We start from the raw sequence: 72089 nt of genomic DNA on the forward strand, positions 1-72089 counted from the left end.
GAGCAATATTATGATACCATCTGATTTACCTTGCTTTCCCAGCTCTCTTCCTAATTTTGCAGGCATTGCTGGAAATCAGTTGACTCAGGAACATGTTCATCAGCTGGTTCATCTATTGAATCAGGCTAAGGTCACTCAACCAGATGCTAACCCTGTTGACCAAAATACAATGACTGCTTGTGCTGGTAACAATTTTGTCTCATGTTTACTCTCCTTCAATTCTAAACCTTGGGTTTTAGATTTGGTTGCATCCCAAAACATGTTTTCTGATTCAAACATGTTTCATGCTCTTAAATCTCTGCCTCAACCCATCAATGTTACATTACCTAATTCCTCTATTGTGAGAGTCACTCATTCAGGAATTGTTGGTCTTTTTCCTGATCTTTTATTCATGATGTTCTTTTTATTCCTTCATTCAATTTAAATCTTTTATCTGTTTATAAGATGAATAATCAACGTGTTTCATCAGTTTCTCATCCACTAAATGTGTTTTGCTGGCCCCTTCAATGAAAAGGCCTCTGGTTCATGGTTAGGCCAAGAATGGTCTCTATCAATTGTTCTCTTTAAGCATCAAGTCTCAAATTCATTCCAACAAAGTTAAGTTTCCTTTTCTAGTCATAGTTTTACGTCTTGTAATTGTTTATCTAGTAAAAATAGTTCTGGTTTTCATTTATGGCATGTAAGGTTAGGACATCTTCCTTTTTCATCAATGAATAAGTTGTTTAGTTTTTCTAAATTTGACTCTAATTATACATGTGATGTTTGCCCTCTTGGAAGACAAACCAAATTACCTTTTTCTATAAGTGTCATCAAAACCAAGACTATATTCAAAATAATCCATATTGACACAGCAGGACCCTATAAAAATGCAACTTACAATGGTTTCAAGTATTTTCTTACCATTGTAGATGATTATAGTAGAGCTACTTGGACCTATCTTTTGAGTACCGAAATTAATGCCTTCCCAATGTTGAAACAATTTATTTTCATGGTCCAAAGACAATTTAACAACAAAGTTAAGTCCATCAGATCTGATAATGCTCTAGAATTAGGGATGGGAACCATTGCTTCTAAATTTCTTCTTTCTCAAGGCAATTTACATCAACCATCTTGCATTTCCACTCCACAACAAAATGAAATTGTGGAAAGAAAACATAAACACGTTTTAGAGACCTCTAGAGCATTATTATTTCAATCCAATGTTCCTATTTCCTATTGGGTAAATGTTTACTCACTGCAACTTTCTTAATTAATAGGTTTCCCTCTAGGTTCTCAATGGTAAAACACCTAATGAGGTCTTGTTTGGTTCTCCTCCTAAGTACCAGTTCCTTAAAGCTTTTGGGTGTCTTTGTTATGTTTCTAATTTAGCTCAAAATCGATCAAAGTTTTCACCTAGAGTTGTTCCTTGTGTTTTCTTGGGGTATCCCCTTGGACAAAAGGGATACAAACTTTTATCTTTGGATTCTAAAAAGATATTTTTTTCAAGAGATGTCCATTTTCATAAATCTATTTTTCCTTTCAAATCCACTTCCTCTTGCACTCCTATATTTTCCTCATCTCCCTCTCTTCCATTGTATGAATATCCTTGTGGTGATCCTTCTCCACCTAAGGATCATATCACAACCATCCCTCAAACCAATCTTGATGTTGTGGATTATCCTGCATATTCCATGGATGGACCCGGTTTATCAACTAGTCTCATTCAACATGTTCCTCTTTCTGTTCCAGTACATTCACCTTAAAGATCTTCCAGGACACACAAGCACCTAACTTACTTGCATGATTATTACTGCAACAATGTTTTCCTCACTGATCTCACCTCTTCTTGTTTCTCTACTCCCATCTAGCCACCAAATTTTCCTTTCGCAGCCTTGGCTTCTGCTAACTAACGTGTGTCACATTCTCCTCTCCCATTATTGGACCTAATAACTATGTACAAGCTGTTTTGCACTCAGTTTGGCAGACAACTATGGATGATGAGATCAAGATTTTAATTGCCAACAAAACTTGGGACATTGATTAATGTTGTACGAATGTAAGCGGGCTTTACCATGCAAATGATTTGTAAGGTAAAACATAGGTCTGATGGAAGCATTGAAAGACTTAAGGCTTGACTTGTAGTACGTGGTGATATTCAAAGAGCTGGGGTCGATTTTACTGAGACATATTCACATGTTATAAAGATGACAACAATTCGTTGTATTTTAGCCATTGCTGCTAAAAAGGACACACCTAACACCTTTTTATCAACTAGACGTGAACAATGTGTTTTTTCATAGAGACCTCAAAGAAGAGGTATACATAAAATATCCGATAGGCTTGGATGCACCTGGTCAATCTCATGTATGTCTGTAGACAGTGAAGTTTTTATTGATAAGTCTATATTAAATTTGTATTAATTCTTAAATCACCATACGTTGACCAAGTCAAATTATTGGTTGAAAAGTCAGATTAATATCTAAGTCAAAATTGTATGACTTAAATCAAGTCCAAATCACTTGGGCCAGTCCATTAAGTTGACAAGATGAGCTCAACTCATGTTCTTCAGGCCCAGGGGTCAAAAATTGCTTTGACCAAAATACCCTCAAAGCCCTAACTTAAGCCTATATAAAGAGGTCTTCTTTTGACCAAAAGACACACAAAAAAATACATACATACAAAAATACATAGTTTCTCTTCAGTGGTGATCTGCAAGTGTCACGATCGGAATCTAGACCCCAGACGAGACCGGCGTCGTTGACCTCTCAGAGGTCGCAGAGAAGCCTGCTTACGTCATTCTTACTTTACATAGATTAATTTTAGCGGAAAATTTGAAATTTTTGATTCTTTAATCATACTTGCTGAACATTCTTAACATTTCGTAATCGTTCATCATCAACCATCTAACATTTAAGAGATAAGCAACTGAAAGAAATAATTCATTAAGTATTAATTGTATATCGGCCAAAATAGCACCAATACAAAGTTTGAACCAAAACAGGAAAGAAACGCTAGTGGAACATGCTCCACTAGCTAAACTCTAAAACTACGCTAGAATGTAAAACAGTAGCATCCTCGAAAGCATGAGGACCTACCAAACTCCGGATGAATACTGATGTCCGGATAGCTGCGACAACGAACCTGTAGCTCTAGCGTCCACCTGTGCCTGCACCTAAAAGTAGATGTTCGTATGGAATTAGTACACACTTGTACTAAGTATGAGTATATGCAAGTACACACCAGGGACATGCATGAGAAAGAATAGCTCTTTCCTAACAACATGATTTTTGGAAGTCAAGTCAGTGGACTTGCCAAATTGAGATTGGGAAAGTTATGCCATGAGAGTGACATGCATCATTATAATTATCGTATGGCACACAAAACATAACATATTCATATAACACGTAACATATAACACATACTTTCTCTCATATTATTCATTCGTATACCATGAGACCTTATTATCATAGACTTAACTTTAAGACTTTCCAAAATGAGGGCTCAACATATGGGACCTCAACTAGGGAGCCTTCTTTAGCAAACACAGAGTCTGCTTCACTCATTCATTCGTATTTCATTTCAATTCATTCATAGGCCAGTGCGAACACCAGCTATACCTAGGATGTAGTTTAAGACTTTCATTGGGTTTGTTGTGCAATGATCAGGAATGACCTAATGTCATTACCTGAATCTAGCTCACCTCTTGATTATCCTATCCTAACACCTTCGGTATCATTCATTTCTTTATATGATTCATTTGAGGCTAGCCTCATTCATTCATTGGGAACTTTAACTTTAACCGACATAGATCATGTGAGCATCATGAAATCCAGTGTCTTCCCCACACCGAAAAGAGGTGGAATCACCGGCCAAAGCGATTCAATAACATGCTAGCGTATATGGGAATTTAACCCCGCCAGATCCCTATAGTGGCAATATAGGTTCAAAGACTAGGAGATGTATGGAGACCCATACCCGGCAAGCCGGACAGTCTCATCTCATGAGAATTACGTGAACCTCCACCCTTCCCGAAAGAAGGCATCACCACTCATAGCTAGCCTATCGGTGCTCGGTATAAAGTTCCATTACATTCAACTCATACATCATAGAAGTTTGCTTCTAGTATGAGGACATCATAGCTCAATAGATGATTTCTCATCTCATCATTAGTATTAAGTGTTTTAAACTCAATATTTTTATTAGAGTATTCATAGAGGCTGGTCTCTTCATTATCTCACATTCACATTGGTAAGTACGTATTAGTAACATTTACTTGGGCTCATTTGAGATTGCTCTCATCATATACATTAGCCTCACATCATGGTTGTCACCACATTCTTCATTTCATTACGTATATCTTAGGTCCACTTATTCTTGAACGTATGTTAGACTTATGTGTCTATACATACAAGCCATGGGACTTCATTTATAGTTCGTTAAGTGATTCTTATTTTTCTAAGATTATGTATTACAAGACTTATGTATCTTGTATATATGCCAAGATCTTTGATTTTTGATCTAAGTAGATGACATTACTCTTGAATATTTCACTCACGTATGACTTATGTATCAATACGGAGGTTTGGACACGAGAACCCAAATCTTGAATTATTTGGATATCATTTATGTTTTTCATTGACTTTAGTTCTAATATTCGTAAATTTAGAACTCTAAATTAAATCTCAACATTTTCGTGACATAATAAATTTTCTATTTTAATTAGAATTCTAAATTAAATTTCAATCATTTACATGAAAGAATAATTTTCTAATTTAATTAGAATTCTAATTTAAATCTCAATATTTACATAAAAGAATTAATATTCTATTTTTTAATTAAAATTCTAAATTAAATCTCAATGTTTACATAAGAGAATTAATTTTCCAACTTTAATTAGAATTTTAATTTACTATTATTATTATTTTTAATTAAATTCGCTTGGATAGGGAGGTTGTGGGTTCGAACCCCCACAGCCCCTTATTTTTCCTCTCTTTTTCGCTGAAGAGGAGACTGTGAGCTGGTGGGTTCGAACCCCCACAGCCCCTCATATTTTTTTTATACACTGCTACAGTCTTTGAGGTCGTGGGTTCGATTCCCACGCCTCACATTTTATTTCTTCCCATTTTTCCCTCTCTCGCGCGCACTTGGAGGTCGTGGGTTCGAATCTCACGCCTCCCATTTAATTTACTGAATTAATTCCCTTCCCCTCTTTTCCCCAGGTCGCATGTTCGATTCCCTTCAGTCCCATTTCTTTTCCCTTTTTCGCGAACTGGGGGTCGGGGGTTCGATTCCCGCCCCCAACATCTTTTTTTTTCTTTTCTTCCTCTTCCAGTACCCGATTTCGAATCCCCCCTGCTCCATTCTTTTTCCATGCGAATTTCGCCAGCCCCCCTGTCCCCAGTTCGAGCCCCGCCTTCAGCACTCCCCTTTATTTATTTTATTAAAGCATATTTTGGTGAGGTCTCGGGTTCGATCCCTGAAGACCTCACCTATTTTTTTTATTCGTTTTTTTGCTCAAATTTTCCAGAATGCTTCTAAAATTTATTTCCAGGTTCTGGGACATTACTCCATAATTTTGCACATCATTTTTACGGGTTAATTTAGCATTTGTTTCTTATATATTCGTTAATGTTCTTAAGACAAATTTAGGGGGATGATTTGATTATTTATTGTGACTAGAATTTATAGCCTTTCAACCATGTGAATATTACGATTTTAAGAGCCTCTAATTGCACATAAAACACGAGTAATCTCAAATCTATTAACATGCTAAAGAAAGACTTAAAGTCATGATCAAAATCTTGCACAAATACATACATATTTACATTCATACTTTCCGAAAAACATAAAATATAATCACATCATCATGAACACATACTCGAAACGAGATTATCACCACAAACAAGTATCCCTAAATTCTATCAACAAGAATACCCAACCTAAGATCATGGGAGCTAGTGACAGGGACATGCAACGGGGAACAACCTTAGTTTCGAGATGAATAGTTTGAATCGTAAGAGACCTCTTGGGAAAGGATCCAAGAGAGAAGAAAACCCATACCTTAATCGATGTTCAAACTTTAAATGTTGCTGCCCGGAAAACTCCTCCAAACCACTCCCAATTCACTTCAACGTACACCTCACTCAACAAACCTCTCTTAGCCTTGACGTTTTGATTACTTTTTCTTTTGCTTAAAATTTTTTTTTGTGAGTTCTTCAAGCATGAAAATTATTGATATTTTGGCAGAAATAATGTGAGGAAGATGGAGAACGTGAGAGAGGGAGTTTAGAAGCGTGAGAGAGAGAGGACTAATTGGATTAGGAGACTAATTCAAGAATTAGTCAAATAACATTAAAATAAATAAATACAAATCTGTTTTATTTATTTATTTATTTATTCATTTAAAACGTGAAAGGACAATTATGCCCTTAAATACCTATTTATTATTATTTACATAATTCCCTTTTTTTTGAATCGTTACAGCAAGTATGCCGCATACAAAGAAGTCTTCCCTCCAAGTGTTGAGCCGCAAGTATTCCGTCAACTCAAGAACATTCGTGAAGAGAAAAAAATCAGAGGATTACATCTTTTATTAAAGATTTCATAAATATTGTAACCTTCACATTAATTCAAATACAAATATCATTTTTTGCTTGCTATTTTTTCTCTCCTGTTTGGTTTTTTTCAGGGACGAAACTTTAGACGCATACAAATTGGCACGCCCAGTGGGACAATATTTACCTCTCATCTTTTCTCTTCCAAAATACATGTTCAAGAACATTGAGATGACTTCTGAGAAGATCAACTCGAAATATGCATCTGCATCCAAATCTGGATATACATCCGTATTTGCATTTGCATCCAAATCTGTATCTACATCGACATCTAGATCTGCATCAAAATTTGCATCTGTATCAAAGTCTGCATCTCTGTCAGGATTTGCATCTGTTTTCGTAAAAACTGATGGATCCAAATTCTACATCGATGTGAAAAACATCCTTGATGTTACTGCGGAAAACATAGGACCTATCACAAGGAACCAAGCCAAGATGTTGGGACAACAAGCCTCACGAGTGTAGTCCGAATCTGCTTCTTGTTTTGGTTTGTCCCCAAAATGTGTGAATTCTCATGTGAAAACTACAAAAGAAGACATCGCCAAAATGGTCAAGAGGGTTCTTGTCCAACTGAGCCTATCTAAATACGAAAAGCCTTCTACTTTAGTCGACGATGATGTCTTGAGCACTGGATCTACCCCACATAACATGTTTGCATCACATATTTGGTAAAATCAACACCACTCTATATCACCTACTATGGTAATGCACGCGATGGTGACTAGCACTTCATCCGTAGAAGAACAACTTGCGAGCTTGACAAGAGCTATTGAAGGCTTGACAAAGTACATTCAAGATTAAGATGCTCAAATTGTTAAGCTAACTAATAGGGTGGAAGGCATGATGGATAAGAATCAAGTCATGCGCCTGGAAAACGTCCACAAGTATAAGAGACTGTCCATCTCCCTTCAAAGCAAGTGGAACATGCTAAAGAGATCCTATTTTCCTCTGATGGAACGATCCCAATCAACCAAATCAAGGAGTTCATCATGGGAACCATTAAAAACAAGTACGAGGTTACTACAAAATCCTCCTTGACATATGCAAGGCCATACACTGCAAGGATTGATAGCTCGAAAATGCCTGCCGATTATCAACCTCCAAAATTTCAGCTGTTCGATGGTAAGAGAAGTCCAAAGCAACATGTGGCACACTTTATTGAAACGTGCAACAATGCTGGGACATACGGCGACTACCTCGTCAAACAATTTGTCCGCTCCCTAAAGGGCAATGCCTTTGATTGGTACACAGACCTTGAGTCTGGTTCCATTGATAGTTGGGAACAAATGGAGCAAGAATTTCTCAACCGCTTCTATAGCACAAGACATACTGTAACCATGGTGGAACTTATAAACACACATCAGCGAAAGGAAGAGTCAGTCTTTGACTTCATCAACCGATGGAGTTATGCAAGTCTAAACTATAAAGATAGACTTAGTGAAGCTTCGGGCATAGAGAAGTCCATTCAAGGTATGCATTGGGGTCTCCACTATATTTTGATACGTATAAAGCCTAAAACTTTTGAAGAATTAGCCACTCGCGATCATGATATGGAGTTGAGCATATCATCGTTTGGAACTGAATCGCCACCTGTCCACGAACTCTGCAAAGTCAAAGAAACGCAAGAATTCAAGAAAGAGGGAAAATATTTGACAAAGACTGAAAATAAGGAATTCATGAACGTCAATACCTCTCATGTGAAATTCACCACAAGGCTGGGCAATACACAGAGCGCAAAAGCAACTTCATTTGAAGGAAGGACGAACCAAAAGCTCAAATTGAAGGAAATGCAGCAGAAGGACTACCTATTTCTTGACTCAGATGTTTCCGCAATCTTTGATAAACTCCTTGAGATGAAACTTTTTGAGTTACCAGAGATGAAATAACCAGATGAAGCAGGGAGGAGTGATGATCCAAAACACTGCAAATATCATCGGTTGGTTGGACATTCTATCGAGAAATGCTTTGTCTTCAAGGACAAAATCATGGACTTAGCTCGCGAAGGGAAGATTGAAATTGAAGATGAATTGAGTTCAATCCAAGTCAATATCGCTTCTGAATTACCCAATCTGGTCATGACCCTACAATTTTGTTGAAAGAAATAATGAGCAAGACATCTCAAACAACAATCAGACAAGAATGATTAAGTTTAGAGACTTTGAGACCATTGATGTAAATAATTTGTTATCTCTTCCTATACTAAATGATGTGGCTTATGTAGGAGAGGGATCGATAAGAGAAGATGAAGACCCAGTCAATGATATTGACGATTAGGGCTGGACTCTTGTGACTCGCCGTAGACAACGAAAAATGAGTTCGTACAAAGAGTCAATAAAGCGACAAGTCAAGGAAAAGATGGTAAGAATACCAAAACCAAGGCTTTGAGTCTGCATTCAAAGAAGAAGGAAATAAAGGCGCACCACTACCAAGAGTCGCCTCGTCCAATTGCATTTGGAGAATATTTGCCAAATTAGTTCTATACCAAGTTCACATGCGATGGCACAAAATCTATATGTTGTAATATCGATAAAAAGGAAGCAAAAGATGCAACTCCATCATATCAATCATCAAAAGATGCTCCAAAGTCGTCTCCTAAAGTTGGAAATCCATCATGCCCATCACAAAAGATGTTCCACATCTGTCTCCTGGAGTCGAAAATGCATGTATGGCCAAAATCTCATTCTCTGACGATGATCTTCTATTTGGTGACACATTTCATAATCACCCTTTATTCATGATCGATTTTGCGCGTGGGAAAAGAGTGAATAGAATCCTAGTCAATGGAGGATCTGGAATCAACATCCTTCCGATTCGCACAATGAAAGAACTTGGGATATCCACGGCAGATCTTACTGATCGTCGCTTGATAATCCAAGGATTCAATCAATGAGGACAAAGGTCCATAGGGACCGTAAAAATAGACCTCACCATCGGAGAGGTACAATCAAGCGTGTGGCTACACGTAATTGATGCAAAGACTTCATATAACATTTTTGCTTCGCAGGTCGTGGGTACGTAAGAATAAAGTAATTTCATCTACCTACCACCGATATTTGAAGTATCATGAGAATGGAGTTGTAAAAAGGATTATTGAAGATGATAATCCATTCACTGAAGCTGAAGCTCACTTTGCTGATGCAAAGTTTTACTTGAATAAATGTTCCATAAAAGTTGATGAAATTGCATCTGGAGATGTCGAACTCCTTAACAAGATGGACAAGGTAGCGATCGACAAGGCAAAAGTCGCAAACAAGAAAGATCCAAAGCTTGGCATTCCAAACAAGATGTATAACATTATTGGTGCTTTTTCAAGTAAAAAGGTCACATCCATTCTTCAATATGTCCCAAAGGCAAATGAGGACAAGGGACACTCTCTTGAGTTGCAAGAAAATACGCTGGAAGGTTTGACCCTTCCTGTAAGGCAAATTGATACGATGAAGTCATCCACAAAAATACATGGGATGTCTATGTCTCCTAAGTCATTACTTCATGAAAAATTTGTGGCCTATAAGTCACCCCAATATGAAGCACTCCCAATGAAGCGTACAAAAGAAGGTTTGATGCTAATGCTTACAAGCTGCTAGCAAAAGCTGGATTCGATCCAAATGAACCATCGGAAATGGGAAAACTATCATCAGAACCCGTTACGAGGCAACAACGTGAGGGGTGGGATACAAAAAGCCTCCACCTATCCACATCTCCATAAAAAGGGTGAGCAACAACTATATAACTGCGAAGATGAGTCTGCTAATTCTAACAAGGGGCCTTCTCTCTTCGATCAAATTGGAAGCTCAACATAGAGAATTTCTGTATTTGAGAGATTAGGGCCACTGAGGAAGAAAAACAAGGTTCAGAGAAATAGCAAGGGTATACAAGCATCCGCTTTACCCAAATCTCAAAATTCTCCTAAAGACTTTCAAAGTCTAATCCCTTCTAGAATGAGGCGACATACAAATATTTTGGTATCTTGTGGAGAAGTACTAAAGACAAAGTAGCATGGTGTAGTATACACTAAGAAGCATGAGGAAGATGAAGAAAGTGTTGGCTCTTCATATCTCACCACACAAGATGAAATGCATATTTTTTCTCCAATTAAAATTGTTGGAGAGTCGGAGAGTGTTTCATGGTGTTACCACATATATTTCAACGATGGAGAACCTCAAGAAGATGAAGATGCTAAAGATGCGCCACCCGAACTTGAAGAAGGAGCAAAGGTGACTGTTGATGCATTGAAAGAAATCAACCTTGGAACTAATAAAGATCCAAAACCCACTTATGTGAATGCTTCACTAGAAAGTGATGAGGAAAACGCCTACGTTGACTTACTCAAAGAGTATAAAGATGTATTTACTTGGAGTTACAAAGAAATGCCTGGATGATACCTGAAGGTAGCAGTCCATCATCTTGCTGTGAGAAGCGGTGACGTCTCATCAAGCAGGCGCAATAACGTTTTAGGCCTGAATTGGTTCTCGTGATAGAAACTGAAGTTAACAAGCTTATTGAGGCTGGCTTCATCCGTGAAGTTAAGTACCCCACAAGGGTTTCAAGTATTGTCCATGTGAGGAAGAAGAATGGGCAAATTCGAGTTTGTGTTGATTTAGGGATCTCAATAATGCATGTCCAAAAGATGAATTTCCACTTCCTATCCCTGAGCTTATGATTGATGACACTACTGGGTATGAGGCAATGTCTTTTATAGATGGTTCATCCGGCTATAACCAGATTCGCGTGTCATCAAAGAATGAAGATTTGACCGCATTCCGCACTCATAAAGGCATTTATTAATACAAAGTAATGCCTTTTGGTTTGAAGAATGCAGGAGCAACATACCAAAGAGCTATGAATAACATCTTTGATAACATTTTTCACAAAAATGTTATGTTGATGATTTAGTAGTGAAATCAAGGAAAAAGTGTGATCACTTGCTAGACTTAAGGATGGTGTCTAATCTACTATGAAGTTATCAACTTAGAATGAATCCTTTGAAATGTGAGTTTGGAGTAACATCTGGAAAATTCCTTGGCTTCATTGTACGATATCGAGGAATCGAAATTGATCAAGCAAAAATAGATGCAATTCTGAAGATGGTCGATCCAAGAAACATCCATGAATTGAAGAGTCTGCTAGGGAAACTAGCATATCTTAGGAGATTCATCTCAGTAGGAAAGTGCCAACCATTCAGTTGTCTTATGAAAAAGGGCACTACTTTTGAATAGGACCAAACATGTAATGACTTTGAGAGCATCAAGTCTTACTTGACCAAACCACCAGTTTTAGCAGCTTCTGTTCCTGGAAAGCCATTGATACTTTACATATCAACTCAAGAAAGATTAGCGGGATCACTCTTAGCCCAAGAGAATGGCGAAGGGAAAGAAAATTCCCTTTACTACCTGAGGAGGATGATGACACCAAATGAGTTGAAGTACTCGCCAATCGAAAAGCTATGTTTGGCCTTGGTCTTCTCAATTTAGAAGATGAAACATTACTTTAAATCTCACATCGTCCGTCTTATTTCTAAAGAAAATCCCATCAAATTTGTGATGTCGAAACCCATCCTCAATGATCGACTTGCAAGATGGTAGCTCCAGTTTCAGCAGTTTGAAATTGTGTATGTTCCTCAAAAGGCTGTGAAAGGGCAAACATTGTTAGACTTCTTGGCAGACCATCCAGTACCTGATGATTGGAAACTCACTGATAAATTACCTGATGAAGATGCAATGGTTGTTGAAGTTCAACCGCCTTGGAAGATGTATTTTAATGGGGCCTCACATCATGAAGGAGCCGACGCTGGAGTGATATTTGTCACTTCTCAAGAGTCTTTCCATATTCCCTCACCTTAACACAATGTTCCTCCAATAATGTTGCAGAATATCAAGCCTTAATACTTGGGCTTGAAATGGCGGTCGATATGAAGCAATTGCAATTACAAGTTTTTTGTGACTCTAAATTAGTGATTAATCAAATGTTGGATAGCTATGAAGTATATAATCCAGAATTGCGCCTCTATCATGACTATGCAAGAAAATGGATTAGATGGCGTTGAGATGTAACTCTTCAATATGTTACAAGGAAGGAGGATAATAAATCTTATGCCTTAGTTGCTTTGGCTTCAACATTGACTTTGGCCGACCAAGATCAAATCACTATTTTCCAAAAAAGAATAGTACCACCAGAGGCAAATGAAGAAAGGAAACTTGAACATCTTATAGATGTTTCACAAGTTGACATAGTCGACTAAAGACATGCCTTGGTTGATTATTGTGCTACAATATACTTCCAAAAGATCCAAAGAAAAAGAGTGAAATCCGTCATCGTGCTCCTCAGTTTCTTTACTATAAAGATACTCTATATCGAATATCATTCAAAGGGGTTCTCTTGCACTGTTTGGGAGAAGAAGAATCAAATCAAGCTATGCAAGAAGCACATTCTGGTGTTCGCGGATCACATCAATCTAGGCCAAAGTTGCATTTTCATATAAAAATAATGGGTTATTATTGGCCAACAATGGCAAAAGATTGCTGGGATTATGCTCAAAGAAGTCAAGCATGCCATATTCATGCACCAACCTCCAAATGTATTACATCTGACTGTTGCATCTTGGCCATTTGATGCTTGGGTGTTAGACGTAGTTGGACCACTACTGAAATCTTCTGGCGGCCACTTATACATCCTTGTTCCGACATATTATTTCTCTAAATGGGTTGAGGCGGTAGCCCTTAAAGAAGTAAAGAAGGAAAATGTTGCAAACATCATGAAGGTGAATATAATCTATCGTTTTGGCATTCCTAGTTATATACTAATAGATAATGGAAAGACATTTGCCAATAAATTGATGGATAAGACCTGTGACCTTTTTGGCTTCAAACAACGTAATTCTTCAATGTATTATGCTACTGCAAATGGTCTAGCTAAAGCATTTAACAAGACCCTATGCAACTTGTTAAAGAAGTTCGTCTCCAAATCTAAAAGAGATTGGCATGATGGAATGGAAGAAGCTCTTTGGGCATATCGGAACTCATCGCACGCCGACTCAAGCAACTCCTTATTCTCTTGTTTTGGAACTGAAGTCGTCTTTCCACTTGAACACAAATAACTTCATTGAGGCTTACCATCCAAGAGAAACTTACTGAAGAAGATAATGCTCGCCTGCGCCTTGAAGAGTTAGAAGCTCTAGATGAGGAAAGGTTGGAAGCTCAACAAAGTCTTGAATGCTATCAAGCTCGTCTTTCTTGTGCTTTCAATAAAAAGGTTCACCTAAGGTCCTTCCAAGTTGGTGATCAAGTTCTTGCAGTAAGAATACCAATTATCATATCTCATAAATAGAAAAGCAAGATCACCTCAAAATGGGATGGACCATACGTCATCCAAGAAGTCTATTCAAGCGGAGCTTACAAAGTTGTGAATGCAGACGACTTGCAGATTGGTCCCATTAATAAAAATTCTTGATGAATTACTCTCCTTGAAGCGGCGTCATACTCCTGTCCCGCATGAGTATAAACTGTGTACGGATCCCTCAAAAAATGTCCTCTAAGTTGAAAATCTTGAAAGAGGTGGCCTAGGCAAAAGTTAGGACACAAAAAAAATTAAATTAAATCTCACTTTCTGAACTACGTTATGATTTGATCCTCTCCACTGAGGTACGTAGGCCTCTTAGAATATTTTACTCTATGTTCAGTCATAAGAAAAAGAAAAAATATAATGTCGCTATGTGAACATTATGTTGATTCTTTCAAATGAAGAGTTGAGCACCCAAATTTTGAGCTGACTTTGAAGACAAATTTGCATTAATCCGTAAATCCTATGGATGCGATTTTTGTACAAACTGAAGATCTTGAAGTTATCTTTCCAACAAAAATGGAAGCTTATTATTCCGGTGCTCCTACTCCACGTTATGAATTTTCTTCCACATGTGCGCAAAGCTGAAGAAATCTGGAGATTCAAGCACGCAGATTTTGACCCAACTTTGAAAACAGATCTGTAATAAACCGTAAATCCCATGGACGTGAGTTTTACATAGATCGAAGATCTCCAAGTTATCTTTCAACCCAAAAAAGAATCTCATTATTCTGATGCTCCTACTCCACGCTGTGAATTTTCTTTCACATATACGCAAAGCTGAAGAAAGCTGAAAAAATTAATGTTTTGTTGCAATCCTCATAAGAAATATAAGTTACTATTTTATTGCTTCAAAAATGAAACAAAAAGAACCACTACACAACTACGGAATATTCTAAGCAAATAAAAAAAAATCCAACTACGGAAAAAAGTTTGAGGCTTATGATTTCTTCGCGTCTTTTCTCGATATCCTCTTCTTGTTTGGCTAATCTCTCAACTTCATCGTTAGACATCACATTATTTGCCTCCACAAATGCTAGAGTTGTTTGAAGTTTCTTCATAGATCCATCTAACTTTTCATGAGTCAACTTTGCACCATCGAGACGGCGTTGCACATCAGAGAAGTCATTTTCATGTGATTCTTTAGTCATTTTTGATGATTTTAAAGTATCATACCAGGCGTACGACTTGGAGAAATTCTCTACATGATCTTTCAAAGAAGAGACACCAAGGGTGGTTCGACATCAAAGCTGAAACTACAAAAGAAGTGTCAAGTGTGGTTCGTCATCGAAGTTGCAACTAAAAAAAATACTTCATGTGTGGTTCTTCATCAAAGCCATAACTCTAAAAGAAGATGCACGGTGCCGCAATTGTAGAAGAAAATGTACTTAGTGTGGTTCATCTCTAAAGTCACAATTACAAAAGAAAAGGCATGCACCAAGTGGTTCATCATCAAAGTTCAAGCTACAAAAGAAAAGATACCAAGCGTGGTTCGTCGACAAAGCCGCTCCTTGCTAAAGCCGCAATTGTAAAAGAAGAGGCACAAAGTGTGGTTCATCATCAAAATTGAAACTTCAAAAGAAGATGCATCAAGTGGTTCCTCGCCAATTATGAACTACAATTCATTTTTTTATGTGATATGGAGACTTTGTGCAGTCCATCGTAAACCTTAAAAAAAAGTGATGCATCTCATGGTGCGAATTGCACAAATCTTCAAATCGGCATGGTGAAAATTACGGCATATGCTCTCTCGCTCGTCATGATGAATGATGTGTCTCACGGTGCCAATTGCACAAAGCTTCGAAGCGGTGTGGTGAAAATTATGACATATGTTCTTGCACTCGTCATGATGAATGATGTGTCTTACGGTGCCAATTGCACGAAGCTTCGAATCGGCGTGGTGAAAATTATGACATATGTTCTTGCACTTGTCATGATAAATGATGTGTCTCACGGTGCCAATTGCACGAAACATCAAATCGGCATGGTAAAAATTATGGCATATGATCACAGGCTCGTCATGACGAATGATGTGTCTCACGGTTCCAATTGCACGAATATTCAAATCGGCATGATAAAAATTATGACATATTCCCTCGCGCTTGTCATGATGAATATAAACCTATTGGCTTAAGAGTTTTTATGTTGTCTCTCCATGTAGATGATAAAAAAAATTCTCAATCAATACGGAAACCAATATGCGGCTCAAACTCATGAAGACTTAAAGAGTCTATTTTCTATAGAATGAAGTCTCTCTCCATTCGATCTCTCCTACATCAAGATACAAACATTTTGGTGAGACTCCACAAATCTGCAAAATAATAACAACATGATTGAATACCAATGTCGAAAATTAATTCTCATCAATTCATGAAGATTTTTACCTTGAATTTTGTATATGTTGTAGACTTTGATATCTAGTTTCTATAGAAACAAGTCGCTTGTCAGTCGAAATCTCCTACACCAAGATAGAGACATTTTGGTGGAACTATATAGAGCGATACAAAAAAAAAGACAGATCTGATAGCAAACTTCAAAAATCAATTACCGCCAGTTCTTAAGGGTTTTAGTTTTGAATTTCGTATATGTCGTATCCCTTTGAACCTAGTTTCTGGAACATCAAACGGATCATCATTTCGTTGTTGATGACCCAAATGAAATTACCACACTATGAAGAAATATCATTCGATAAATCTTCATGAGCTTGAAACACTTCAAGTTGGAAATGAGTTAATAAACAACCGAAAGTCAAATGAGCTCTTACAAATTAGAGATATTGTCATGACCTCTTACAAATTAGAGATATTGTCATGAAGATTCTGGTAAATATTTACCTAAACATATCGGCATGGTCATTTCTCATGAAGGTTCAAATGTCTAGTGAAAGATCAACTACGACGAAAAAAAATATTTGATTCACAAATACTTCAAGGCTTGTCTTTACAAGTTCGACAAATGGAGCACCCCGACAAGCCTCGAGGCAGGGGGCATTTGTAGACAGTGAAGTTTTATTGATAAGTCCATATTAAATTTAAATTATATCTTAAATCACCATACGTTGACCAAGTCAAATTACTGGTTGATAAAGTCGAATTAATATCTAAGTCAAAATTGTATGACTTAAATCAAGTCCAAATCACTTGGGTCAATTCATTAATTGACAAGATGAGTCCAACTCATGTTCTTCAAGCTCAGGGGTCAAAAATTACTCAGACCAAAATAGCCTTAAATTCCTAACTCAAGCCTATATAAAGAGGTCTTCTTTTGATCAAAAGACACAAAAAAATACATACATACAAAAATACATAGTTGCTCTTCAGTGGTGATCTGCAAGTCTTCCGCATACAAAGAAGTCTTCGCTCCAAGTGTTGAGCCGCAAGTATTACATCTTTTATTAAAGATTTCATAAAGATCGTAACCTTCACATTAATCATATACAAATATCATTGTTTGCTTTCTTTTTTTCCTTTCCTGTTTGCTATTTTTCACGGACAAAACTTTAGACGCATACAATGTTGACTTAAAATATCTCTCTATGGTTTGCGTCAAGCTTCTCGACAATTGTTTGAGATATTGTCAGCTACTATAGTTCAAAGGATTTATTCCTTCACTCAATGATTACTCTATATTTTTCAAGCATTCAAATGGTCTTCTCACTGTCATTGCCATTTATGGGGATGATATCATTATCACATGTGACGATGCTGCCACTATCACTCAATTGAAGTTGTTCCTTGATGCTGAATTTAAGGTAAAAAATTTGGGGGTTTCGCACTACTTCTTACGTCTTGAAATATTCAGGGAAATTCAAGGCCATATTATCACTCAACAAAAATTTGCTCTCGAACTACTATCTGAGTTCGATTGTGAACACTTACCTCTTGTCTCTTCATTATTGGATCCTTCTATTAAGATTTTGGCTCATTCCGGTGAACTCATTACAGATCCTACTGCATATCGTCGTCTAATTGGTAAGCTCAATTACCTTACTCATACTAGGCCTGATCTCTCATATGTTGTTAAGCACTTATATCAGTTCATGCAAGAGCTTCGTCTTCTCCATTTTATTGCTGCTCTACATTTAGTTCGTTACCTTCGTATCAATCCTGGTCAAGGTCTATTCTTTAATCGAACCCTCTGTTTCTCTCCTTGCTTTTTGTGATGCAGATTGGGGATCATGTGTTGATACATGAAGGTCTGTTAGTGGTTTTTATATTATTTTTGGTAGCTCACCCATCTCTTGGAAATCCAAGAAACAACACTCTGTTTCCTTGTCATCTGCAGAAGTTGAATATCGTTCCATGAGATACATGGTAGCTGAAGTAACATGGCTCAATCGTCTTCTTCATGATTTGGGAGTTCCTCCAACGCTCCCCGTTCAGGTTCATTCTAATAGCCAAACAACTATACATATAGCCAAGAATCCCGTCTTTCATGAACGAACGAAACATGTAGAACTTGATTGTCATTTTGTTAGACAGTAATTTCTTGCTAGTTTGGTCTCTCTTTCCTATGTTCCTTCTCCATCTCAGCTTGCAGATCTCCTTACAAAGCCTTTATTTGGCCTTTCACACCATACACTTCTAGGTAAGTTGGGTCTCATCTCTCTTTCCTCCAACTTGAGGGGTGGGTGGGTGTTGAAAATCATGATGGTGATCATAATAACGATAAGGACCAGGTCGCAGCAAGTGTTCCTAACGTCAAATAGAGATCCCACGACGTCATAGCAAATTACATTTTCACCCCAGTTTATAATTTTCATGTATATAACTTAATATTCTTTTCTTAGATGCTTCTAGAATTTGTATAGGTGTACAAAGTTAGTTACAAGTTTGTTGGCTCTTTAAATTATTTTACAACTTTGTCATTTTGTATTAGTATAAATAGTGGTTCCTTCTTCAATAAAAATCACTTAGAAAATTCCCACATTTTGCCTTCACTGCTCTATCATTTTCTATATAAATAGAACATCGATAAGAAATAGCTTGTTGATTTGTTATTGGTTTAACATAATAAAAAAAATAAAAATACATAAAATTGAACGAACCGATCGATGCACACTCTTCTTACCTTCTTTAAAGACCTTGAGTTGGCTTAAATATTCTCTAATATTGTTGCTTATTTGAAGACACAAGCATTCATTATTATAATTTTTGAATTTCTTCTCTTTATTAATTGTTAGACTTTTAATTTCTTCTCCAATTGTTTTTGTCCTTGCTAGTATTTTCAATAAATTCCCGATGCCCCGCGCACTTCTCTATCACTCAAATATGTAAAAATGTCGATTCAAGATAATATGCCACTCGAATCACCCAAAAATGGAGGTCTAGAACTCTCATAATCGTATTTTGGAAATAGGAAACAAGACTAAAAATCATAGAGGATTAATCTTAAAAAGACAGGAAAATCGTTCATCGCTAGCGAGCTCAATGGGTGGCAACCGCATTGAAGTAAGAATGAATTTTTAGAATTGTTTACACGGGTTATGCATGATAGGGATGAACAAAATTCTAGGCACCAACAAACCAAGAAAAAAATTAGTTAGTTCAATAGGATGCTCCAGATTCATTGGAGACCCCGTGGGCAGAAATAAGTACGTTAACCACCAAATTCAACATTATGAACTCAATGGAACCATAGAAACTTTTATTGAAGGTCGACTTTGTAAGCAGTGACCACATATCACATGGTCCAATTTTAGTTAAAATCCACAAAGAAGTCGAAATGATTCTGAAAACCTCGAAATCCAAACCAAAAGTCTTTCTACATAAAAATCAACATTTTAAAGGTAATAGAATTTTCAAAATTCCATTGATTCTCCAAAAGCTCCAAAATACGAAAACTTGTACAAACTCAAACGAACAACCAGACGACAGAATTCTTAGTCTCATCAAATGATAAGTGACTTGAAATCAATATAAAATATCTCTAAATATTGAAAAGATCGAAAAATAGAGAAAATGATCTAGAGGGTATTATAGAGTTAGTCAGATTGTTAAGATCAATAGGGGTAAAGTAGTCATTGCACTGTGTTAGTGATAATAACCTTTCCACTAGATAGTCATGGTAGTTACTAATTGAAAAGGAAATATAATATATATATATATATATCATTTTTCCTCTCTGTATTAAGTAGTCTATGAACTCAATCAATGAGAATTCTCTCTTTAGTTTTTTTCCTCTTCTTTTTAAGTTTGAGTTTCTTCATTTATGTTCATTAAGAATATCGTCTGTGAGTCAATACGCATATACGTTTTAACACCGAAATTAATTTGGTTGTTCAATTTTGACAGCTCTAAAAGAATATCTAATCATTTGTCGCTCAACAAAGAAGCCATTTGAATATATCTATCATTTCCAACTTCTATATTTTGGTTGAAAGTTTAGAATATTCATTACAATGTGATGTAATATAACTTACACAATATGTACGATTTGTATAGGATAGGGGTGCACATGATCGAGTTGGTTCGGATTTTTCAGATATCAAATTAAATTATTTGTGTTAGATTTTTGAATTTATAAACAAAACCAAACCAATAAAACTCGGGGTTTTCAAGGTTTCTTCGGGTTTTTCGGGTTTTCGAGTTTTTTCGATAAAGTATTCATACAAACATATAATTTACTTCTACTTCATATATTTCTTTAGTCCTACCAAAATGCAACTATCTAAATTATTTCTCAAGAAAATAACAAAAAGATATGATATGATTAATGATACTAAAATATCCAACAAAATAATAATAATAAAATCGCGTAAAAAATATTGCAAATTAATATGTCATAATGAAATTGATCATAATTTAAACAACTAAATCATACTAAAATAAGTTTAGTAAGTATTAGTTACATGACTAACTATTAAAAGAAAGTAAAATTAGATCACGTATTTTAATTGTCCGAATCTATGTGAAAGTAAAAAACGAATATTCAATATTATTGTCATTCTTAGTGTTGAATAGGTTTCTTTTTGCATTAGTATTAATTTGATTTTTATTTAAACTTTATTATAATTACCAACATGTATGGACTATAATCTTTATTAGATCATTAAGAATTCTAACTTCTAAACATGAAATAAATATATTAAAAGATAAAAACTATGAAAAAATATAAGAGATATTTAAAAATTATATCAAATAAGTATTTTCACCTATAAAATAAAATTTTAAATTCATATGTATAATGTCAGGTTGGTTTGGTCTTGGTTGGTTCTTTTTAGTTGAAACCAAACCAACCCAAATATAGTCGATTGTTTTTTTTTAACACCAAGCCAAGTGAAACGAAACTATTAGTTGAGTTTTTTTTCTAATTTGACTCAATTTATAGATTGATTCGATTTTCGATTCGATTATGTACACCCGAACACACGTGTAACAACGTATTCAAATCTAGTGTAAGGTCAAATGCCTAAAAATGTGTCTTAGAGTTTAAAATGGGTCGAAGACTTAAAGTTATCTAATTTCCAGGTCCTTCTTAACCTTGCATCAATTTTGTTATCATTTTTCCAAATTGTATTTTAGTCATCCTATTTGGTCCCATCCTATTTCTATGGTAATGTCTTGTAATTTAATTGTTGCTGACTTCTATTAGAAAAAAAAATGTAATCTAAATAATTTTGTCATTGCAACTTATTCAAAGTCGCTTTACTTCTTAATAGATTGTTCAATTATCAAATTTCGAATATCAATCAATTTTACCTATCACTTGTTTAAATTCTTAAAAGGAAAAAGGGTTTAATATACCCCTCAACTTTGTCATTTGAAGTTAATATACCTCTCGTTATAAAAGTGGCTCATATATGCCCTTACCATTATAGAAACGACTCATATATACCCCTGCCATTACAAAATAAGCTCACATATACCCATCATTTAGTGAAAGTCAAAAAATTAGTTTTAAATTTATATTTTTTACTTTTAATTTTTTTAAAAATTATTTAGGGTTATATATGATTTTTCTATCAAAGTTCAAGGTATATTTTAAATTTTTTCATACATAAATTATTTTTTGACTTCTTTTATTATAATTATTTGAGTTTTTTATTCTTATTATCTCTACTGTCTTCAGTCTGGTTTGCTTTAGAAGTAAGCAAGTAAAGACAAGTGGTAGCTAAGCGAGAGTGCTTGCGGTGATGAAAAATCTTTTTATTATATTTTTTTATTTCATTCCTTGATTTAAAGAAAATAAATTTAATCTATTTTTATTTGTCTATATTGTAATTTGATATTTTGTATTCGAAGAAAAAAAATTGTTCATTTACAATAAGTTTTACAAGAATATTAGTAAAACATAAATAAATTTGATTATCAAAATAATAATTCTAAATTAGTCTTTGGAACAAAAAAGAGTCAAAAAAGAATATGTTTAACGAGGATTAAATTTACTTATATGAGATTATGTTTTTTAGAAAAAAATAATAAAAAAATTAGATTAAAATTAATTTTTCTTTCATTTTCGTTAGAGGAAAAGGATATATGAGAGTCATTTCTTTATAAGTAGGGGTATATATGAATCACTTTCATAATAAAAGATATATTCGCTCTAAATGATAAAACTAAGGGTGTGTTTGGTATGAAGGAAAATGTTTTCCTAGAAAATGTTTTCCTGGAAAACAAGTAGATTTTGGACTTATTTTCTCATGTTTGGTTGGTGAGTAGAAAATATTTTCCGGAAATGATTTTTAGTGTTTGATTTATGAATGAAAAATATTTTTGAGGAACATCTTTTATTTTTACTAGAATACAAAATAATTTATATAATTGAAAATATTTTTTAAAAACAATTTTTTTTGGGTGGTGGTGATGGGGGGGGGGTAGTGTGTGTGGGTGGGGTGGGGGTGGGGGCAGAGGGAGGGGGTAGGAGTGAAAAAATAAAAATTTGAAGTTTATAGTATTTTTAAAAAACAAAATTAATTTTTTTTTGGGGTGGGGGATGGGGGGGTGGGGGTGAGGGGGCTGGTAGGGGTGGATGGCTGGCTGGGGGGGAGACGTAGAAGCTTAAAAATAAAATTTTGGAGTTGAAAATATTTTTAAAAAGCAAAATCAATTTTTTGGAGAGGGGGTGGTGTTGGGGGGGGGGGTTAGAGATCGGGTGAAAAAAATAAAATTTTGAAATTGAAATATTTTTTTAAAATTGATGTTTTTCCCAAAAAAAAAATATAATTTGAAATTGGAGGAAAGCTTTGGAAAATATTTTCCTTAATTTTTGAAGGGAAGTCATTTTCCTTAATTTTGAGGAAAATGAGTTGATTTGGAAAACATTTTCCAAAACTTTTGTTCCAACCAAACATGAGAAAATTGAAAAACATTTTCCAGAAAATGTTTTCCTTCGTACCAAACACACTCTAAGGGATATATCAACCCTTTTCCCTTCTTAAAAAATGAATTCAAAAGGACTTCTTCACTACTCGAAATAAAGGCTTTCCTTTTGAATTAATTCAAATTTTTCCTTGACTTGTCATTTTCCTGAATAAAACTAGACAAGTTTTTCCTTGATCAATTAAAATTAGCCCAAAAGATTTATTTGTTGTTAACTACATGTTTGTGGTCACTTGTAAATGCGTAAAACCTTCTTGTCAGTGTCATCGCAACTATTGTTAGGAGCGAAAATAAGCAGGTGTAAACGCGGAAGCTAGCAATACAAACCTCGAAAGACCACGAGTAAGAAGACAACGAGAAATATATCAAAAGACACAAAGATTTAACGTGGTTAGGTCAATCGACCTACGTCCACAAAGGAGATGAGCAATCCACTATAAATATGAGAGTACAAAATACAGAGAGAAACAACCTCAACCAATTCACTCAGAATACATGGGAGGTTCACACAAGTGATAACATATCAAGCTTGTGACCCACAGATTCTCCCTCTAACCAAAACTCTCAAAGCCTTTAAAACTACATTGTGAATGCAAATTAAGTTAGAAGGAACATGCCTCTATTTATAGAGTCCTAAACCTTTTCCTACCAAAAAAAGAATAGTCAATTCAAAACCTTTTCCTAAAAGGAAAACCTATTTATGGTAAGAAATCAGGGCAAATAAAACCCAACAAATGTCCCCCTTGGCCTGAATTTCTGACAAAATAAATTTGTCCACCTTCTTTACTTAATCTTCAACAACTTGCTTCTCCTCTCCATAATCTCCTTTACAAAATTTATGTCTCAACACAGAGAACCTCTCTGAAACAATTTCTCCAACAAAATCTTCATTACTGTCAAAAAGGTTGCGGCTAGAACTACACCCGTCAAGATGAACACCTCTTTCTAACTTGGTTCAATCTTCGATTATCGAACCACTACACCTGACTCCATCATTGAATCTGGCTCTGATACCACTTGTTAGGACCGAAAATAAGCAGGTGTAAACGCGGAAGCTAGCAAAGCAAACCTCGAAAGACCACGAGTAAGAAGACAACGAGAAATATACCAAAAGACACAAAGATTTAACGTGGTTCGGTCAATCGACCTACGTCCACAAAGGAGATGAGCAATCCACTATAAACATGAGAGTACAAAATACAGAGGGAAACAACCTCAACCAATTCACTCGGAATACATGAGAGGTTCACAAATTTTCCCTCTAACCAAAACTCTCAAAGCCCTTAAAACTACATTGTGAATGCTAATTAAGTTAGAAGGAACATGCCTCTATTTATAGAGTCCTAAACCTTTTCCTACCAAAAAAAGAATAGTCAATTCAAAACCTTTTCCTAAAAGGAAAACCTATTTATGGTAAGAAATCAGGGCAAATAAAACCCAACAACTATTACACGAATCTTTTAACTCTGAAAAAAATATTTACATTTTTTGAACTTTAATAAAAGGTTTTCTTAATCTTTTTAAATATCAAGTGGTGACTTTGTTTTAAATTTAATATTTTCTCCAAGTTGAAAGAAGTAAGTTGAGACTTTAAACTATGTTTTCAATTATTTTTCCAACTTCTCTGTTCAACATATTATTTCCAAACATAAACCCTATCAACCAATAAACTAGATAAATTACTCAATATCAGTTGTCATTTTAAATGTACTTTTTATTTTTAAAAAAATTATGTAGGGTATAAAGATCCTTTTTACAGACACTTGTTTTAATACTTTTTTGACTCACTATTTCAGTTTTTTTTTTAATTATTTTATTTCATTCTTTAGTATAGAAATATGAAGGGGAAAAGTGTGCATGAAAAAAAGTGAAAAAAAGAATTTTAAATTAATTATCTTTTTGGGTATATTGTAGTTTATTTTTTTTATTTGTAAAAAAAATTCGAGGTTATATATGATAAATTTTAGAGGAAACTTAGTGAAAAAATAAATTTTACGATAGATTAAAATTAGCGTTGGATAAAAACCAAACAAAAAAATTGTGTGAGAAGTATCAGATATACCTTCTCATGAATATATACATATATATATATATATTTATTTAATTTTTTTACTTTCAATAGAGAAAAAGAGTATATGTATTATTTGTGTAACAGAGTATCAACTCTAAATGACAACTTGAAGGGGTTAATATCATCAGAGAGTGGTAGGAACAACGTGAGAGAGAAAATTGTGCCATAAAAGAAAAATATGAGAGACTTTGAGTGCATGGTACAGTATATTTGACTATAGAATACTTTTCAGTTTTCACATACAATTTATTGTATTAAGAGTTCACATTTTCAAGTCTAAACCAAAAAACACTCCATAGTAATTAAGAAATTGACAAAAGACTTGACTGACTTTCACTAATTGATCTAAACCAAACAACACTCCTAGTGTAATGTATAGAATGAATTAAATAGGTGTTCTAATTAAACATTATTGATTTCAATTTTTGTTTTAGCTCAACAAGGTATATATTATACAGTTATGGGCAGAATTAGTTGCATTGTCCTCTTTGGTTTTGCAGTTTTGATTCTGCTTCCTAACCAAACTTCACTTGCTACTGTTCCTAATATTAGCACTGATGAAGCTGCTCTCTTTGCACTGAAATCACACATTTCTTCTCATCCTAACAACATCTTAGAAAGCAACTGGTCTTCGTCCAGCCCCGTTTGCAGCTGGATTGGAATCACTTGCAGCTCCCGCCACCATCGAGTCACTGCTTTAGACATTTCTAACATGCAACTTCATGGTACCATTCCTCCACACATAGGAAACCTCTCATTTCTTGTTTCCCTCAGGATCAATTACAACACTTTCCATGGAAATTTGCCAGCAGAGTTGGCTCATTTGAAGAGGTTGAAATTGATTAATGTTAGAAGTAATAACTTCACTGGAGCCATTCCATCATTTTTGAGTTTGTTACCAAACCTACACACTGTGTCCCTCTGGAGCAACCAATTTTCGGGGAAAATTCCATCTTCCCTCTTCAATCTAACAAAGCTGCAAGTGTTGACTTTGCAGAGTAATTTTCTCGTAGGAGAGATCCCTCGAGAAATTGGTGATCTTCGTTACCTGACTGTCCTAGACCTGCAGTACAATCAGCTTACTGGCCCGATACCACCATCAATATTTAACATTACGACAATGCAAGTGATTGCTCTAACCAACAACAATCTTACTGGAAAGCTTCCAACAACTATATGTGACCATCTACCGAACTTGGAAAGGCTTTATCTCTCAAGCAACTCCTTATATGGAGTTATTCCATCAAACCTTGAGAAATGCAGAAAGCTTCACACATTGTCATTGTCATTCAATGATTTTATTGGAACTGTACCGAGAGAGCTAGCAAACTTAACGTCTCTTATAACATTATTTCTTGGACAACAACACTTGGAAGGTACGTAGTATGATATGATATATCCTTACAACATATCTAAAAGGTAATTACTCACATATATATATATTTCAAACAATTACATTGACAGGAGAGATACCTGTGGAGCTAGGTAATCTTAAGAAACTACAGAAGCTGGGATTAGCCGAGAATGAGCTTACTGGTTCGGTCCCTACAAGCATTTTCAACATATCAGCACTGCAGGTCCTAATACTTTCACTAAACAAGCTTTCAGGTACTCTACCTTCAGATTTAGGTCGTGGAATGCCGAACCTAGAAGAATTTTACTGTGGAGGAAATAGTCTGAGTGGTTTTATCTCTGATTCAATCACGAATTATTCGAGACTGAGAATGCTTGATCTCTCATTCAACAGTTTCACAGGTCCAATTCCTAAATCACTAGGTAAATTAGAATACCTTGAGGCTCTAAACTTGGGATACAATAGTTTTACCAGCGATTCAACATTAAGCTTCCTTGCATCATTGAATAACTGTAGGAATCTAAGAAATCTCTGGCTCTATAATAATCCTTTGGATGCCATTTTTCCGGCATCTGTTGGTAATTTCTCAGACTCCTTGCACGGTTTTGAAGCAGATGGTTGTAAACTTAAGGGCATGATTCCCAATGAAATTGGTAAACTTACTGGTTTGACAAAGATGAGTCTATATAACAATGAGTTCACCGGATTTATTCCGAATACCATCCAAGGCATGTTGAGCCTTCAAGAACTTTACCTAGATGGAAACAAGATACAAGGAACCATACCAGATTATATGTGCAGTTTACAGAATCTTGGTGCATTGGACTTGTCACAAAATAAATTTTCTGGTTCCGTGCCACCATGCTTAGGAAAACTTACCCGTTTGAGGATACTTCATCTTGATTACAACAGGCTGGATTCTAGATTACCAGAAAGCTTGGGAAGCCTTACAGATCTTTTAGAATTTAGTGTTTCATCCAATTTATTAAGTGGGCAAATTCCATTTGAAATTGGTAATTTACAGGCCGCAACAATCATTGATTTGTCAAAAAATGATTTTTCTGGTACGATTCCTACCACTCTAGGGGGTCTAGATAAATTGATTCATCTTTCTCTAGAACATAATAGACTAGATGGGCCTATTCCAGATTCATTTGGCAAAATGTTGGCATTGGAATTCTTAGATTTGTGCTATAACAATCTTGTTGGTGAAATTCCAAAGTCATTAGAAGCTCTTGTGTCTCTAAAATACCTCAACTTTTCATTCAATAAACTAATTGGAGAGATTCCCACTGGTGGTCCTTTTTCAAATGCCACAGCTCAATCCTTCTTGTCTAATGATGCACTATGTGGTGATGCCAAGTTTAATGTGACAAAATGTGTCATCCAAACACCCAAGACGAAAAAGGCTAACTTAGTTTTGTACATCAGTTTGGGAGTGGGTATGTTACTTCTTATATTAGCCCTTGCATACGTATATGTAAGATTGCGAAATACAAAAAAGAATACAGGTCAAACAAATGTGTCACCATTAAAAGAGCATGAAAGAATTTCCTATTATGAAATTGAACAGGCAACAGAAGGATTCAACGCAACCAACTTGCTTGGTAATGGGAGTTTAAGCACGGTCTACAAAGGGATACTTAAAGATGGTACCCTTTTTGCAGCAAAGGTATTCAATGTGCAATTGGAGCGTGCGTTCAGAAGTTTTGACATAGAGTGTGAGATACTCCGAAACCTTCGCCACAGAAATTTGACCAAAGTCATTACCAGCTGCTCCAACCTTGATTTCAAAGCCCTAGTGTTGGAATACATGCCCAACGGGACACTTGATAAATGGTTATATTCTCATAACTTATTCTTGAACTTATTGCAGAGATTAAATATAATGATAGATGTTGCATCTGCAATGGACTATCTCCACAATGGTAATTCAACAGCTGTGGTGCATTGTGACTTGAAGCCAACCAATGTCTTGCTAGATCAAGAAATGGTTGCTCATGTCAGTGATTTTGGCATTTCAAAATTGTTAGGTACAGGGGAGGCTTTTGTTCAGACAAGGACAATTGCGACCATTGGATATATTGCTCCAGGTATACTACAACTTTTCAAAGTTATCTAATATCGTTTAAATATATTGCTCCAGGTATACTACAACTTTTCAAAGTTTTCTCATATCGTTTAAATACTCAAAACAATTCTTCCCCCTAGGTATAAATGGATTTTCTATGTTATTTTGCATATTCCATTTTAACTAGCAAACTTTTATAATTGTGATTTCAGAGTATGGACAAAATGGAATTGTATCGACAAGCTGTGATGTTTATAGTTTTGGCATCATGATGATGGAGACGTTCACAAGAACAAGACCAAGTGATGAAATATTTATCGGAGGCTTGACCATACAACGTTGGGTTAGTGATTCCTTTCCAGGTGAAATTCATAAGGTGGTGGATTCTAATCTGGTACAGCCACAGGATGAGCAAATTGATGCAAAGATGCAGTGCTTGTTGTCTATCATGGAATTAGCTTTGAGCTGCACTTTCGTAACACCGGATGCAAGAATTCCAATCAAAAATGCTCTTTCAACGCTGAAAAATATTAGGCTCCGGCTTGTCAGTAGTTGACACTAGGTGGAATTGGACCGGCTTCTCTTGTATGCTATTTGATTTACTATGCCAGTTACATTAAACTTTCAATTTTGCTAAAGTACGTAATTGTGTTTATTCAGGATTGTATGAAGCAACTCGTTTCTTAATATATAAATATATATATATTTATGTATATGAAAGTTGAAATATGACTAAAAAAGATAGTAATAATTGCATGTGAAATCAAAGAGAAAAATTAAAAGATGTCACAACAAAGAGAAATGGATCTCTACATCCGTCAAGAGAATGTATAACATGAGTTAATACATGAAACTCACTTTTACATGGCGAAAAAGGATAAACAGATTTACCCTTCTTCAATTCTAGTGCTTCAGTTTGACTGGAAAACAGGTTCTTTAGACTAGCACATTATGCATGGTAGGAAGCTTGGTTCTTCAGTCTTGATGATAACTCGCCAAACAAGATGTGAATAGCAACACATTGGTGTTTTATATAAAAGAGGACAGAAGGCTATATATCATGCAGGTTGCTTTCACGTGACCATTTTGATTTTGTAAATGATTTTATTTGTTACAACTAGCTTGCTGACCTCATGGAATTAATATCAGTGACTTTGTTTAATTCATGTCGGAAGAATAGACTGTGTGATCTATATCAACTGGGATATATAGATGAGCTCCCTGCACCCTTAACTAAAAAGGTCTTGGAATGGAGAAACCCTGGATAACGAGAGTTAAACCCTTACAATTTCAACCGGAGCCATTCCCTCATTTTAAAGTTTGTTACCAATTTTCGGGGAAAATTCCAACTTCCTTTTCCAATCTAACAAAGCTGCAAGTGTTGAGAATACAGAGAAATTTTCTCGATGGATATACCACCATTGATCTTTAAAATACACGCAGGGGTTATAGGGTCCTTGCAGCAATTTCGGATTTTTCAATCAGTTTTCCCAAAAGAACGATTGCTTATAATGATAGTGAAATTGACAAGACGGTAGAAACATTTAATTGTGATGATGAATCTGCATTTTATCGGTTTAACCTTTACAATCATAAAACCCCAAACTCTCCTTCCATCTTCTTCTTTTCTTTCATACTTAGCCTATTGTGATTGTTGCTTTGCCCTTCTACCTTACTCCAATCCTAGATTTATAACAAAAGTCTCTAGTAATATTGACTGACCTAAAAATTTTAACAAGTAATATTTCATCTGCTGCGATAGAATAAAATTGTTGTATCATAGATTCTTGTGCTAAATTAAAAAATTACAGGTGAATGAATTTTTTTACCAAATTAAGTCATTATATAAAACAATTTATCAAAATAATATATTTTTTCAAAATTTTACAAAAGTAGCATAAACGTATTTCATACTAACATTTTAGGGTATATTTCAATTTTTAAAAACTAATAGCGTTAGGTTGATATATGTTAGTATGAGTAACGTTTTACTTCTAAAACGTTTTTAAGAGTAAGACGTTACTCACAGTAATGTTTTAGGAGTAAAACGTTACTATGAGTAACGTATATCAATCTAACGTCATCAGCTTTTTTTAAAAATAAAATATATCCTAAAAAGTTACTGAGAAATACGTTTATACTAATTTTGTAAAATTTTTAAAAAACATATTATTTTGGTGAATTACTTTATATAATGGCTTAGTTTGGTCAATACTTCAAATGAATGCAACAGGTGAAATGCATTGAGAAAGGTAAAATTATTATATGATTAGAAGATATAAGTTAAATCTCATTAACTAATTATAAAAGTGTGCTCGATCTTTAAGAGCTTAAATTTTTAAAAGAAACGATCACATACTTCAACAAAATCCCAAAAAGAGTCAAACTTATATATTCATTAAAAAAATCACCCGCTTTCGTCAATCGACATCCTTAAGATACAAACATATATTTCTTCTTGTCCATCAAATGAACATGATGAAGAAGAAGGCCACAAATCTAATTAAAGGGAAGCCCAACAAAGGGCTAGCTAGTTTTGGAAAGTGGATCTCAACCTATACATTAATTAAAGCAAAATATTGGTATCTAACTGAACTAATTGTACAAGTAACAAACTAGTACTATTAATGAACTCACAATAGCCACAACTTGACTTGCCTTCCAAAATGAATTAGTTCCTATATGTCACATCCTGAGGTTAGACATGAGCATTGAACCTTTTCATTCATCTAAGAGATTTTTTCATAGGAACAAACATCCTGTTTCAAAAAAGAGTGTTATGCTGTGGTATATAAAGTTAACGAACAGTTTGTTGGGCTAAAGTTCCCGTTATGTTGTGCTATATAATCAAGCATAACTAAATACACAAAAATTAACGGAGTAAAACAGAAAAACTACCCTAAATTAATGTCTCTTATACATCAGACAATAATAATCTATTGAATCTGCACAGAGCATTTGGAATCATAGTATTTCGTTATCTTGAACATTTTTACATTCTTTATTAATATGTTTATTTATTGCTTTTAAAAATTATTTTTATCAGTGTTAGAGCATAAATATCGAAAAATCATACAATTGAACCGAATTAATTCAATTATTCAGTTTGATTCTCGGTTTTAGGGTCCTAATACTTCGGTGCTCCCAAGAAATGAAAAATCACACTCCCTTCGTTTCACAACGAATGTTCCCACTTCCTTTTTAGTTTGTTTCAAAAATAATGACTCATTTCTTTTTTTGACAACACTTTAACTATAATTTTCCACGTGACATATTTAAGACCACAAGATTTAAGGGTATTTTGATACATTTGACATAACTTTAATTTAAACCATAAAATTATAAGTCTACTACAATTTTGAATTAAACTGAATAATTATTTTTGAAACGAAAGGAATAACTTTTTTTGTTTATCAAAGTCAGCATGAGACTAATGCACGACCACATATATATCTTATCAACGAAAGTTTGCAACAAATGTCTTAAATTGGACCGTCAATGATATTGCCCTGATGCCCCATTACGATTTTCTGGATTAGTTAATACTTAATACTACTTATTTGATTACAGTAGTAAGCTGATTCAATTTATTAAGGAGAAACTTAGTAATATACTATTCATTACCATATATATCATTATTACTTGTGCTTTCAAAATATTACATATTATATTATTAATTTAAGAGTTTTATACATCTAAATATATATATTTTTGCTATCAGATACACTAAAACAGGAAGGAAGCGAATGAAATTTATCATGTATTTCAAATACATGTGAATCGTACCATATACCAAACATAAGTGGCAAGTGAGATTTGTTATTTATCCTAAATAAATAAGCGTATCACTTGAATATGGTGTATTCAATAATAAATTATACTTAATTTTGACCTTATATATCTTGAGATACATATATTTCAACATATCTGAATATATTGAATGCACTATAATTTGATAGGATACCTAATATTACAAATTAAATTACACCTAAATAATTAGCTTTAATACTAATGAAATTTATGTAAATTTCCTATTTATCACTTATCACTTCATGAAGGCTAAAAAGTAAAATCATACGGTCCTTGAGATAAGCATCTATAAATTCAGTATCTTAAGGCTAAAACCAAAAAAGAGTCTGAATCATTAATCAATATTCTGACCAACTTAATTAAGCTCGTTCTCCACGGTGATTGTTAGATTGTGGAGCCTAATTAATATATATAACTGTTTATGCGGTGAGGTTGCCAGGGGGTTATGGGGGGCGGGAGCCCCCCATCCGAAGGAGGGGTTTGGGGCAGCGCGCCGATCTAAATTTTAGGTTTTACTATTTATTCTCCATTTATTCTCTGTAACAAAAAATACTCTGATTTATTAATATAAATATACGTCACCGCCGTGGAAGTTTACTCATGGGTGTTATCACGAAATATTGGGTTTTCTCTTTCTCTCTCTAAATCTCCCATCTCTCATCTCTTTCTCTTGAAAGTTCTTATGTTCTTCATTCATCAAGTGTGTATATGTGAATTCGATCCTAACAGTGATAGCTAAGTGACTCTCTTAGCATGGATTGCACACAAGTTGAGTATCCTTGGACATTTTATTTTCCTTGTTATTGTTAATAATCTTCATACATAACTGCAGAATCGAATTATAGAAACTAAATTAAATCAAATGCAACTGAACTAGTTTGATTTGATATTCGGTACAAATTATTGAAAAATCAAAAATTGAAGTACTAAATGTTACCCCTATCTATATGTGAAAAAGAATTAGTAAAAAAAAACAAATCAATTTGCACAAAGATTAACAATTAGTGGTGATTATCTACAATCCCAAGATTTAAACTCACAACTAACTTGTAAAAACAAAGAATAGTAACATAAGTAAAAGGTAGAAGCAGAATGAATAAATTTAAATGAATCAAGTACCTGGTTTGACATGCTTCTCAAAAGTTCCAAATAAAATCCAGTCATTCTTCATAAATTCCTCCCTACAATACCAAACTATGAAACTATATATTATATTTTCTTTTCTAAAATAGAGTAAAGGGAAAGCTTATACAGTGAAAAAAAATGTAAAAATGCATACTGTTGGTCTTTACACCTCACTACTTTATAATTTTTCCTCCAATGTCTTTATGTGTCGGTTTAGATTGATACATGTCATGAGTTAAAGCAACAGCCATAGAAATGTCACACTTATGGTCTAATTAATCATCATTTTTTTTCAAATACACTCAAAGTCAAACTTATTATAGCCTATAGTTATTTTATTTTTGGAAACCACTCCTATTAGGACCACTACTCATCTTTATTATAACACCATTGAAATGGAAAGCTATAAAAATTAATCATTACTTGGTATATTATTGGAGATGTCATTAACATAGGTAAGACCCTTTCAACTAACATCCGGCCTGGAAATTTCTTTTTTTCTTTTTTTCTTTTTATATATATAATATAGATCAAATAATTTAGATTCTCATAGTTTATTTATCAATTACTCCATATATGCTTTTTTTTTTACGGTTTTCATTCGTACTAGTTATGCGTAGATTATTTTTTTATATATCGTTAATTTGGTGTATTAAAAATAATATACATTATAACAAAATATTTATTTATGAAATATCCTTCATAATTATATATGGTGGAAAATATGTAAAAGTGTATATGACGGATAATTGAGTCTTTAATAATGCTAATGCATGTAGTAGATTTTTTGCGTTACTAATACCTAGAAATCTATGATATTTAAAATATACATTCTAATTCTCAATACACAATATAATGCATATAATATTTTTACTTATATGTTTTATCAAATGCTCAGAAGATCTCAAACAAAGAATGATAATAGATTTGTTTCACTAAAGGCATTGATAAATGGGATTAATCTCATTATTGAAGTGAACACCTTTTACAAAAGGCCAAAGATTACTCTGAGTGACTCAAAAGTTTGGATCATGTACGAACCTCTAGTGAGTTGCCACGTAAAAATGAAGCTGTATGATCCCCTATGCACACATGGCCTTGTCTACTTGGGTTAAATGCGACCAACTTCGAAAATTTAGGTTGGACACATCATTCGGATGGATTAACTTGGAAAACAGTATTTAACTACTTTGTATCTAAGATGATACTCTTCTCTAATTTGATGAAATTTCAATTAATTTGAGTAATTATTCAAGCTAAATCAAAGTTCTACTATTTATTTATTTGCAAATCTGAAAATTGGGGATATATTTTTGAGTGTCTTAATTGCGTGCTCCATTAAATTATTTTTATGAAATTCTTTCAAAGTATTTATTATGAAACAAACACCTTGGCAAAAATGATAAACACATCAAAAATTGAATACATTTGGGGCATTTCTGCAATCTATAACTTAACTCAATCTTTCATGTGTGACTCAGGGGCGAAGTCACTGTCTAGTAAGGATGGTCAGATGAATATTTTTTTTCAAAAAATTATATCAGATATATAAACAAAATATACTCTAATATTTGGATATATTATTGATTCAACATTCTTTGACACAATAAATGTAGATAGACCGGCAGAAGGCACACTTATTTACCTCAAGGAGTTTTGGGTTCAATTCTCACTATTTGTATTTTTTTAATATACAAATCTCTTCTTAAACCAAAAAACACAGAATAATTTGTGATCTATTAATCGGTAAAAAGCTATTTCACGTATTCATACCATTAAAAGAAACTATCAACTCTTTAATATTTAAATATTTTTAATGAAATTTCTGGCTCTGACACTGACATAATTTTAGCTATTAGATGGCCAAACATGAGTCAAAGGTCCTTAATTTGTTGGCATTACTAATCTTGGTAGATCCTTAGTTCTTTCAATTCCTTCATGATTTCTCTTAGTCTTTCAAGGTTACTATCATATAACTTTTCTTCTTATAATTACGAGTGTTAATTTTACTATCATATATCCTTAATGACCATAGAATGTGTGTGAATTGATAAAAAAGTTGCTTAAATTTATTTTTGAGTCAATATTTTATTTTCGAAAGTGTTTGACAAATATAAAAAATAATTTGAAACAAGTTAGGAAGTATTAAATAAGAAATTTAACTGAATTTTTTTTTAATTTTATTTGCCAAAATCCACTTTTACAGTCAAATTTTGAAAAATATGTTTTTCCTTTTACAAAGTTAATTAAATTGTTTATATTCGGAATAAAATATCCATGAAATAAACAATTTTTATTACAGGTACTAAGTAATTTATTTTAATGTTTAATCAAGATAACAACATATAACATGTCTACAAGATTATAAAATATGTAATAAAAGATAGTTTTTTATACCTTACTTCCTCTCGTTGATAAATAGTTTTATCAATGCCGCAACATTTCTCCTTTTCGGCTATGAATAGTATTTTTCGCCTTCACGCCTTCGGCTACTTTCGTACTATTCCTCCTTCAGGCTGGAAATCGCAACTTCCACTTTGAACTATTTATTAAGTTTGAAGAAAATAGATATATAAATGACTTTTATTTCATATATAATAATCTCACTTACATATTATAAGTATATTTCTTAATACAACATTAATAGAAACACTTTTCCCTAACGGGAGAAGTTACTTACTCACTCTTAATTTCAACTCATAAAATATTCTTAACCTTTCTTCTCTCAGACTCTCTAATACTCCACACTCGACTCCCCTATACATATGAAACTTTACTTCTTATATATATATCCGGAGGGGTCTATTTACAATCAACTTTTTTTTAAAGGACTTCCTTTAAATATTACATTTTTATCTATTGGCTCGTTCGAGTCAAAAGATTCCTTGCTGATAACTTTGTTTTATGTCACATGTACTGCTTTCTGTCACTGGCCGACAGGATATGATTTTTCTTTTCTAAAGAAAAGCACTTCTTTTTCTTTATGTCTTTTTCTTATTTTGTTAACGTAAGTGCTTACGTTTTGTGTATGATTACGTAAGTGCTTACGTTTTTCATCTTCTTCATCGATCATGATTGTGTTCTAGCATCTTGCATGCTAATTTTCAAGTCTCCTCTATTGCTCCCAATCTCTGGAGCTCAATATCCAGGATTCTTTCTTTGAGTATTTCTAATTTTGATCTTCCTTTGATGATAAGAACCCAATCAGTGTCTTGATCTATCACCCTGAAATCATCTTTGTAAAATCTATTTAGAATAGCATATAAGGCTTTTATCCCTAATGCTCTTCTAGTTTGTATCCATTTCTTGTCAAGATAAGGAAGTTTTTTGTCTACTCCCGTAGCCTTAACATTAAAATCTTTTATTTTTTCAACAGAAATGTAGTTGAGTATTGGATAGTATGCTTGCGAATCTTGGCACTCCATTGAAATGCTGTAGAATCTGCAATATACTCCTCCATCACCTTGGCTGAAATCTTTGATTGCTTTGAACAATCTTGTAGGTAGTTGAGATATTTCTTTCAGATCTGGACCTGTATATACTCGATCCAAATATCCGAACTCGAACAATTGAGCTGTAAAGCTCGGTACTCCATTTGGAAATATAGATATTCTAGGAAACAAGCTAGTTGTCCCTAAAACTCCATATATTTCTCCATTTTGTTCTGGTAGATTGTAAATGTATCTAGTGAAATTTAGATACTCTTCCTCTTTCGGATGTTGTTTTCCCTGCATAGAAGAAAAAACCTTTGCTCCAGATGATACTGGTTAGTCTTATTTTCTGATTTTTCAGATATTATTTTTTCAGCCTTGACTGATGATGAGCTTGAAGTCTCATTTGCGCGGATTTTTTCATCTTTTGAAGATGATGTTGGCATATCCGTGCATACCCTTGAGATGTTTTTGGCACTAGGTGCTAGTGGGACATCTCCTACCACTTTGTTGAGATTAATACTCTCTTTCAGATTTGAATTCTGTATTGGACGTGAATCCAAACGTTCGCAGAGAATTAGAAACTCTCTCATATTATCAGCTTGATCTGTGCTGAGTTGGTTTATTTCGAATTGCAACATTCGAGATTGTTCAGATAATTTTGAGAGTTCATCTCTTATCTTGAATAGTTTTTGTCCCTTTTCATCGATTGACTCATCTATCTTTTTCATTTTTTCATATATCCTGGTTATCAGGATCTTTGTCTGATTGTCCATATTGGACATTTCTTGATACGAAATCTGCAAGAAAATTTGCATTTCCCTTTATATATTCAATTGAGAAAGTATAAAACGATAGTAATACTTGCCATCTATGGAGTCTTCTGTATTGAGGTTCAGAAGGCAATCTATTGTTTATTAGACCTGCAACTTGTGTATTATCACTTCTAATAATGAATTTTTTTGGTAAGAGAAATGTAGAAAATTTTCTAATTCCCTTAACAATTGCTAATAATTCTTTTTCGTTAGTCGAATATCTTTTTTCTGCATCGTTGAATGTACTGCTCGTGTACCTGCAGATTTTATTTAGATTTGTTTGCAAAATTGCTCCCCAAGGATAATCTGATGCATATGTTTGTAGAATTAGTTTATCACTTTCATCTGGTAGTCTTAATTTGGGTAATTTTGCACATTCTTCTTTTATGTTTTTTATACACTTAGTGTGTTCTTCCGTCCAACCCAGTCTGTTGGTTTTTCTTATTAACTTTTGAAGTATATTTCTTTTCTTTGCTAAATTTTGTATAAATTCTCCTGCATAATTCAAACATCCCAGAAATCTTTGGATTTCTTGTTAGGTTGTTAGTTTATCAGGGAATTCTATGATCTTTTTAGCAATGTGTGATTGGAGTTCTATTCCAATAATCATTCCTAAGAATTCTATTTCATTTTTATTTATTTCTGCCTTTTTTTGACTTAGAATTATTCCATTTTTTAAACATTTTTCTGAAAATTTTTTCAAATGTTTTAAATGATCTTCATATGTCTTTGAACATATTAATATATCATCAATATATACTATTAAATAGTTATCTTCTCAGAAGATTTTATCCATTCTTCTTTGGAATATTTGTGGTGCGTTTTTTAATCCAAAAGGCATTACTAATCACTCGTAATGTCCATTAGGAGTACTAAATGCAGTTAATTTAACTGAATTTTCTTCTAATTTTATTTGCCAAAATTCACTTTTACAGTCAAATTTTGAAAAATATGTTTTTCCTTTTACAAGGTTAATTAAATTGTTTTTATTCGGAATAAAATATCCATCAAATAAATAATTTTTATTTAATTCTTTATAGTTTATTACCATTCGTGCTTTTCCTCTTTTTAATTCAGCGTGATTTCTTACCATAAATGCTGGACTGTAATGAGGACTTTTACTTATTCTTATGAGTTTTAAATTGAGTAACTCTTTAATTTGGACTTTAAATTTCAATTTATCTTCTTCGTTGTATAACATAGGTCTTACCCTAATTATTATATTTGAATCTTTTAAAGCTAAAATTGCTCTTTCATGGCTTTGTTCCAATTTTTCTAATGGATTTTCTCCATATGATTTTTGTAAATTTTTCTTACTTTTTTTCAAATTAAGACATTTACAAGTAATTTTTCTTAAATTATCTAAATATTTTCTTTTATATTTTTCTTTATCTTTTCAAGATTATAAACATTTTGTATTCTCGGGACTTTGATGTAATGTCCACAAGGTGTTTTTAAATTTATCATATACAACGTTTGTTGATAATTTTGAAATTGTTGAATAAAATCATTTCCTAATAATAAATCTGTTTCCAGTTTATCATAAGCAAACAATTTATTTATAGAAACAATTTTTTATCCTAAAATTAGTTCTATTTTTTCTTTTGATTTTGTTAATTTTTCTTTATCTCCTGTGATTCCTATCATAGAGATATTATTTTTATTTAAGTCCCAATCTTTTATTAAAAAAGATTTTGCTAGACTTGCTTCTGATCCATTATCTATTTGACAACAAGTTGTCAATTTTGTATCATATATTGTTATTTCTATAAAAACTGAAACTTTAAAGATTGTTTCTTTTGGCATTTATATTTTTGATAAGAAACAAGTTTCATTTTTATATATCATTTCTATTCCATCTTTCCCGATGTTATAGTCTTCTAAATCATTTAGAAATAAATTTCCTAAGATTATTTCTTGATTGCTTTCATGATTTATAATATAACAGGGGACTGTTATTCGTATTGTGTCTAATTGTATAGGTAAGTCTACCATATTTTTACAACTAAAATTATTACCTTCAAAGGTTTTATAAATATATTGTTCTCCTTCGTAAACTGTTAATCCATTTATAAGATATTCTTTTATGTGATTAGCAGTTGCTCCTATTTGTATCAGTATATCATGATTTTTCCATTCTAATCCATTGAAAATTCTTCCTCTTATTTTCAATATATTTGAATGTTCATTTTTTAAAGAATATCTATTAGATATACTTTTTCTAATGGTATTTCTTCCGTATTCTAATGAAAGCCTAGGATTACTAGTACTTCCTATTTCACTTGTTTTTCCAAATCGAATTTCATATTCGTCTGGAATTTGTGTTTGTTGAACTTCTGCTTCAATAATTCTAGCAATTTCTGCACATTCTTGATCTATTTCAACTGATTCTTTATTTTTATACAAATTTCGATAATTCGAATTTGTAACTGTGTATAATGCTTGGTAATATATACTCATTATATGATTACTTGGTTTAAATAGATCATTCCTTTTGATTTGAAAATGTAGACTTAATGCATCATTAAAGTCGGCATCTTTAGTGATATACAATATCTTGGGTAATAAGTGAAAAAAAGCTTAGTATAAGCTAGATTTCCTTCCACTATACCAAGATTTCCTTCTCTTGCGTTATAAATCTTTCGTCTGATAAATTTATCACTATTGGACAATTTATTCCTTCTTTAAAAGTTGATTTAACTAATATTTGGATTCCGCCTAAATGAACGTAATTCATTTTCTTTCTTTTTCTTTCAGGAATTTTTCTTAAGATTTGATTTATCATTGTTTTTGTTAATAAATTTAACTTATGTTTTCCTGTTGTTTGGGTAATCTCTATTACCTTTTCTACTTCTTGATATTCATGATAAGAGATTTTATCTCTTTGTAAAAATCCTTTGCATTCTGCTTAATAGGTTGTCTTCTATTTTAAGATTTAATTTTAATCCTTGGATTTTTTTAAATGTTTCTCCATCGAAGGTTGCTTTTAAAGCATATTCATGATGATCTTCTTCTGTATCTAATATTTGTACAGAATCTTCTTTTTCTTGTATTTTTTTTTATTCATTTAATCAGATTCTTCTGAACTAGTTGATATTCTTCAAAGAAATCATCACTTTTTATAGATTTATAGACTCCAGGTCTGAATCTATTTCTAATCTATCTATTTTTGAGATTTTTACTCTTTTGTTGTTATATTCATAACTTTTGTGTCCTTCTTCTCCACAATTGTAACATTTGCATTTACTTTTAGTTTTTATAAATTCTCTTTTCTTTTTATAATACCTCTTCTTTGGTATATATTTTTATTTAGTGAAATTTTTCTTTTTAATTAACCCTTTCTTGAGTTATTTTTTTTCTTTTATATGGTCTATCTTCACATCCCCATTGAGTAGATGCATGTGTATCTTTACAATAAATTTGTGTATTAATTCTTTTAGCTTTTCTTTGCATATTATGTGACATACATAATTGCCCTAATCTATTATTTAGGAAACTTATTCTCTGTCCAAGAGTATCTCCTTTCATATTCTTCCCTAAAGTATTTCACCCAAAAGCCTGGTAATTTTTGATAGTATTTTTCTAAATAAGGTAACATTTCTTTACCGCTATCAAATATTTTATAATAGTATTCTTCGAATTCACAAGTGTATTCTCAAATATAACTCATTTTACATATTTATAATTTTTCTAACTTTTCTTTTGCTATATTTTTTTTTAATCATTTCTTTGTTTTCTTTTTCATTTCCTTGTCCTCCAAATAATTCATTTGCAATATATTGCTTAAGATTACTTATACCTTCTTGTAGAGAATTTTTTAATCCTTCTAAGGTATCATTTTTAATTATATTTTCTGCATCTTCAATTAATCCTGAAAACCAATCATTTACCTTTCCCATAAAGGTATTTATCAGTATGAAGTATTTTCTTCATCTGTATAATTTCCTTTACCTAGTAGAAAATACAATAGCATATTTTGAGACCAAAGATCTAAGCTATTTTCTGAATTCCTTTTACATTCAAGATCTAGGAATTAAACACCTATATCTCCTGTTGGTAGTCTGTTAGACATAAATCTTGATTTATCATTATTATGATAATTTTTTGAAAAATCATCATTTCTTCTTGTTTTGTTAGTAAAATTTTTATTCTCATTTTCTGGCTCTTGCCATTCATTCTTAATAGAAGTTGAAGCTTCAAATTTTCCTTGAGGTCCTTCCGTTTCCCCTCTATTCATGAGTACCTTTTTTTCTTCAGAAAGACTCAGGTCTTCTAAAGAATAAACTAGCTCATCTAATTCATTCACCATTCTTGGGAGCTCATTAGTATAGAAAAACCTTGACGAAATATGATTTCTTCTATCTGCTTTTATGAATCTTCCCTTCAAGAGCAAATATTTCTGCAAGTTCCTTACTTTAACTTCTTTAAGCGAATAATCTATTGCCTTTTGAAAACTCATCAAGAGTTTCAATTCTAATTATCAACTTGCATAACAATATTTGTATATGCTTCATGCATTTTGAATCGATTTAATCCTTATAAAGATTATAAACAAGTTCTCCAAAAACTTGCACATACTTAAGATTTTGAATCCTTCATGACTTTTCATATTAATTTTGTCAAGTGATAACATTCAATATTAAATGTATGATATATATATTCTAGTGACTAGATTGCAAGTCAAATAAGCTTTACGCTTACCAAGATGCATCATTCCACTTTTCACTTGATAATTATTTCTATACAAGTATGCTTTAATAGATGTTGAATTCATATCCTCGTAATCTTTTACAATATTGCGCACTATTGTATCAAAGATATCGTCAATGATATATCATTTTGTATCGATTCACAATACGACAAAACTTATTGAGATCTCATCACTTCATTATTTTTAGGTAGCTACCCCTCTCATGGGGTTTCATAAAGTGTTATGTCGTAGGCTCTCCAAGAGCACATTGTCTCCTTATTATGATCATTTTGATTCTTTGATCCTCCCCATTGGTTAGTCTATCATGCTTCATGTATGTAATAGACTTTATCCTTAAGGGACATTCAATAGGAGTATTTACAACTTTTGTGTTGCTTCTAATCTCCCCCTTATGTTAGACAAACTAACATATATCTCAATCTTTTGGAGAATCTATCTTTGTGCATCATAGTATATTCATTAATCATATATTGCACATCAAAATTATCAGATGAAAACTATTTGGTCCCTGACCATAAATCAATTAACAGAAAAATTGATCATAACTTATTGGTTTGATTCATACAACTATGTTTGTATGTAATATCATATTTCATATCAACATATGAAACTTTATTTTCATAAACAATGATTTTACTATTTGAGACATTTAGTGTCGCATCATCTTGAGTATTTATCAATATTATCAAGATAAACTGTCTTGATTACACATTCTGAAATTGTGCTCTTAACTCAATTATTTTTGCACAAACAATTTCGTGAATGTCAAACTACATGTTGACAATAAATGCACATGTGATTATCTTATAGATGCATCTTTTTTATCATATCACATGATATGTGAATGGGCCGATATTCACCTTTTATAACTTTCAGAATTTAGGGATATAGTCCCAACTTTATCACGAGAACAAGCAATGTAAAAAGTTCTTGAAGAATCTTCTAGTTTTTCAATGCATGTGCATTACTCAGTATGCACATCTTTGGGATGACCAAATTATTCATGATGACTAATAAAATTATTAGTACTCGTAAATTCCAAGTTTACTACGCCATGTGCCTCTTGCTTTAGTAAATTTCTGATTTACTATTATATGAGTAAATTTCAATTTTATTAATTCAAGTGTAATTTTTAAATTTATTTCTTCTCAATTACTTTACCCTTTAGGTGAATCGTGATTCCATCATTGAATGAACTAATCTGAAGAAAATTGTGCATGTAAACATATTATTTGTGTCAACATTTTTGCAAATATCAAGTTGAGAGATAATAATAGACACACATGAGACCATATAGAAGAAATATTCGTTAGGACCATTAAATATCTAAACAATCCAGCTGGTGGATGACTAGATCCACAAATATCTGTATACGTTCCTAGAAGCCCGAAGATAAAACATGAAACTTTTCTATAATACATGTCTTCTTAGAGACATTCTTGGTGATACCACATCATTGACCAAGGTCGGAATCTTTCTCATGCCTAGCATGGTGGCTTACACCTCATTCCCTTCAGAGAATGGATCCATATTTTAGCATTAATTAGAAGTTCTCATTCTTCAGGATTGGAACACAAACACGTGAGCTTATCAAATTATGATAGCTAGTACCTCATTTCATATTTATGTGCATTATTCAATCACTTGTATTCTTTCAGACATATTATGCACTAATACAACATTTACTTTTGTAATGGAGTAAATTCAGTAAATTTCATGACTCTTCATCTAAAACACATTAGTTTTTATTTAGTCATTATTATATCATCAATATGGTGCATTAAGACTCAAATTCAATGCCTTATCCATATAAAAGTGTCTTAGGTCATAAATCGACGGGTCTTGAACCCAATATCTTATCATCATAGTGCATTAGGAGTTTAACCCAATGTCTTACCCTCTTTGTGCGATTAGACATAAATCCATCGTCTTATTCTTTTGGTGCGATAAAACTTAAATCTATCGTCTTACCCACAATGAGGCTCAACCTCAAGCCTTCAAAATAATTTAATTTTATCATTTTTTATGATCATTAATATGATCGTACATTATAATTACACACAGAATTGAGATTATTGATTTCTTATAATTAACATTAGTAGTTGATAAATATAGCTTAATAGATCACATGCCTCATACAAAGGTTGAAAACATATCTTTCACTAAATTGTGCTTATTCAATTATTAATATAAATTAAGGAATTCTCTTCTCATCCGTTTAAATTAAACGTATAAAACTTTAAATACTTACTCCAGATGGTAACTCCAGATTTTTCACATAAATAATTATAACGTAAAGATAAATCATACCTTGAAGATATAAGAACCTTATTGCATAACTTATGCAAAATCTCTTTTGCACTTTTCCCGTCTTCTTCATCATTCTTTATGAATAGAACAATCGTGTTGATAACGTGTTATGAAACTATATGAATTTAGAAGAAGAAGAAAGTAGGGAGAAGAGAAAAGATTTCTTATTCATCTTGAAGTATATTCATGATTCATTGATCTTCCTCAAAATCTCTTTACAATGAAGGAAAACTCTTTATTTATAGGGAAAACCTTACTAGGTCCCCAAGTAGGATTCCTAACCATATCCTACAAGGACTCCACATAATTAGACATTCACTATAATACAAATTGTTTATAATCGGGAAATTATTTTACAAGTACCATTTTTCATAGGTAATTTGCAAGTAAAAAAAAATGGAATATGTTTGGAAGAAAAATCCAAGAAAAAGTTATTTGCAGATTTAGCTAGAAATAATTAGTTGAAAATTTATTTAGAAATAATTTTACATGTTACAAATTTTGTTGAAAATTTATTTCTTGAGGATTTACTTGGAAATTTTCTACTTGAAGAATTACTTGGAAATTTTTATTGATTTGAATTTTGTTGGAGAATTTTAGAGGAATGCATACTTGAAAATTTTTTAAATACAATTTAATTGGAAGTTTTTCCTTGGAATCTAAGGATTTGTTTTATTTGGAGTCTTAAAGGAATATTCTCTTTAAAATACATTTGACAAAATTAAAAAATATAATAATATAAAAAATGACAATGACATTAGAATGAATTTTATTATTAAATATTTACTCTATTTTTAGATTAAATAAATTATTATACAATAATATCAATCTAATACGGCGGTGGAACATTACCACAAATGATATGGATATGTTTACTCTACATTCTTAAAAAGTTTTTTTTGTCTCTAAAAGAAATCAATCTTGAAGATATTATTGCTGAATTTTAAACTTAACGATTTTCTTGTTTGAATGATAACTTTACATTCTGGTAAATCTTGGCACATCTCATTATAGTGCATTACTGCTAAGATGATATACATTTCTATTTTCTAATTCTTGTTGGAGATAAGATATGTGAGGATAGTGCTAGAGAGAAAATTGTAGTTAATGAGCGTAGGATTTAGTGTTCTTTCTTTATTTTGGTTTTTTCAAAAATATTTGCACCTGGAATAGTTTTATTTTTTAGTTTACACGGTCTATATTCGATATATAACTCATATATGAGTTTTGTGAGATAGTTGAGATTTTTCTATCATTTACTAGAATTTAGGACCATGAGTAGTAGAATGAAAAAAAATCATGTTAGGGGCGGGGCGCCACCCGTTGAAATGCGCAAATTTAAATTTAATCGGACTCCAATATGAATACTAAACACCGAATGAAAAAACAATATATCCACTATAAAAAATATAGAGCATGTTGCTAACTACGAAAATAATATATCCATCTTCAGTTGCAATTGTTGTTCAAAATCATCTAATCAGATCTCCATCAAATGACTTCAAATTTATAGATAGAATCCCTTTAGACTAATCCAACAAATCTAAACAACACTTCAAATTTCTCTCTCTCTCTCGCACGCACACTCAAAGAAAAGACACGATTTGAAATTCAAATCCACTTCTTCGAGCTTATTCAACCATCGTGAGTTAGAGTTATCTTTCTAATTTGATTTTCTTTATACAAATCTTACAAAATCAGTACTCTAACAACTAGTAAAGTCCAAAACATATTTAGAAATCAAGTTTGTTAACTTACAAAAGAGGTTTGCACTGGAAACATGAAATAGTATCAGTGGTACAATGATTTTAATCGCCTTTCTTTGATAGCCACATCTCAAAGACTTGCCTATAACAGCAGACCTGAGTTCATTATGGACGACATAATAGCTTTAGCGAAAAGAAAAGAAAAACTCGCAAACAGATGTAAAAATAGCAGCAGCACCTTAGAAGCACTTCTTGTGGACAATGGATGGACCAGATTTTTCGTACTCGCCATTCAAAATCCACATCTGATTAAGCACAAAACATGTTCAAGTTAGCAACAACGCAGATAAAAAGAAAAAGTTTAAAATTACAAAAGTATATGCAAGAGAAGATATCTGAAGACTGTGATTTTCTTACTCAAATGTATATTTGTAGCCCTTACATCAAGCATTGCCCTGTGTAGTTGTGTGGTCGCTATAAGAAAGAAAAAAGATGTTTAGCTTTTTTGTCTCTCTTTTACCTATCAAAGTTTGTACCAAAATTGAGATCCCGGGCAATGTAAGGGCTATGACCCAAAACGCCCGTACCACCCCCCAATACTCATCCCATGTTAACCCGGCGACGGTTCTGTGCTTCCATCGACGTATTTGAGAAGGTAATTGGCCTCAAGGGCTGTAAGAACGGTGATTTTCCATGTAGGGTAATTTATGTCTGATAATTTTTCGGGAATCAAGGCATGAAGATTTCTGAGAAGGAGTTTAACGCCAGAAGGAAGTGAATCGAGAGGATTCACCTTGGTTGTCATGGCTGCCGCCGCCCAAGAGAAGAGAGGGAACGATCAGTGCCCTAAAGAGAGAAAAAAACCTAGAGAAAAGAAGATCTAGGTTTTTTGGCTCTTGATACCATGAAGGAATATTGATTGTATTGAAGTGTTAACCTAATAAGGGAATACATGGGAGATATATATAGGAGATATAAGAAGGAGTACTAATCCTAATAGGACTAGGATTAGTACATAGTAAATACTAATATTATTTAATACTATATGTTATTATCCCCCGTCAAGCTGAGGAAGCTTGGAACTGAGGTAATCGTGTTGTTGGCTCGGGAGAGGCTTGGTGAGAATATCAGTCGGTTGTTCTTCTGTGGGTACATACTGCACAGTCATGGTGCCGGCCTGAACTTCATCGCAAACAAAGAGACAATCGGTATCAACATGCTTCATTCTGGTGTGTAGGACGGAATTCTTGGCCACACAGATGGTTGATTTGTTGTCACAATAGAGAGCAGGAACAGTGTGAGCGGCGCGGAGTTCGCGAAGAATATATGTGACCCACATGGTCTCAGCAGCAAGAAGAGTCAGGGCGCGGTATTCAGCTTCAGTCGAGGACCGAGAGACCTTGGGTTGTTTTTTTGTACACCAGGAGATCAAGTTCGGCCCCAAAAAAATGAGAAACCCCGATGTAGATTTTCTGTCATTTTTATCATTCGCCCAATCTGAATCTGAGAAACCCCGAAGCTCCAAGTCCCCCAATCGAATGAGTAAACCACGACCAAGAGTGCCAAAAATGTACCTGCGAATGCGTTTTAGACAATGGTAATCATGTTCACTTGGTTGATGCATGCGCTAAGCAACTCGGTTGACAGCAAACTGGATGTCAGGACGGGTAATGGCTAGATACTGTAGAGCCCCAATGAGGCTGCGGAAGTGGGTGATATCGGCAAAAGGGGTGTCGGCTCCATTCGTAGACGAAGAGACTGCCATCGGTGTTGGTTGACTGCTGCATTTTTCCAGTCCAGCTTTCTGCAACAGATCTCGAGCATATTTTGACTGATGAAAAAACAAACCGCTGCCTATCCGAGAAACCTCCATTCCCAGAAAATAATGTAACGGGCCAAGGTCCTTCATTTTGAAGGTAGTATGCATAGCTCAAGTGACATCCTGAATGAGAGCTGCAGTAGAGCCTGTAATAATGATATCATCTACATAGACAAGAAAAATGACTGTACCGTGTGCTGAATGTCGAGTAAATAGACTCATGTCGTGTACACAACACGTGAAACCGAGTTCCTGGAGGAACGTTTTCAGACGTGTGTACCAAGCACGGGGGGCTTTCTTGAGCCCATATAGAGACTTCTGGAGGGTGCAAACATGTTGAGGGAAGCGGGGATCAACATAGCCCCGTGGTTGCGTCATGTAGATAGTTTCATCAAGCATGCCATGAAGAAAAGCATTGGAAACATCCAACTGATTGATGAGCCAATTATTGCGCACGGCGAGTGACAGTACCAGGCGAATGGTTTTCTGCCGAATAACAGGACTAAATGTCTCGGAGTAATCAAGCCCATACTCCTGATTGTAGCCTTTAGCAACCAAACGAGCCTTGTACCTGGAAATACTGCCATCTGCATTGTGTTTAATTTTGTACACCCATTTACAGCCCACTGGGTGCCGCCCATGGGGCTTAGGTACAAGAACCAAAGTTTTCTGATCAGTCAAACCCTTAAACTCTTCATTCATAGCATGACGCCAATAAGCATTTTTTGAGGCAACGGAGTAGGTTGTTGGTTCACTATCGGGAAGGGGTGTATTTGGTAGTATGGTAGCCTGAAAGGTTTTGGGTTTAAAGATACCGACTTTGCCACGGGTTAACATGGGATGAGTATTGGGGGGGTGGTACGGGCGGTGGTGATTCAGGGGTGGCCGGGAAGGACCCAAAACGGATCGGGCTGGAGATGTTGTGGGTATGTGGTGGTTCGGGTTGGTTGTGAGTATGGGTGGTGGTTGCGGGTGTATTGTGGGTGACGGTCGAAGGGGTGATGAGGGGTGGTTGGATAGTGGGTGGAGGTGTGGGGGAAGGTGGTGAGGGACCCTGTGAGTATGTTGGAAAAAGGGGAAGGACGCCAATGAATGATGTATTTGTGGAGGGGGAAATAGACTCGTAGGGAAACTCATTTTCGACAAATTTGACATGACGAGATATGTATACTTTATGAGTTTGTGGGTCAAGACAGCGATAACCCTTGGAGGTAGGATGATAGCCCAAAAAAATACAAGGACGGGATCGGGGTTGTAATTTGTGAGTAATATGAGGGCGTAGCCAAGGGTAGGTAAGACACCCAAAGATGCGGAGGTTGGTATAATTGGGAAGTTCTTGGTAAAGGAGTTGATAGGGTGATTTGTTGGAGAGAGCGTGATTGGGCATTCTATTAATGAGGTAGTTTGCGGTGGCTAAAGCTTCTACCCAAAAGGAGACAAGGAGATGAGATTGATGTAGAAGAGTAACCACCGTTTCAATGAGATGGCGATGCTTACGCTCAGCCACCCCATTCTGTTCGGGAGTGTATAGACATGAGGTTTGATGTATAATTCCCAGGGATTGCAGAAACTGGCCAAAGATGTTATTGACATATTCCTTTCCATTGTCACTTCGAAAAAGTTTAACATGAGTATTGAATTGTGTTTTGACCATTTTTTCAAAAGTGACAAAGGTGGTGTATGCCTGTGATTTGTGTTTTAGTGGGTACAACCAAGTGTATTTTGTAAAATCATCCACAAAACAAATATAATAGCGAAAACCAGCAAATGAAGGAACATCAGTAGGACCCCATAGGTCAGAATGAATAAGTTGAAAAGGTGCAGTTGTACGTTTCTCAGATAAAGTAAAAGGTAATTTATGAGATTTAGCAAGTGAACAGGAGTCACAATTGTTTACATGAATGGAAGAAAAACCTAATTGAGACATTAAAGAATTTATTATTTGAGTAGACGGGTGACCCAGACGACTGTGCCACAACAGACTGTGGCCATCAGCCGAAAGAGCCACAGGAACGCTTTCTGAAACTGGGTGGGTAGACGAACTTGTGCCAAGAAGAACGTACAGACCATGCTCACAGGGGTCCTGAAAAATCACCCTCTTGGTAGTATTGTCTAGGATCTGAAAATCATTAGAGGTGAACAAGAGTGAGCAATTATTGTCTTTTGTGAATTGGTGAACTGAAAGGAGATTGGTTTTAATAGAAGGGACGTGGGTAAGGTTGCCTAGGTGAAAGATAGCGGTGGGGGTTTTAATGGTACCCGTGCCAGTGTGAGAAATATTAAGGGACTCACCATTGCCAACAGTAATACCATTGAAGCCATGATATGAATTTGGAGCGTTAAACTTGGATAGATCAGAAGTAACGTGCATGTTGGCCCCAGTATCCAATAGCCATTCAGAGGAAGGGCCGGCTTGAGATGCATAATTGGCATGATTATCACTATTTTGGCTCTCCTCATACCGAAACCAGCAACGAACAGCGGTATGTCCTGTTTTCTGACAGATTTGACAAGTTGGACGATCCCGCTCGTAAGTGCCCTGCCCGCCGCTGGAAGATGACTGTCTGCCACTGCCGAAGGAGTGCAGGCTGTTGTTGCTGCCGTGCTGCTGACCGTCGTACGGCGGACGACTGCCCTGCCGACCGTCGCGCCCGCGGCCTCCGCTGTTTCTGCCATAGCCGCTGCGGCTCCCCTGCCGGCCGCCACCACGCCCTCCGCGATAGTTCTGGCTTGCGGTGAGGGCGGTGGCCGGCTCCATAACAGCGGCTTCTCGGAGAAGAAGTTTGCTCTCCGGATCCACGTTGATTTCTTCACTTTTTAGCCACGAGGAGAGAGTAGCCAGGTCAACGGGCATTGGACTGATGCGAACCGCCTGTTTAATGGAGGAGTAAGTTGATGGGAGCCCCCGAATGATGCACATGACGAGATCTTTTTCGGAAATGATTTCGTTCATGGTGTTGAGGGTTGTGATGATGGTGGAGACCTCGTCTAAATACTCCGCCATAGTTTTCGTGCCTTTGGTAATTGTGTGGAGACGATCACGCAATTGAAAAATATGAGAGTGGGAAATTGATGCATAGCGTGTTGCGAGGGCCGTCCACAGGGCTGAAGCATTTGTGTAGGATCGGACGTGTTTCTGAACCGTGGGAGAGATGACCGCAATCAAACATGATCGGATCTGGCCATCCACGGCTTTCCAGGCGGCATGGGCCGGATTGGTTTTTTCTGATTTGTCCGTGGAGGTGATGACTGCCGGCGGCGGTTCTGTGCTTCCATCGACGTATTTGAGAAGGTAATTGGCCTCAAGGGCTGTAAGAACGGTGATTTTCCATGTAGGGTAATTTATGTCTGATAATTTTTCGGGAATCAGGGCATGAAGATGCCTGAGAAGGAGTTTAACGCCAGAAGGAAGTGAATCGAGAGGATCCACCTCGGTTGTCATTGCTGCCGCCGCCCAAGAGAAGAGAGGGAACGATCGGTGCGCTAAAGAGAGAAAAAAACCTAGAGAAAAGAAGATCTAGGTTTTCTGGCTCTTGATACCATGAAGGAATATAGATTGTATTGAAGTGTTAACCTAATAAGGGAATACATGGGAGATATATATAGGAGATATAGGAAGGAGTACTAATCCTAATAGGACTAGGATTAAGAAGTACTAATCCTAATAGGACTAGGATTAGTACACATTAAATACTAAGATTATTTAATACTATATGTTATTAATCTTCAACCTATTTAAGCTCATAGAAATATGAACAAAATGGATTATATTAACAAAGAATTCATATTCAGCTCATATAAGCGAGAAACAAAGCATTTTATTTTTTTTTGGAAAACAAAAAAAATTAGGAGCTGATTGGTGGAAGATGGGGCCGGGGGGGGGGGGGGGGTTAAATCATCTTAAGAAGATAAATGTTTCAAACTTCGATTACTAACAACTTTATTTTACAACTATGAATGCTAAGATTAATTAAGAATGTTTTTTTCTCTCTCTTGCTAGTGGTCTTATAGGTAATCGGTAAGCTCTATGTTTTATCTACAGTCTACAGCCATAGAAAAAAAAAAGTCCCCAACAAAAAAATAATGGAGTCCCTTTTCATGACTATTCATTACTTTTTCAATTTAATAGTTGAAGCATTTTGACATGTGCAACAATGTCTCAATCGATGATTAAATTCAAGAATAGTGAAGAAGGAAAAATCAACGAGAAAAAAAAATAACAGGAAATTGCAGATAGAGTAAAATGAGTATGTTTGATTCCAGAAGAACACATAACATATGTAAGGAGCAAAGATACTTCTGTTATTTTGAAAGAATTATATGCCTCAGAAACACAAATCAAGCTTTCAAACCAAAATGGTGTAACGACCCAACCCTCTAGTGACATTGTCCGCTCTAGGTCTAGACGTGTACGACTTTAAAACACGTCACTAATAGGTAAGGTTTGCTTATTTATATAGCCAACATCTCTTCTATATATTTTCAACGTGAAACTTCTAATCTTAAGATGAAGTGTCACACAAACAAACTTGCGCACTTAAATTGAGGAGTTAGCACATCAATTCTGCAGTCATATGCTCTATTGTCTATAATGACTGTTGAGTTATTTTAGTGGTGGAAAAGGACTAAACCATGGGACCAAGACACCCGAAGTTGTGCCAAAAGTAATTGATAGAGTTGGATTGTTCCCAATCACCCTATATAGGAGAAATCTATCATTCTTAAATCAATGAAAACTAGGGATTGTAATGGAGCAGGCCTGGTAGGGTAGGGATGGACATGGAACAATATTGAAAAGTTTGGTTTGGTATTTTTGATTTACGGCTTTAAAAAAAAATACTACACTATTATCATATCAAAGTGATTTGGACCCTTAAACGATATTTTAAAGTTTGATTTTATTATTTAATGATATGGTAAATTAGCTACCACAATTTGGTCAACTTTAAGTCTTCAACTTGCATAGATTTGTATAATAAACAATTGTTACTTTGGCTTTTTAAGAAACATTTGTATCATACTTGTACTTTATATATGTGAAAAAAATATTTAAAATTAAGTACAAACAATTATTTTGATAATCATTCATCCTGAAAGAACATATATGTGATTACTCTCTTGATTTAAATGTCTTTTAGGGTGATTGATTAACAAATATAATAGTTTGTACTCCATTTTGAATATATAGTTACATATATATGAATTTTATATGCAACTATATACTTCGGTACGGTGTACGGTATATGAATATTTTTTTATAAATATCAAATACCATTTGGAATACCAAATTTTTTAAAAATGCAAACCAAATGCCATAAAACTCAAACCAGGATGTTAAAAATTTAGATTTGGATATGATATTTGATATCTACCTTACCATGCCCACCCCTACGACAGGGTACTGGGTCGAGCTTGGACTTAAATGTTCACATCATGACATGTAGTAGGTGAATTAGCAGAAGTTATTTCACCTCCCAACAGGATTCTAAAAGGAGAAAAGGTATTGTTAGTTCATTGTTCTTTTTTCTTCTCCCAACAGGATTCCAAAAGGTTATAAATCAAACCAATCTAATAAGCCCCGCATTTTTCAATTTTTCAAATTTTTCCGGTAAAGTATTCATGCAAACATATAATTAAGTTGTACTTCAAATATTTCTTTAGTCCAACCAAAATATAACTATTTAAGGTGTTTTTTAAAAAAGAATAACATAAAATATGAGATGAGTGATGACACTAAGATATTCAACAAAAAATAATAATGAAATCATATAAAATAAATATTGCAAATCAATAAGTCATAATAAAAACGATCATAGTTTAAAAGTACTAAATCATACTAGAATAAGTCTAATAAGTATTAATTACATGATTAAACATTAAAGAAAAATTAAAATTAGGTTATGTATTTTAAATGTCTAAATCAATTTAAAACTAAAGAATAAATATTCAACATTATTATCATTCTTAGCATTGAATTAATTTTTTTTTGTTAGCATTAGTATTGATTTAATTTTGAATTGAGCTTTATCATAATTAATAATATCTTTGGATAAACTTTATTGGACGAGTCAAAATACTAAGTCTCAAAAACTTGAAAAATATGTTAAAAGATAAAAATTATGAAAAAGTATAAGTAATATTTAGAAATTTAATCAAAGTAAATACTTTTTGTTATAAATTCATTGAACTAAGTGAAATGTCCATTGAGTTTATTCATAAACTTATATGTATCATCTATGTGGATTTCCTAAGTTCTCTAAATCTTTTTGGATAAAAATCAATCTATTTATTACGATGACTTTTAGAGTGATTTCTGCAATCTATAAATAAAATTGTTCATTTACCATTGTAATACGCATAAGAGACAGAGAGACATTTAATTGAATAAGATGATCTCTACATTCTACTCCACATATCTTTAATCTATATTATTTGTAGTATATTGCTTATATTTTACAATACTTATATATATAAAATAAATTTTAAAAATTTTATATATGATGTCAAATTCATTTAATTCGATTGACTTTTTTTAGTTAAAATCAAATCAAATCAATCTGAATATAGTCCCTTTTTTTTTTCAATACCAACCCATTAGTCAGATTTCATTTCCGATTTGATTTAATTTAATTTGCAATTTAATTTGATTTTTGTACCCTCTTACCTTAAACAATTTAAAAGTAAAATGCCTAATTAATTATCACATTTAATTAATCATTGGTCATGACTTGCTTCCATGACTATTATTCAGTATCCAGAATCATATCCTTATCGATCTGCAAGATCATGAGGTAGCCACAATATATTTTGAAAATATTATAAAAACACCTCATCGTGTATTTTTTTTTTATTTACAAAATGAGATCTCAAAGAGAAGTTGAAAGTAATGAAAATTCTCAAAGTAGTATTCACAGAAGGCTAAAATCCATCAATTCGGATAATTTGGATTCTCCATCAGCAAAGTTTCATCAGATAGCTGATCGAAGAGATGATCAGTTTTCTCCAACTGTACCTTCTTCTAGCAACCTTCATCTCCGTCAACGTATTACTAAACTATTTTCGCGAAAATTGGATTGGCCAGCTATTAGGAAAATGTGCAAAGAGTGGTTCAAAAATCCGATGAATATTGTATTTTTTACCTGGATTGTATGTGTAGTTGTTTCTAGTGTAATTATGCTTCTTCTGATAACGGGAGCGTTGAACCATGCGATCCCTAATAAATCTCAGAGAGATACATGGAATGAAGTGATTAACCAAATTCTCAATGTGTTGTTTACTCTGTTATGTCTGTACCAGCACCCGCAAAGGCTATCGCACTTTAATTTTGTAATGCGATGGAGGCCTGAAGATATTTTCAGGCTGAGAAAGGCTTACTGCAAAAATGGAACTTATAAGCCCAATGAATGGACACATATGATGGTGGTCGTCGTATTACTGAATCTCAATTGTTTTGCTCAATATGCTCTGTGTGGGCTTAATTTGGGTTACAAGAGATCAGAAAGACCAGCTATTGTGGTAGGCATATGTTCCTTTGTTGCAGTTTTGGCACCTGCCATTGCTGGAGTTTACTGTACGCACAGCCCTCTAGGAAAAGATTATGATACTAAGTTAGAAGACAACGAAGCACAAGTTCGAAAAACAGCTGTCAAGAGCAAGCAGTGCTAGCCTTTAACCGACACTAAAACAAAAACAACTTTTAACGACAATAAATAGACACATTTACAAAGAGTGTTAAACTCATATAAAAGTTGAAAATGCGATAATGATACCACACCTACTCCTCAGTTATACAAAGAGAAGATGACAACCTGAACCATAAATTGTAATCTTGCCTCTCCAGTTTTCAATTTAGCTATTGGCATGTTGTATTTCTACATTTTGAATATGTAGTACAACTGTTGATTATGATCATCATGTTTAGATAATATTATTCTCTGTCATATCGTTGCACTACTCTTGTGTGTTTTTATCACTTATTTTAGATAATAAAATGGAATGGAGGGAGTATAAAATAATTTTGAAATTGTTGTTACTCATTTTAACTTTGTAGGTATCAAAATATTCCAATTATAGTCGCTTATCGTTCTTCATATACCTCCTTTAAGGACTTTGAGTAATCTTAAATAATCTCCTGTCACGATCCAAATTTACAAGTCGTGATTGCATCTATATTCTCAATCGATAGGTAAGTCAACCGGCCCCTAGTTTACAAATTTAACTAAGTTAATTATTAAGGTGAAAAGTAAACAACGAGTAGAATATCTTCAACACTAAGTCCTTTATAAATACGAAATGCATAAAGTTAAAAATATCACCCAAAATTTGTGTTGTTGCAAGTCTGAAACTAAAATGACAAGTCTAAACATAAGAGATATGTTGTCTGATTACTAAAACAACAAAATAAATAAAAGATAGAGGAATCGTGTGGGGAATGGAGCACTAGCAGCCAAATAGATCACCACAACTCCAGGATACTTCAAGCTCAGACTTATAAAGCTCCACGAGATGTGCTCGTATTCGAAATCAAATCTGCACCACAAAGAGTGCAACAAGTGTAGTATGAGTACGAAACCACGTGAATCCAATATAACTCATATATCGATAACAAAGAATTAGCAACAGGAGTTCATATAAGAAAATCAGTCCTTTACTTATACAAGTTTATAAAATTGCATACATATTAAAATTGTTACTTGCAATTTTTATGTGTAAACGTAGATGGTTTATAAATTATACTATCGCTTACAGTCTTTTTTTGTTTTAAAAGTAGATGATTGTCCGTTTTAAATTAAAAAATTGACATTTTATGAGTGATCAATTTATTAAGATGACAATTATTTATCCTCATATAATTCAAGTGAAAAATAGGAAACATGATAAAAAAATTCTTCTACACCTACCTAGTTAGAAGGTCATAAAAAATAATATTGTTCGACAATTATCTACCTTGACACAATTATTTAATAATTTTCAAGGGTATAATTGTAAAGAAGCCTTTTATAGAGTTATAGTCTAAACACCAGATGAGGTGGAAAAAAATGAATCAATGTAACGACCCGTAAATGAGCAAGTAAAACTAGAGCCTAACTAGTGCATGTTTGAGTTTGAATTGAGGTTTTGTGTTGTTGTTTGATGTCTCGATCTTAGGTTGAGGGGCTTAGGAGTCAAGAGTCAAGATACAACTTCCCAAGTACCACCCTAAGGGCCCTTGAGGAGGATATTATCCTAACACCCAAGACCCCAAAGAAACCATGATGTTGCCAAAAATATCATGACCTGCGGAAGGGGTCCACGCCCCGTAGGTCCATCCACGCCCCGTGGATAGCCTCCATAGGTCAAGGCTCCAAAAACCAAGTTGCATTCCCAAACCAAAAAGGCACATGACGGCTCGTGATCCCACCCACGGTCCATGGGTGGGGGTCTCGTGGTTCACACTATATTTCTAGTTTAGGTTCATCCAAGTTGAGGGTTTTTTGGTAAATTCATTTTAAGTTGTATTTAGTTATTGGATGGTTATTTTGGGTTAATTATGATATTTTAAGAGTATTAAAGTTAATAAACTCAATTTTAGATTCTTTTTTTCTTCAAAAACCCAATTCCCTCCTCTCTCAAATTATTTCTCTCTCTAAGAAGATCCTCATTGAAGATCAAGGTCAAGCTCAAGCTAAGGGTTCAAGCACCAACCGTTCTTATCCCATTTCTTATGGGAAACAACAAGGTATGGTAGTTTTGATTCTTGGGTAGCTATCACCCAAAAAGCCCTCTCAAAATTCTCTTTTCAAAGATGAACTTTATCCAAATTTCTAAGGTTTCACTCAAGCATGGGTTCTTGCATAAAATAATTTCAAATGTTCAACTGAACTTACATTATGATGAATTTGTATTTTTAAGGTGTATTAATGAAGAAATTCCCCATGAACCCATGATTTTCCCACAAGACTTAATTTCATGAATGTTGACTTGAATGAATGATAATTGGATGAATACCCAAATTGAATTTACAATGTTTAGTTATTGAATTGAGTTAATATCCATGCTTATTATGTCAATTGTGGTGTGTGATGATGAATTTAAAGTATGACCCATGAAGGGAAAGTTATGATCAAATTACATGTTGAAGTAGAAATTGCGATTGGGCTATTGATTTACTTGAAAGGTGGAGGTGTTTAATTACTATGTATATTGTGGTATTGAATTGATGGATATATTCCTTGTACCCTTACATGTTGAGGTTAATGTATGATTATAATGTGAGTTATATGTTTGTATTTACTATGAATGTGCTATGATCGTGTTTAGAAGGCAACTGTATTAATGATGATAATTATGTTAAAGGTTATTCTCTCACACACACTCACGAATGAAGAATGAATTAAGTTTCCAAGATCAAGTTAATGATGATGTACTGATTGAAAGGATATTTCTTAATTTTACACTAATGAATGAATGTGGGGTTTGAGATAGATGCTCATCCATGAGTTAAGGCGGAGTGTCTAATAAGAATCTTTATATCCCCTTCCTAATGACATATTACGAAAGGACTTTCTCACAATATGAGGATTCTTAGTTGAAAGACTATTCTCATCTTTAAATCTATGAGCTAATCTAATGAATGAAAAGTGGGGTTTTAAGATGGATGCTCATCCATAAGTTGAGGCGAGGTATCTAGTAGAAATCATTTGATATGGATGCTCATCTGTGTGTTGAGGTGGAGTGTCTAGTAGCAATCTCTATATCCCTTTCTAATGATTGTTTTGCTTGAGATGGATGCTCATCCATGAGTTAAGCAGAGTATCTAGTAACAATCTCTTGTCCGTTATTAATATCTAAAATAATGAATGTCAAATACTCTGTGGGGAATAATTCTAAGCACGAATGGATATGGATTGGGATGGATGCTCATTCATGAGTTTAGACAGGGCATCTAGTAGCAATCCCTTGAGATGGATGCTAATTTTGGAGTCGAGGTAGGGTATCTAGTAGTGATCTCCCTATCTCATAACTATGTGTCCACATAGGATATTAGCTAGTAGATCTACCTAAGCTAAAATGTAGGTCCTACCTTAGGCAAGTAGGAATTCCTTATCCGGTGAGGGTGCCATCGGGATACCATGAATTGCTCACATGGTCTATGTCGATTAAGGCTTATCCCCACAAAAAATGTTAATGAACTATGGCTTCTCAAAAAAGCACCACTTAGTGTGGGTGGTAGTGTGGGATTCCATCCATGCATTGCACAAGTAGGCTTTTAGAGTAGTCATGATGTGTTCCTTTATAAATTTAAGTGAGATGAATGTGCTCTTATTGTGACGCTAATAAGAAGGTTGACTTAATGTTTGATGAATGAAGGTTCCCTTAACTAAGCTAATGAAAAATGTTGAATTATGCACTTAAAATAATGATGTATGTCTTACTTGGATTGTATTATGAGTTACTTTCTTATCTTGACTTGTTGAATATGAATGTTCCTTGACCAGGGTGCCTCCAAAGGAGTACTTAGTGTGAGTAGTAGTTTGGGATGATACTCATACATTGCACAAGTATGACTTAGAGTTGCCTTAGGTGATGGTCCTAATGTGGTGTTATGGATTATGAAATGTTTATGTCCCTTATGCATGAGTAATGGTTATAAATGGTAAGGTTGAATGGTAAGTTCACTTTTGGTGATCTTAATTTGGTACTTTAGCGTGGATGGTGGTATGAGATACTATTCATACATTGCACAAGGTATAGCTTTTGGATTACTGAGGTGAAGGCTTTAATATGATGAGAATACTTGTATGTTTATTATGTTCAAATGTGAAAAAAGGGCTTGTATTTGGTTATGTTTGTATATTATGCCTCTTATGCTTATGTTAATGAAGTTTTATCAAAATGACATAAATGTATGCCTTTCATATAAATTATCCGTTTTAAGCATGATTTTGCATGGCTGTCATTGATAGTACTTAATTGTGCTAACCCATATTTCTCTTATTTTACTACAAATGTAGATTCTAGTAAGTGAGTATTTTCTCTCTAGTTGAACCTTGGAATTGAGATTCTCCAAGACTAAGTGGTATTTCTATAACACCTTGAAAATTCAAGAAATGTCGTAAAGCCTAACATTGGAGTCATAAGGTCTAAGTACTATTTTTAGGTCTATTTTATTGAATGTAGGTCATTTAGGAAGTTTGAGAACAAAAATGTCCAAGAACGTCCATGACGTCTGGAAGTTGGTTCAAGGAGGTACTAGCGTGCCTTAGCCTATTTGATTAGCTTTTAGGAGTAAAACATTTACGAAAATTGGTGGAAGAGTAGCTAACAGGTGTTTGAGTTGTTCCATGGTCTAAACGTCCAGGTATGACTCCCCAAGGACCGACCAAGTGCAGGCTACGGTATGTGTGTGAATTGACGGGGCTTCGATGCCACAGTCATCCCACACTTAGGCAATTCATGGAAGCCCCTCGACTGCACAGTCTCTGAACTCATCGACAGAGTGCAGGACGAGAGGGTGGTAGGTTCGTAGACTCACAGACGGCCCTTCAGCGGGGTTCCGTCTGTGAGGGGGTAATTTTCCTGCATGTTTTAATGTTAAATCATTTAATTAAGTGGTTCAGAGGTTAGTTAGGTATTAAGGGGAGACTAATTCACTCACTTAACTCTCATATAAAGGCCCCAATCCCAATTAACCTAATTGTAACTCACAAAATAAACTCTCTTCCTTCTCTTTTCTTTCTCTCTGTACTTAAACTCACCATTGAAGACTAGCAAGGATAAGAGTTTGGGGGATGGAAAGGGACGAATTCACCATAAATTCTTCATCAAACGTTAAGGTATGAGATCGAATTCACCTTTGAGACTCTTTCCTCAAAGGGTTCTTTCAAAATGAATTTCAAAAGTAGAGTTTTCTTATGGGTTTCATCCAATTGCGAAATTGAAGTTATGGATTGAGTTGTTGATTATTTATTTAGGTTATATTAAATGTATCAATATTTAATTTAACTTGATTATTGTATTTTTTGATGGTTTGGTCTAAATTGAAGAACATAATCCTCAATCCTTAACCCTAGTTTGTGATCTTGATCTATATTGTATTGTGATTATTCAATTGACTTGGTTATTGATTCAATTACTATCCTATGGTGTTATTATGAGTAAATTAAGACAAATTATAGGCCTATAATGTTAGTTCTTGAGATGTGATTTAGGTTATGAAGTATATTGTGAAATTAGCCTCTGTATCTTGTCTTAAGCTATGATCTAGTGTTGAATTGTGTTATAGAGATACAATTGACCTTGTTATATTATTGGTTATAATTGTGTGATGATGTTACTCTCCTAATTGGGTTTATTTATAGATTGATGGTAAGACCTTGATGATGAACTATAAGGAAGACTTGGTAAGTCTTAGAATCTCTATCTTTACTTACAATGGTGATTATTGTGGTTAAGTCATAGTGTTACATTGGAGTATGTCTTATTATAGGATGATAGGGTGGTATAATGTTGAATTGAAATGTCTTGACTATGTTGTGGGGTTGATTAAGGTGTATGTGATATAAGGATGGCGAAAACTATCAATGTGCCTTGATATGCTATGAAATGTTAATATGTTAACCTCACTTATATGAATTGTGATGAAAGGACTTATACTAATACAATTCTTATTGAGCTATTGATGATGATGATTATACAAAGAGTAGACCCTATGACCTAAACTAAACTATGATTGATAATTAAAGACTTAAAGACATTTCAAAAAGGGAATCTAGCTTAGCACCGAGCGAACTAGATTAAGGATTGTCCCTTCCCACCTAGGGAAGGTAGGAGAACTACATTACTCTTGAGATTGGAGACTATAATGCATGGCGCATAAAGAGGGTCCCAACAATATCTCCTAGTTCATGAACTATGTTGCCCCCATAGGAATACTAGCTAGTGGATCCACGTAGTTGCAATGTTTCATGTTTTGGTACCACCTTTGCAAGTAATCCACCTTTTTCGGTGTAGAATTTTATGACACCAGATTCCACACTAGCTCATGTGGTCTATGTCGGTTAGGGAAAGATATTCCCAAAAGGTTAAATGAATTAAAGGACTTGAACTCTTACTTGGATAACCTAAGAGTTCTAGCTTAGTTTAGGTAGGGGTATGAGACTCTACTTAAGCATTGCACTAGTTAGCCTTGAGGGAAGTCTTAGGAGGATATTCTTATATATGTTTATGTTATGATTATATATGATATGTACAAGATGAACTTGGCATATTGTTTATACTAGATGTTGATTAGTTCACTTATGAGGATGACTTGGGTTATAATGTTAATATAAGATGAAATGTAAATCTAAATGTTATGTTACGTGAAGTTGGACATTGGTTATGGTTAATTATTGAGGCTGCTTGATTGAGTAAGGTTATGGGGCTTCGCTTGATCATTGCACTTGTTGACTTGATAAGGATTCATGAGTAATTGTCTTGCTTATTATGATATGATTGACTCTTATTCATTCTTGTGATGGTATTCCTTGATGATAGGGTTGTACTAAATCATGGTTTCAAGTATGTTGGAATACGTATTACTTGTTGAGTTAGTAAACATGTTTAGTTGGTTTATATGACTTGTTTGGCTTTGATTAAGTTCCTAAAAGGGTAAAATGGCATGTTTTGACTAAAAGTCCATTTTCAGCATGTTTTGCTTGTATATATGCATAAGGTCTCATACTTAGTACATGTGGAGTACTAACCCAATTTTCTTTTCTTTTCCCAAATATTTTAGGTTTCGGTCGTTGAAGAATTTGGGAGGAGATATTGTTGAAGACTTGGATTCTTTATTTCATCCAATAAGGTAGGTCCTCAACTTCCGAGGGCAATGCCACTATCTAGCTTACGGACTTGTTATGGGATTAAAGGCTCTTTCATTTCTTTCTTTTTCAATTGAGTACCACACTTTTGTATGACCTATATGTGGTCTTGTTGGATTGATGTAAGGTCTATGCCCATATTGTGATAATAGTTTAGATGGTATGAGATGAGAAAATCTTTGAGACTATTTTTTTATCTTATATATATGTATGTGCAATAATAGTAGAAGGCTATGTAACCCTCCTATACAAAGAGTCTATGTATACTCGATACGATTATATATTATGTGTATGTATAGGTCTATGTAAACCTCCAAGTAGTTGTAATGAAAGTTTTAAATTTTTCCGCATTTTTAAACCTATGAATGTAATGACATAAGACTAAGAGGCTAGTCTTAGTCCTTAAAAAGGACGACGACGACAGTTACGTCTAGGAGGTAAACCCGGATGTGACAAACTTGGTATTAGAGCATGAGGTTGAATATCGTTGAGTTATGTCTCTCTCTCTACCACGTCTATGTAGGTTTGTATTCATAATTGTGAAGTGTGCCACACTTATGAGTAGGAACCTACATGATGCTTAGGAATTGGTCTCTTTCTTGAAAATCTTATATCGTGCTGATAGAGTATACTCATAGAGTGATTTTGCATCTAATCATATTGTTGTGCTTATAGGAATCATGAACACTCGAAGGAATGCGGCTCGAAGACTTGAAGAGGAAATTGCCAATGCGGGAGCTCCTCCCCTTGGTGAGCAAGTTCCTCCACTTAAAGAAGATGTTAATATGGAGAAAGTATCGGTCAATTCTCCTCCTTTGATGGATGAGAATATAAGAAACGCTCTTCTTCAAATGGCCCTAGATATCACCACTCAAGCACAAGAGCAACGACTCAAGCCCAAACTATGACGGCTCAAGCAAACGGGGAGGTTGTGCCCCATCCTCATCAACAAGTCACTATTATGGCTTCCCTCTAAGGGAATTCACTCGAATGAACTCTCCTACTTTCTACAAGTCTAAGGTTGATTAAGACCCCCAATAATTCATCGATGAAGTCTCCAAAATACTTTTGTCTATGAGTTTGTCCACAAGTGAGAAGGCCAAGTTGGCCACATATCAACTCAAGGACGTGGCGCAAGCTTGATATGTGCAATGGAGTGATAGTAGGCCATTGATGGGTGGTTCATTGACTTGGGAGATATTTAAGACGGATTTTTTAGATCGATTCTTTCTAAGGGAGATGAGCGAGAAAAAAGTGGTGGAGTTCATCAACCTTCGCCAAGGAGGACAGAATGTCCGTGAGTACTCTTTAGAATTTATTAAGTTGTCCAAATAATCTCCTTTTTTGGTCTAATCCTAGAGACCAAATGATCCATTTTGTGACGGGGGTGTCTAAGGACTTACAAGAGGAGTGTCATTCGGCCATGCTACATGATAACATGAACATTTCCAGTCTTATGGTGCATTTTAGAAGGGTTGAGAAGGCAAGGGCCAAGAGAAAAAGTAGAGATGTTAAAAGAGCAAAATCATTTGATAGAGGTTCTTCAAAGAATAGGCTTGAAATACAAGACAAGCCTAGATTTAAGAAGCGGGCTCCTAATCAAGTCTCTTCCAAATTCTCAAAAGCTAGTGGTGATAGGGTGTCTAACCCTAAATTCAAGAAGGGAAAAGGTACTAATTCACCAATGGAGAATCCAACTTGTGAAAAGTGTGGTAAAAAGTACTATAGTGATTGCCTTAAGGGTACGGATAATTGCTTTAGTTGTGGGAAGAGTGGTCACAAGATGAGAGATTGTCCAAACTTAAAGAGTCAAGACAAGGGTAGTGGTCAAGCTCAAGCAAGTGGTTCTAATGAGGCACCAAAGAAGAATCGTTTCTATGCTCTCCTCTCTAGGGGTGAGCAAGAGACTTCTCCCAAAGTGGTGACTGGTATGTTGAAAGTCTTCTCTATTGATGTATATGCCTTACTTGATCCCGATGATGTACACCTCTAGTAGCCAAAAAGTTTAATATTTTACCCAATATTTTGCATGAACCTTTTATAGTGTCTACTCCGGTGGATGAGTCGATTGTTTCAAAAAGGGTGTATAGAAATTATCCAATGATGTTGCCGCATAGAGTTTCTTATATTGATCTAGTAGAACTCGATATGCTTGATTTTGATGTTATATTGGGTATGGATTGGTTGCATGCTTGTTTTGCCTCTATTGTTTGTTGGACAAGAGTATTGAGGTTTAACTTCCCAAATGAACACGTTGTTGAGTGGAAGGGAGGAAATTCTATTCCTAGATGTCGTATTATCTCTTGTCTATATGTGGTCTTGTTGTATTAATGTAAGGGCTATGCCCATATTGTGATAATCGTTTAGAAGGTATGAGATGAGACAATCTTTGAGACTATTTTTCTATCTTATATATAAGTATGTGCAATAACAGTAAAAGGCTATGTAACCTTCCTAAACGAAGGGTCTATGTATACTTGATATGACTATATTATGTGCATGTAGAGGTCTATGTAAACCTCGAAGTAGTTGTAATGAAAGTTTTAAATTTTTCCGCATTTTTAAACCTTTGAATGTAATGACATGATACTAAGAGGCTAGTCTTAGTCCTTAAAAAAGACGAAGACGCCGGTTACATCTAGGGGGTAAATCCGGATGTGACTATTTCCTCATAGATTGAGGACAAGTTCTTGATATTTCATTTTCTTTCATGTAATAGACATATGTTAAGACTTTCCATTGTAAAGGGTAGTGACCCTATCTTTAGTTTTGAAGACTTGTCTTAGATGACCATGTGAGATGATAGACCACTACGTTTTAAAATAAGAGGCTGTTTCGTTACGTTATAAGAGGGCATGTTATTCATGTATAAAACATTGTATTAGTTTTACAATGCTTGGTAAAAGTTTTTTATTAGGTTAAAAAGTCAACATGACTTATAATGTGTTTGGTTGTATTTTAAAAGTCTTACATAATTAATACCAACATGACTTATGAATGAATCTATTATTATTCATTAGATGGTTAATTTATTTTTCATTTACTTATTATTTTTTTGGGATTATAAGACCAATTGATTAAAAAAATCGTTAAAAAGAATTTTTTTGGGATAATAAGACCAATTAAAAACACATTGAAACTTTAGGGAAGTAATTGGGATATATCTAGGCTTCTTTCATGTTTTCCTCCTCTCTAAGCTCTTACCCAGACCCATTTTCCTTAATTCAAAAACTTACATGCAAAAGCAGAGATGAAATCAAACGAAGAATTCGGTGTAGATTAAGCTCGAAGATCATCCAAAGCTCCAATCTCAAAGCTCTCCCAGTGAACCTCACACCTCTCTCCAAGCAGATTTTTCAAAGTAAAGGACTACAATCGAGAAGATTTGCTTGTCAATCTATCCAAGAATTGAGGTTAATACGCATATTTCAAGCTGTGTGAGGTTAGTGTGCAAATTTTCATTTACAGAATCAGTTAGAATGAACATTGAGTGTTTTTTTTGTAAATCTCAAGCTCTGTGAGGTCAATAATTGTTGCAGTCTTAAGTTTAGCTCATTTTTTTCTTTTTCATTAGCTATATTTCTTCTTAGGTGCTTGTGACGTTGTTAGATTTTTTTTGTTGATAATGGCAGTGTTTAAATCTACTGTGCTTACCTTGAGTAATCGTCAAACAGATTGCTACAACTCATGTCCATACATACAGATGGTAGTTGGTGGGTAAACTTGCCACAAATATTGAAGAAGATGAGTGTATGTCCTTATTATGTTTCTTCTCTGTAACTTGTTGAAGTTTAATATCCTGAAAATGGTATATGTTCTAGATTCTTTGTTTTGTTCTCCACTTCAATCTTTTCTGAGTTGATGTGAGTTTTAGTTTTAATATGTGGATATAAGTTGTTGTGCTCCAGATCTTGTATGAATCCATGTACTTTCGTATGTAATTCATAGTAGCAGTTTACAACTAACGGATTATTGTTGCTTAATTACTGAAAACCTAGGAATTAGTCACTTGTTTATGATAAGTGACTTGGTTTAACTCAAAGCATTTTAGGTTATTTCTGAGGTACAAAAAGTTAATATGCAGGGAAAGGAAAAAATTTGATATAGAATATTTGATGTCATTCCAAGTCTTATAGTAGTAATCTGCTCTACCAACTACTTAATTAAGTTATTCCAAAAATACTTTTACAGTTTTCTAAGTAGATTTTAATGTTATTATGGTTTGCTTACAGATGTTATATAGTGAGTTATTATAAGTCTATTAAGAGGAAGACACGAAAGGGAAAATTCAAGATAAATAAGTTTTCACAAATCTGTGAAACTGCCATGTCCAGAAATGTAGTAGCAAAAATCCTGCACGATTCCACGTAAATGAAGGAAATGAATAACTAAAATGTACACAAATATCATTCAGTTTCCATTAGAAGTTGTATAGACTTTGATATTAAAGGGTCTCTTGAAACCACTACCAAAAACTCCCCCAAATAGAGCAATTATGGATGCAAATAAACCCAAGCATAAAGCATTTCATTGCACATAAAGGATCGATATCTCCTTTAGAGGGAACTATAAGATTTCACTAAATGATAATGATTATGTAAGTTCTGTAAGCAACAGAGCAATTTCAAGTAAAAATTTAGAGTTCTGAGTAAGTTCACGACATTTTTTAGTGCTAGACGAGGGACTATCAGTATAATTTTGCAGAATTGTATTTTCACAAAACTAATGATGATATGAGTTTGAACTTGAAAAAAGCAGTGAGGATTCATATAATTGATCCAAACTTGTTAGAGACTGAGACGTAATTGTTGTAGTTGTGTTTTTACAAAACTCAGTACCAGCTTGTTAACATATTAGATACAGCTACACACCTCAATCCCAAGCAAGTTGGGATTGAGGTGTAGCTGTATCTAATATGTTAACAAGCTGGTATTGAGTTTTGTAAAAACACAACAACTACAATTACGTCTCAGTCTCTAACAAGTTGGGATCAGTTATATGAATCCTCACTGCTTTTTTCAAGCTCAACTCATGTCAACATTAGTTTTGTGATAACACAATTCTGCAAAATTTTACAGATGGTCCCTCGTCTAGCACTAACAAAAGTCGTTAACTTACTCAAAACTCTACATTTTTATTTGAAATTGCTTTGTTGCATACAGAACTTAGATACTCATTATCATTTATGAAGCCTTACAGTTCCTCTAAAAGATATATCGATATTTCATGTGCAATAATGTGCTTTATGCTTGGGTTTATTTGCATCCATAATGGCTCCATTTGGGGATTTTTTTACTATGGTTTCAAGAGAGCCTTTAAGATAAAGGTCTATACAACTTCTAATGTAAACTGAATGATATCTGTGTACATTTTAGTTACTCATTTCCTTCATTTACGTGGAATCGTCCAGGATGTTCACTACTACATTCCTGGACATGGTAGTTTCACGGATTTGTGAAAACTTGTTTATCATGAATTTTCCCTTTCTTGCCTTCCTCTTAATAGACTTATAATAACTCACTATATAACATCTGTAAGCAAACCATAATAACAATAAAATCTACTTAGAAAACTGTAAAAGTATTTTTGGAATAACTTAATTAAGTAGTTGGTAGAGCAGATTACTACTATAAGACTTGGAATGGCATCAAATATTCTATATCAAAATTTTTCCTTTCCCCTGCATATCAACTTTTTGTACCTCAGAGATAACCTAAAATGCTTTGAGTTAAACCAAGTCACTTATCATAAACAAGTGACTAATTCCTAGGTTTTCAGTAATTAAGCAACAATAATCCCTTAGTTGTAAACTGCTACTATGAATTACATACGAAAGTACATGGATTCATACAAAATCTGAAGCACAACAACTTATATCCACATATTAAAATAGAAAATCACATCAACTCTGAAAAAATTGAAGAGGAGAACAAATCAAAGAGTCTAGAACATACACAATTTGCAAGATATTAAACTTCAACAAGCTACAGAGAAGAAACATAAATAAGGACATACACTCATCTTCTTCAATATTTGTGGCAAGTTTACCCACCAACTACCATCTGTATGTATAGGCATGGTTTGTAACAATCTGTTTGACAATTACTCAAGGTACACACGATAGATTGAAACACCGTCATTATAAACAAAAAAATCGAACAACATCACAAACACCTAAAAAGAAATATAGCTAATGAAAAAGAAAAAATGAGCTAAACTTAAGACCAAAACAATTATTAACCTCACAGAGCTTGAGGTTTAAAAAAAATACACTCAATGTTCATTCAAACTGATTTTGTAAACGAATATTTGCACACTTACCTCACATAGCTTGAAATATGCATATTAACCTTAACTTTTGGGTAGATCTGCAAGCAAATCTTCTCGATTATAGTCCTTTACCTTAAAAAAATCTGTTTGGAGAGAGGCGTGAGGTCCACTTGGAGAGCTTGGAGCTTTGGATGATCTTCGAGCTTAATCTACACCGAATTCTTTTATTGATTTCATCTCTGCTTTTGCATGTGAGTTTTGGAGTGAAGAAAAATGGGTCTGACTAAGAGCTTAGAGAGGAGGAAAACATGAAAGAATCCTAGATAAATTCCAATTACTTTCCTATAGTTTCAATGTGTTTTTAATTGGTCTTATTATCCCAAAAAAAAATTTAATGATTTTTAATTGTTTTAATTAATTGGTCTTATTATCCATAAAAAAATAATAATAAGTACATGAAAAAAAAATCTACCATCTAATTGATAATAAAATGCATAGATAAATCCTCAATTATTTTCCAAGGTAATAAAATGTCTTGGTAAATTCCTAAAAGTAATTTTCAGACAACATGAAATTTTCCTATAAATTAAAAAGGAATTTTTTTTGGTCCATGTAGCTGGGAATTTACCTAGAGATATTATTCCTGCAGATAAATTTCCTAGATAATTTCGTGGGAACTAATTTAGTGCAAAATGACACTAACTTTAGCTGCGAAATTTGTTGGGAATATACGTTTCACAAGTGATATATTATAAAATTAAGGAATTTAATATTTTTTTCAAGAAAATCTGCAAGTATTACCTGGGATAGTATTCTCCGAGTAATATCCCCATGTAATTTGCAGTTTTCTTGTAGTGACACACAATTAGCTCTCAAAATTTCACCTATTTCACATAAATTGAGATAAAAGTATCTAAGTCATAATAATTAATAGTTTAAAATATTTGAAAACATATACAAAATGATTGTTAACTCTCAAATTCCATCTATACCACAAACTGGGATAAAAGTATTATAAGTCATGATACTTAATTTTGAAAACATATATATAAAAAAATGTTAACTCTCAAAATCCATCTATACCGCATAAATTGAGGTAAAAGTATTATAAGTCATAATAATTAATGACTTAAAATATCTGAAAACATATATAAAAAAATTTGTTAATTCTCAAATTCCATCTATACCACATAAATTGGTGTAAACGAAAAAATATATATTATGTAAAATACATAAAATATAGAGAAAATAATCAAAAGTCCCCCCAACCTATATCTGAAATCCCAACTACACGCTCCAACTTCACGGGTGTCCTATTACCCAGCTAAACTATATTTTTATGTATTTTCTACCCACCTAAGTGTTGACCTCAACACATAAGTCAAATAAGTCAAACTGCGTGATTCCACGCGCTGGGACCCACACCTAGAAACTCCCGTTTCTTCTTTTTCTCCCTTTTCTTGCTTCCCCCCCCCCCCCCCCCCCCATTTCTCCCTAAACTGAAAGAAGAACAAAGGAAGCAAGAGAATGCCTAAAACTCTCTTTTCATCTCCTACTCCACTTTTGGTTATCATCTAACGATTCTGCATCATAAAAAATAAGAGCACTTACATCAGACGATTATGCATCATCAAGTGATATCACCAAAATCTTCTTCCCGAATTTGATTTCAACCAAGAAGTTTGCAAATTCAACAAAATTCCATGTTTACATTTCACTACCACGTTGAGCATTGGGTCTAATTCATCCATACAAAGCGTATTCAAGTTTTCATTTGTCATTTTTGATGAATTTCGAAAAAATTCAAACATCTAATTAGAAACCTAAATAAGAAATTAGATCAGATTACAAATCCTAAGTTTAAGATTTGAAGTACAAATGAACATTAACAACTAAATCCTACTTGATTTTGAGAGAAATTCGTGAATTTTTTTCTAAAGAAACAAGGATTAATGGTGGGGGAAGAAGAAGTAATGGGTATTTAAAAGTGAGGAAGATGACTGTAGGAGAAGGGGGGGAAATTTTCGTCAAATTTTGCTCCAAACGCGCCTAGAGGCGGTGACAACACCTCCCATGACAGGTAAGCACTTAGGTGGGTAGAAATAGATAAAAATATAGTTTATGTGGATAATGGGACACCCGTGAAGTTAGAGTGTGTAATTGAGATTTCGGGTATAGATTGGGGGGGAGGGGGGGGCTTTTGTTCATTTTCTCTAAAATATACTATAAATCACAATAATTAACAAGTTATATGTCAATAAGAACTTACTAAAAAATTAACTAACTTTTGAAATTTTATTTGTATCACATAAATCAGGACAAATGAAGTGATACATACTATCTGAAAAATACATTTAAACAAGAGTACTTTAAATCACACGACAAAAGTATTTTAAAAATTGGTTGACTCTCAAATTCATCCATGTCACTTAAATTGGGACCATAAAAAGTAACATATATCATATGAAACTTGCATAAAACATATTTAAATGGTAATAATTAACA

The 72089-nt window shown here is 34.0% G+C and overlaps 3 protein-coding genes and 2 long non-coding RNA genes across 5 annotated transcripts; 3 read left to right on the forward strand and 2 right to left on the reverse strand.

Annotated features, from left to right (window-relative positions):
* The first annotated feature begins 25738 nt into the window (after nt 1–25738).
* LOC101249733 (probable LRR receptor-like serine/threonine-protein kinase At3g47570) lies at nt 25739–29457 on the forward strand. The gene is made up of 3 exons (XM_010323813.3): nt 25739–26695; nt 26784–28766; nt 28957–29457. The coding sequence occupies exons 1-3, from the start codon at nt 25780–25782 to the stop codon at nt 29298–29300; spliced, it is 3243 nt and encodes a 1080-aa protein (XP_010322115.1). The 5' UTR covers nt 25739–25779; the 3' UTR covers nt 29301–29457.
* A 1661-nt stretch (nt 29458–31118) lies between these two features.
* On the reverse strand, nt 31119–34031 carry LOC101250805 (uncharacterized). The gene is made up of 2 exons (XR_182840.5): nt 33674–34031; nt 31119–31503 (listed from the first exon to the last, which is right to left on the reverse strand). It is a non-coding gene; the product is annotated as an uncharacterized lncRNA (long non-coding RNA).
* Nucleotides 34032–46363: 12332 nt separating this feature from the next.
* Nucleotides 46364–47045, reverse strand: LOC101250998 (uncharacterized). Its single transcript, XR_182841.5, has 2 exons — nt 46891–47045; nt 46364–46808 (listed from the first exon to the last, which is right to left on the reverse strand). It is a non-coding gene; the product is annotated as an uncharacterized lncRNA (long non-coding RNA).
* An 8284-nt stretch (nt 47046–55329) lies between these two features.
* LOC101250022 (uncharacterized) lies at nt 55330–56136 on the forward strand. Its single transcript, XM_004241040.1, has one exon. The coding sequence runs from the start codon at nt 55330–55332 to the stop codon at nt 56134–56136; it is 807 nt and encodes a 268-aa protein (XP_004241088.1).
* An 8601-nt stretch (nt 56137–64737) lies between these two features.
* LOC138349352 (uncharacterized) lies at nt 64738–65307 on the forward strand. Its single transcript, XM_069299677.1, has one exon. The coding sequence runs from the start codon at nt 64738–64740 to the stop codon at nt 65305–65307; it is 570 nt and encodes a 189-aa protein (XP_069155778.1).
* Nucleotides 65308–72089: the final 6782 nt, after the last annotated feature.

Source organism: Solanum lycopersicum, chromosome 6, assembly GCF_036512215.1.
Source record: "Solanum lycopersicum chromosome 6, SLM_r2.1".
Lineage (NCBI taxonomy): Eukaryota > Viridiplantae > Streptophyta > Magnoliopsida > Solanales > Solanaceae > Solanum > Solanum lycopersicum.

Coding starts and splice junctions, on each gene's coding strand:
- LOC101249733 (XM_010323813.3), top strand. CDS start 25,780: ATGGGCAGAATTAGTTGCATTGTCCTCTTTGGTTTTGCAGTTTTGATT. Junction 26,696..26,783: donor TGGACAACAACACTTGGAAG/GTACGTAGTATG, acceptor TTACATTGACAG/GAGAGATACCTGTGGAGCTA. Junction 28,767..28,956: donor CATTGGATATATTGCTCCAG/GTATACTACAAC, acceptor TTGTGATTTCAG/AGTATGGACAAAATGGAATT.
- LOC138349352 (XM_069299677.1), top strand. CDS start 64,738: ATGCTACATGATAACATGAACATTTCCAGTCTTATGGTGCATTTTAGA.
- LOC101250022 (XM_004241040.1), top strand. CDS start 55,330: ATGAGATCTCAAAGAGAAGTTGAAAGTAATGAAAATTCTCAAAGTAGT.